Here is a 72,089-nt window from a genome sequence, read left to right on the forward strand (position 1 = left end):
GCACAACTGTATTGAAATACATAGAAAATAACACGCTGAGATTCAAGACATTTGTTGCTAACCGGATTTCCACCATTCGAGACACAACCAAGCTGTCTCAGTGGAGATATATCAACACTGTGGACAACCCAGCTGACTGCGCTTCTAGGGGTCTCACAGCGAAAAAGTTGATGAATCACCAGAGCTGGATTCAGGGACCATCATTCTTGCAAGAACCTGAAGACCAGTGGCCAGCCAGATTTCATAACTCTGGGGTTGAAGAGGATGATGTGGAGGTGAGGAGATCAGTCACTGTAAACCTCACACACATAGCTGAAAACACAAACACTGTGAATAAGCTGTTCAACTACTACTCCAAGTGGTACAAACTAAAAAAGGCAGTAGCATGGATGCTTAATGTCAAGGAGATACTCCGAGAACTGAGTAAGAAAAGAAAAGAGCTACAAGCAACATACAAAGACTCCCAAACTGATCCAGACACACAGAAAGCTACTGTGGCACAACAAATGCAAGCCTACAGGACAAAAGTTGGCAGAGGAGATCTAACTGTTGAAGATCTACAAAAGGCAGAGACAGAAATCATTCGTTTCAGTCAAAATCAAAGATTCCAAGTCGAGATGTCAACATTGGAAAAGGGAACACACAACCTGAAGAGGAGTAGTCCTATATATAGGCTAGATCCAATGCTCCAGGACGGGATATTACGAGTTGGAGGCCGCCTCAGCAAGTCTGCTATGCCAGCAGAGTCCAAGCACCCAGCTATCATCCCAAAGGATCTGCACATCACCTCTCTGATATTGCAAGATATTCACGTGAAAATAGGCCACTGTGGGAGGAACTACATGCTGTCACAGCTACGCCAGAAGTTCTGGATTCCTGCAGCAAATTCCGCAGTAAGGAAGTTCCTGTCAAGCTGTGTCATCTGTAGGAAGGTCAACGCCAAGAGAGGAGAACAAAAGATGGCTGACTTGCCGAAAGATAGACTACAACCAGACAAACCACCATTTACAAATGTTGGTGTGGACTATTTTGGGCCTTTTTTGGTCAAAAGAGGACGAGCCACTGTAAAAAGGTATGGTGTTTTGTTCACTTGCTTAACTACAAGAGCAGTGCACATAGAGGTGGCACACACACTGGACACTGACTCCTGCTTGAATGCAATCCGGCGGTTTGTGTGCAGGAGAGGCCACCCATCCATTATGCGATCGGATAACGGCACCAATCTGGTTGCTTCTGAAAGAGAGCTTCGTGAAGCAATAAAAGGCTGGAACCAGACAAAAATCCTAGATTCACTCTGTCAAAAGGGGATACAATGGATTTTCAACCCACCAGCGGGCTCACATTTCGGAGGGATCTGGGAAAGGCAGATCCGATCTGTGAGAAGGATACTGAAGTCTGTGCTAAAGGAGCAGGTTGTAGATGACGAAGCTCTCCAAACACTATTCTGTGAGGTAGAAGCCATAATTAATGACAGGCCAATCACAAAGTCATCCGACGACTCAAATGACCTGGAGGCCTTAACCCCTAATCACCTCTTGCTATTAAAGCGAGAACCATTGCTCCCACCAGGACTGTTTGAAAAAGACGACCTGTATTCTCGTCGCAGGTGGAAACAGGTGCAGTACTTAGCAGACCTGTTCTGGAAACGGTGGGTACGTGAGTATTTACCTCTTCAACAAGAGCGTCAAAAATGGACACAAGTCAGGCAAAATCTCAAACCTGGAGATGTTGTCATGATCGTTGATGACTCAGCCCCGAGAAACTCCTGGCTCTTAGGAAGAGTCACTCAGACCATCCCAGACTCAAAGGGACTTGTTCGTAGAGTGCTGGTCAAAACAAAGACAAACATTTTAGAAAGACCAGTTGACAAGCTATGTCTTGTGTGTGAAACGGACTCTTAAAAAGAGACATTGAAAAAACTGAGAAAGAGACTCTTTGCTATGTGACTTGGACACTCATTAGAAAATGTTTATTTTGTGTTTTTGAACAGTACAACTGTGTGTTTGGCACTTTTTTGTTATTGTTTGAGTAATTGTCAGCCTTATTGTCTTCCAATTAGGGGCCGGAAATGTAAGCGCCAAAACTGACCTAAAACTATTTTGAGTGATTTATACAATTATTGTATTTTTTGTCTATTATTATTGTGTTATTACCAAAGGGACAGAGTATTATTATTAGTATTTGCATATTGTGATATTATTTTGTTTACTAATATCAGGTATTGTTTGTTTGAATATATTGACACATTTCTGAAACATCTGTATTGTTCTGTGCTACTGCGCATGTGAAAGTTGACCAGTGACGTCAGGATTAGAGGAAATGAAAGTGAGAGTTTTTAGTCTAGATGATGTAACTGCAGGAGCAGGATGATACAAGTTTTTGACCGTAACTTCGTAACTTTGTAACCGTAACGTAATGTAACCAGTGGAATCGTATTTTATTATTTGTTTTGTTGCTGTTGGAAAGCCATTTTATTATTTTCAAGAGGATCCTATTTGAGAGAAGCTCAGGAGGAATATTCTGTTTGGATGGAAATAAAAGATTGGACTTTTCAATAAACCCCCTAAAATACACGACGATCTCCGCCATTCCTTGGATGTTGTAAGTTGTCAATATAACGTGGAGAATTCTTTAATGATACGAGTACGAGTCAATACTACAGTTCTGCATCAAGATCCTAAATTTGGCTATAATATTGGATAAGTAAAGTCGCATTTGGCTATAATATTGGATAAGTAAAGTCGCCATTATAGTAACTAAGTACATTTACTTAAGTACTGTACTTAAGTACAATTTTGAGGTATTTGTACTTTACTTGAGTATTTCCAATTTCCAATACTTTTACTCCAGAGGCTCTGCGGAGTCTCATGAGGCAAATATTGTATTTTTATTCCACTTTTTATTTGAAAACTTTAGTTACTAGTTACTTTGTAGATTTGGATTATTATTACAAAACATACATTAACCACTTCAGCCTTATATATTTCGGCCATTTGAGCTCACAATGCGTCACGACGGGACGCATTGTGAGCTTGTAGATCTGCTATTTTCAAAAGATTTCTATACATTTTATACATCTGAAAACTTGTGAAATGGGACATTCTGCATAATGAGTACTTTCTACTTTTGGTACTTTAAGTACATTTGGATCCTAATACTTTTGTACTTTTACTCAAGTACATTTTGAATTCCGGACTTTTAATTGTAACAGAGTATTTCTACATTGCAGTATTGATACTTTTAGTAAAAATGTTGAGTACTTTTCCCACCACTGCAATCTATCTAGTTTTTCAGTTCTGATGTTACAGTGACATTGATTGATTGATGTACTTTACGTAGTAAGACATGAGAAACAGTACATGGAAGTACAGATTCACAATACAAGGTCTACTAAACTGGAAGGCTCATAAAGCACTAAGCTGTTATAGCCAATCTACAAGCTCACAACGCGTTGTCAGCCTGTAGATCTGCTATTTTCAAAAACATTCATGCAAAAATGTTTAACATTTGGAATATTTTAAAAATATTTTAACACAAATCTTGTATGGGGGGTCCCTGGCACAAAATAAATTCAGATGGGGGTCCTCGGCCAAATACATATCAATGTTGGAGTCCTTGATGTGAAAAAGTTTGAGAACCACTGATATACAACACTGGTTCCCAAACAACGGGTCGGGACCCGTTTGTTGGTTGCGGACACATATTTATTTATTATTTACCGTTTCCTACAAATGTCAGGATCTGTGTCCTTGTATCGTATTTTGTAGTATCGCTCCTATTGTGTCCTGTTCTCCTTGTACTTTTATTGTGTAGTTATGTTCCTAGTGTTTCCTGTCTGCCCTAGTGTTTGCTACCTGTCTTGTCTCACCTCCCTGTGATTACTTCTTTCTCCACCTGTGTCCTGTTAGTCTCCCAGCCAATCCCTGTGTTGATTGTAGTTATGTTTCACCTGTGTCTGTGTCTATTTAAACCTCAGATTGTAGTTAGTGTCATGGTGTGTCCTTCCCTTGCATGTCCTGATTTAGTATCAGTTTGTATCCTATGTTTGTTAATACATCTTCAGTTAACCTTCTCTGCCTGGTTCTGCACTTGGTTCCAAAACTTGTCTCATATCGTGACAACAAATGGCCCAAAACATTGTATTAAAATTGTACTTACAGTACTTGAGTGAATGTACTTAGTTACTGTCCACAACTTGAATACAACATGAATAAAGCCAAACATAACAACATGTCTCCCACGAGCTCAACTGCTTTAGGTCTCCAATTGCTCTTGAAAATAAATATTTCCATTAACATTCTTTAGAATGTAATAATTAAAAGTCCAAGGCACTCTTTTGAAAAACATGTCTTTTTGACAAAAGGCTTTATTTTATTGGCTCAATTGGAACAGTGAAAACATTTTACAATTCACTGCTCCAAGGTGAACTCTCTGTTGTTGTACATTGGCTTTTTACGATTCTTTGAAAAGAGTTCCTTGGATGTTTAGTTCTTTAATATATTCACCACGTCAAAGAGTTAGTGGCATTTTGATTAGTTTCAAGGCTCAAGGTTCAAGCTTTAAGATTCAACCATTCGACAATTTTCACCATTTCTGTAGCCCTCTATTCTTCTTCTTTATTGCATAATTCGTTGCCTTTCAATAGCTTATCTTTACCATCGCAAAACAAAAAAAAGAAAGAAAAAAGAAAAACTAGAAAAAGTGCTCCTCGGAGCACAGGTCTCCGCCAGGTCAGGTAGGTTAGTGTGGGCCAGCAATGGTTTGGAATTCGCCATACAGGCTGGAATGTGTACCGATTTGCGTGGAATTTTGATAAAATCTGAAGGAGTAATATCCAAAAATGTGTTTTACATAAGTCAGCCTCCTGGTGGCGCTATGAAAGGCAGATGTGAAAAATGCAGGGCAAAGGTTTTTCCTTGGCCTCTAGAGAGTGCACGTACAAAGTTTTACACAGATCGGTGCAGTTACGGGTAAAAACACAAATCGGCCTGTTATAGCACCACCATGAGGTTGATTTGAAAATTATCAAGTGGCATTTCTTCCTCGGCCTAGTGGGAATGTCTGTGCAAAATTACACGGAAATTGCATGCTGTGTTCATGATTTGAGGCATTTTGTTCAAAACGGAGCACTCATGCAAACTTTGGAAGTGGACGGACAAACAGCTTTTTGTCTCCGCCATGCCTTTCGGCCCGGCAAAACGACAAACAAAAAAAACAAAAAGCTTAGACATGTATGTATATTGTTAAGACACCTTGAACTGATGGGCAGACAAACATCCAGATTCTATTGACATCGTCATCTCAGTATTGTGCGATGGAGTCCGGGTTCCCCTAGAGGGGGCGCCAAAGATCACAGGGGGGGTGATTAAACTTGACTGTTTGAAGACCATCTCTCAAGAAGCACCACTGCCCTAAACATGTAGTTAAACATGTAGTAGTGTTGTTAGTAGGAATAAACACTGAAGCACCCGGCAGGAAGAGGACTAAGAAAGGGGAGGAGCCAAACCAAGTTCCTGTTTCTACACAAAAATAAAGGTGTCCCCAGAGGCTAAAACAAACTGCAAGGAAAAAAACGTTGGGAACCACTGGATTAGGCAAAAGACGTGTCGTGTTTATGTTCATTTGCATATGTGCTCCTGCGTCTATTTTAAGACATTTTAGGCTAAGAGGAAAACAACTACATTCTTTGGATACTTTGTTGTTGACTATTAATTTTTGTTGACTATTAAAGGTTGAACGTGTGCTACAGCTCCACTAAACATTATAGATTGCCGTTCATATCCACAATAAATGTACTCAATACTTTTACTTTTACTTCACTACAATTATTTGAAAACTTGAGTTACTTTGCAGATATACATTATTACATTATAAAACATACATTAACCACTTCAGCCCTATTTTATACATAGACTATTTGAAAATAGCAGATCTACAAGCTCACAACGCGTCACATCGTGACACGTTGTGAGCTTGTAGATCTGCTATTTTCAGACATTTTAGTACTTTTACTTTTGGTACTTTAAGTATATTTTGATGCCAATACGTTTGTCCTTATACTCAAGTAACATTTTGTTGAACACGGGCCTTTTACTCGTAACAGAGTATTTTTTATATTGTGGTATTGCTAAGTAAAATATCTGAGTACTTCTTCCGCCTCTGTTCCCCACACTATCTCGTTGGTTTGAAGGTGGTTATTATTCAGCATCAAGCTGTTTGTAATTCAAACCCACTGAACAGTAAGTGACTGTTGAACATTCCTTTCCAGATGAACACACTGCCCACCTTGTACTGCAGCCTGCCTGCTGCTTTAAACCAAGCTGCATGGCTAATAAATGTCACTGTAGTCTGACAACGTTGTATTCATACCAGAGCAACATTCTGCAAATGTCAAATGTTACCTAAGAACATTATTTCCATTCCTACAATATCTGTCTGTCTCTCTGTCGGGTTGGAAACCTCATATGTCCAAAACTGTTACTTTTCAGGAATCAAATTCAGAAGGAGCAGATCTACGAGCTCAAAACGTGTTGTTTCGCGTTGCTTTTTGCGCTGCTTTTGTGTGATGCTGTAGTATGATCAAGTAGGGCGTTATTTTACGAAAAAACAAGTTAAAATATGGAGATATGAGTTTTCTGCCCGACAGCAACAATACACAACAATATTATGTCATTTGCAAATATTCTCGGCTGATGTAAATACAACATAGATGTGGAATAATCAAGGGTCGAACATTGAAAACGTTTAAACACAAAATCAACTCTGTCTCTGTCTCGTTTGAGAACCACTGGTTTGTGAAAGTGTTTTTGTTGCTCTCAGCCTGCCCTCCAGTGATGGAAAGTAACTAAGTACATGTACTCAAGTACTGTAGTTAAGTAAAAAAAAATGAGTATTTCCATTTTTCTATAGCCTACTTTTACTTCTACTCCACTACATCTCAGAGGCAAATAATATTATTGTACTTTTACTCCACTACAATTATATGAAAACGTTACTAGATTTGGATTATTATTACAAAACACATTAACCTCTTCAGCCCTATATATTTCGACCATTTGAAAATAGCAGATCTACTTGTCGATCGGCTATTTTCCAAAAAATTATTTACATTTTTAACTTGTAGATCTTTGAACAATGGATTGAACAACTCCTTTGAGTTTCCTACCGGAGACATTAGCATGTTTCCACTGGACATCAAATTATTGGCTTAGGAATGTGACAAAAACAAAAAAATCTCCACGAATTCAATGCTTCATGGGGTGTATTTTTTTTACCCAAAGACCAAGGAGATATGATTTTTCGAAGATCTAGACTCCCATCCACTTCCTTGTTAACTTAAAACTTAAACATTTTGTATCTCGGCTCCTGAGTACTTTTTTTTTTCAATGAAAAATCTCTGGCAGTGGGCAAAAAAAAAAAAGTTCTGGCAGTGAATGAGTAAGTAAAACATGTAAGTACTTCTTCCATCACTGCTGCCCTCAATGACCTCAGCACCATGACAGAGAAGAGCCTCTTCAGTTCACTCTGTCCACTGGTCTATGTCACATGACCCACTGGTCTGTGTCACATGATCCACACCAGTGCTTCTCAAAACATGTTCATGTCAAGGACTCTCTACAGTGATGTATTTGGGCTGCAGAGTATAAAATAGACCCCATCTGATCTGAAAGGGTTTTGTGCCATGGGCTTTGTGCCATATATAAGATTTCTTAGATTTTAGAATATTAAAATTCCTAAACAGACAGAGAGATGGATGGACTTACGGACGGACAGATGGATATACGGTAGACAGACAGACAGACAGACAGACAGACAGACAGACAGACAGACAGACAGACAGACAGATGGATTACTTTGTCCACCACAGGTCACATGGCTTATACAGTGGTGGAAAAGGTACTCACATATTTTACTTAAGTAAACTTATCAATACTGCAATATAGAAATAATCTGTTACAAGTGAAAGTCTGGAATAAAAAATTGACTTCAGTAAAAGTACAAAAGTATTGGTATCAAAAATGTACTTAAAGTACCAAAAGTAGAAAGTTCTCACTATGCAGAATGTCCCATTTCAAGTTTTCAAATGTGTAAAACATCTTTTGAAAATAGCAGATCTATGCGACGCATTGTGAGCTTGTAGATCGGCTATTTTCAAATGGCCGAAATGCATAGGGCTGAAGTGGTACAGTATGTTTTGTAATAATAATGAAAATCTACAAAATAACTAGTAACTCAAGTTTTCAAATAACTGTAGTGGAGTAAAGTACAATATTTGCCTCTGAGATGTAGTGGAGTAGAAGTAAAAGTAACCTCAAAATTCTACTTAAAGGGGATTTTTGGACCACGTTTTTCTTACCTTTTCTATGATGGTACGATATCCTAGGATGAATGGTTCAGTAGAAAAAAATCGTAACTCCATCCCGGGTCCGTCACAGCTAAAAACGCACGGCAATACACTATGACTATGCAACGTGATTGTCTTGAATGCGCTCCACCGGAAGTCTCACTAGACGAGAGATTGAAATCTCGTCTAGCGAGACTTCCGGTGGGGCGCATTCAAGACAATCACGTTGCATTGTGTTCTGTCACTATGAACGTCAGATATCACCAATTTTCTTTTTTTTAAATATGCGATCTAGCGCATAAGGCCTAGGGCCTATTGTCGCGCATTTTTAGCTGTGGCGGACCATGGATGGAGTTATGAAAATGTTCTACTGTACCATTCATCCTAGGATATTACATAACATCATAGAAAAGGTAAGAAAAGCGTGGTCCAAAATGTCCCTTTAAGTACAGTACTTGAGTAAATGTAGTCAGTTACTTTTACACCACTGCTTATATAAATAAGTGCCAGCAGAGAGTGTCACATCATGCAGTCACCATGTGGAAAAGTACCACAACACAGTGTGACACGAAGGCAGTGACGCACACACACCACGCAGTGTGAGGTGACATCACAGCGTGGTTGCCTGATATAAACCCAGACAAAAGGTGTGAACGGAACCTGAGCCGGCTAACCTCCTTCCTGTCGTCATGGCGACAGCAGTCAGTCAGTCGCTCCAGTGACACAGTAGAGGAGGACAGAGAGGAGAGAGCTCTGACTGAGGAGGAGGCTCTGTGGCCCTGAGGGCTGAGAGTACCTCCCTATACACCTCCCTATGTTATACCTACACCTCCACCCGCCCACTGGGGGAATGCACACATGCAACCTGGCAACCAGTGGTGTAAAGTAACTGAGTACATTTACTCAAGTACTGTTCTTAAGTACAATTTTGAGGTACTTTGACTTTACTGGAGTATTTCCAATTTTCAGTACTTTTACTTCTACTCCACTACATCTCAGAGGCAAATATTATACTTTTACTCAACTATAATTATTTGAAAACTTTAGTAACTAGTTACTTTGTAGATTTTGATTATTATTACAAAACATACATTAACCACTTCAGCCCTATATACATTTCCGCCATTTGAAAATAGCCGATCTACAATCTCACAATGCGTCGCAATGCGACGCATTGTGAGATTGTAGATCTGCTTTTTTCAAATTTCTTTTAGACTTTTTTTAATACTTTTTGATATCGATACTTTTATACTCTTACTCAAGTACATTTTGAATTCCGGACTTTTACTTGTAACATTGCAGTATTGATACTTTTACTTAAGTAACATTGTGAGTACTTTTCCCACCACTGCTGGCAACCGAGCAGTGGTGAAAGTATACAAGTAAGTACATTTACTCAAGTAAATGTTGCAGTTAGAACTGCAGATTCCGTAATCTGACTCACCTCTTCAGATTCCACCTTTTAGCCTGTAGCACTTGACCTAGCTTTGACGACCATGCAGTCTTATGTAAAGATTACAATGTCATTTAGATAGAAAGTTATGTAGTTATGTAGTTATGTAACTATAGGATGACCTGGCATCCTATAGTTACTATAGTTTTCTTTAATATTATTTAGACTGATGCTAGGTTCATGCCTATGATCCTAGACCTAGATCCTACATTGTAAATTGTAAGTAGTGTACATATACAGTTTTCAGGTGCTTTTTCTCCAGTTGAGTATATCCATTTTGTTTTATAATTCATACTTCTACTCCACTACATCTCAGAGAAAATTATTGTACCTTAGTTACTATTTACTTAGGTGACATAAGCTCACAACGCATCACAATGTGATGTGTTGTAAGATGGTAGATCTGCTATTTTCGAAAGATTTTGACACATATTTGAAAACCTTTGCATAATGAGTACATTTACTTTGTTTTGATGCCAAATTTTTGGTACTTTGGAGTATTTCTACATCATGGTATAGTTACTTTTACTTGAGTAAAAAAAAAAAAAAAAAACCCTCCTCCACTGGTTGAGGCTCCCTCCCTCCCTCCCACTCTCCCACATGGGGGAATTCACAGCTCCAACCTGGCAACCACAGATACCTGGCAACCACAGATATACCTGGCAACCCAGAGATAACTGGCAACCAAAAATATCAACCAAAGCCCAAGTCATCTCCATACAGGTGGCTATAACTAACTGAAACCTGCCCAGAAAACTCTCACACAACAACAACAACAGTTTGTCCCTTTTATCCCTATAATCCCCCATCACCGTAAAAAAAAAGAAGCATTTTCATTTCCTTTCTTATCGGTGTCCTTTTGTTATGTAAAAAGTGTTGATTGGAACAGGGCGGAGGCCTCCAGCAGCAGGTATGAGACAGCAGGTTGAACAGGTTCCCAGATAGACTGAATGCCACATGGCCCTGCCCCCCCCCCCCTCCTCTCTCTCCCCTATGAAGCAGCAGCTATTGTTGACTCTCTGTCATCTGCTGCCCGCTCACACACACACACACACACACACACACTGATTTCACATAAGCCTGTGTACACCTGTTCTCACCTGATTCCAACACACTAAAGGTAAGCCTTGTTTTCCCTTTGCTGTAGGATTATATATTTATATATATACCTGTCTCTGTCGGGTGGAAGAAGCTCATATCTCCAAAACTGTTATACTGTTCAGGATTCGATTTTTTAAGAAGTATCAAAAGTTGCAGATCGACAAGCTTTCGAGCTTTCGCCGCGTTATGACCTTGCGGTTCTTCTACGTTTGATGCTTTTGTGGTGCACGCTGTAGTATGATCAGGTAGGGTATTCATTTACGAAAAAACACAAAACAATTTAATATGGAGTTAGGAGGTTTCTCCCCGACAGAAATTATATATATATATATATATACACACACACACACACACACACACACACACACACACACACACACACACACACACACACACACACACACACAGACTCACTCACCGTTGATTTATTTATTTACTTATTGTTTATATTTTCTGATGTTTTTTTGTGTGTATAAAATGTTATTTGATCTAGTAGTAGAATGTAACCACTTAAAACCTTTATAGCTCGTCTATAGACTTGGCCCCCTCTTCTTTTCCGAACTGTAGTGAATATCTTCGGCGAAAAAAAGAGCTTGTAGATCTGCTATTTTCTTTGCTGAATGTTTTGCCCCCCAGAATAAGCACGCTATTTGGGTCATTGAATAATCATACTAATTATTCAAACTAAGAATAAAGTTAACAGTCACACAGTGTTTCCAATGTGAACACATGTGGGGAAACACCTGTTCAGGTGAAATACGGCTCCATCTGGATAGGGATTATATTTGGCAATTCAGTGACGTTGATTAATTATCGCTGTGGTCTTGCAGCTGTAGCTATATATCTGTTGATAGTTTTTTTTTATCATCATTAGCACAGACTTAGTACCACAATGGAAACAAGTCCCCATGGGACTCTTTTGTGTTATCCTTTTAGCCAGTGGTGGAAGAAGTACTCAGATATTTTACTTAAGTAAAAGTAGCAATACCACAATATAAAAAGAAGAATGTATGTTTTATGATATAATAATTTATATCTGCAAAGTAACTAGTAACTGTAGGGGAGTAAAAGTACAATGTTTGTCTCTGAGATGTAGTGGAGTAGAAGTAAAAGTATTGAAAATTGGAAATACTCCAGTAAAGTAAAAACACCTCAAAATCATATTTAAGTACAGTATTTGAGTAAATGTACACCACTGCTTTTAACCATAATGTGTTGCTGTTTACATTACTGACTAATACAGTATTCAATCAAACAATCAATCAAAACATTAGTTTCTGTGAAAGGGGATCATCAGTAAACATTTTTAAATCAATTTACAATTTAGGCAGACACTCTTAATCCAGAGCGACAGACAGTAAAGCAAGGTAAACACAAGGCAATACATCAAATGCATAGAGACAGTGAAGTGCCTCAGTAATCTAGGATCATATAGGTAAACCAAGTCTTCAGTCTAAACATTATAATATCAATACATCATATGCACATTAAAAGTATACAAACTATAGGATGCCAGGTCAACAAATTAACCTGACAACTGTCTAAATAACATGCTATCTAAATTACGTTTTAACCTTTGCATAAGACTGCATGGTCGTCAAGGCTATAGGGCAAGTGCTACGGCAATCAGAAAGTATTAATTTAATTATAGACCATTTAAGGAATCTGAATTGGTGATTTAGTGTTGACATACCTTCAACAGGTATGTACAGGTACACAGTGAAATCCTGAGTGTTAAAGTAACTCTGACAGTGTACAAAATGTAACCAAATGGACCCGTAAGGATCTACTGATAATGGAGGTACACATGGATACAGTACATAAACACTGAGGATTTTACTGTGTACTGTATGCACAGGACCTTAATGTGTGTTGCTATTTTTCTTAATATAATGTTAAGTTTAAAGGTTGATTGAGCTGTAGCAGTTTCCATAATATGCCCACGTTTTTAATATTTTAGTTGTCTTGTACACAACAAGAAGTTGTAATGTGTTTATTGATATAACTTTTTCTGTATGTCTGTGCTAACAAATCTCGAAAATGTTGAACAAGTTTGAATATTTTCTTTTTAACATAAATCTTTTCTCCTGGGGGTCCCTGACACAAAACATTTTCAGATGGGGGTCCGCCACCAAGATTGAGATCTACTGATTTAGAGGGCATTTTTTTAGACTTGGTCTTAATGGGTTAAACTAGGAGCCAGAGCTGTGTACCAAATGGTGACAGAGCATCACGCTCATGGAAATAAATGCACAGAATGTATATTTCCATATATTTCCATTCCTAGCGACGCTGTGCTTACGTGTCACAGAGGAAAGAGGATAGTCAATCCTACGTAGTGATGCATTTCTGCCACACAGAGATGCTTTTTTTGGTTATGTTATATGATGATATCCATAACAATAAGTCCCATCATCGGCTCCTCCCGGAAAGTAGGTGTCAGTGAACAAGGACGTATGGCTGCTTATGAGTCATCTATTGTTTTGTATCTTATGCAGAAGAATGCCTTTTCTGTAGGTCTGTGGGACAATAGGGACTGGGAGTGCTTGTGAAATGATGACTTATCATAGCTGCTGCCTGCAGGAAGTAAACATCTTAGGTCTGCCTGTAGGGCTAAAGGATATGGATGGAGATGGTTATTCCATTTCAGGGTGTTAAGAGGACTCTCATAAAACACTGTTCTCAGGAGAGAGGAACAGGTTGGTTTATTTGTAAGTCAAGCCTCATGTTGAAGGGATTACATTCTAGAATCTAAAATGTTATAGATCATTGAGAGAATGTGCTGTATATTCTTCTCCTAGAATATAATATTCTTCTCCTATGAGCGAATAGGGGAAGGGAATCAATCAGTCACGTGATGCCTTTGTTTGGGACGTCAAAAACTCGGATGTGTCTCAAAGAATATGATTAGGCCCATATGTCAGAATCGCGGGATGTTTAGAATATTTGTCCCGTTTTCATTTTTCACAAGAATGGTGGTTGTTGCAATGACCTGCAGTACTATACCTCTGACGAAATAAGCCCATACAATGTAACAACGTATACGTTCCGTAGTGCAATTCCAATGGTGAAAGCTGTGTTGTTTCACCCGAAAAAGTAAGGGCGGATTCGGCCAAGCCCCGAAATACCCGTATGTGTGTCTCAAAGAATAAACTTTTTAGCAGCCTATTGCCAGTAGCCTACTCGTACGTACTATAGTGAGTTATAACTTGCTGAAATCCACAAACAGGCGTTAGTCAGGGGTATCTGGCTGTTATGGAGGCAAAGTGAAAATCCATGTTCACCATGGAAACCTGCCACAGGTTGAGGATCAGTCCATGGCGATAATAATGACTGACTTGAATTTTTATTTCATATATGTTTCAACATCTTAACCGCATGAATCCCAAAAGGAAAAGAAAGATAAAATAGTCTTGGATATGAGAAGAATTCATTACTTAAGTAGGTTCGTGCAATAATGTACACAGTACGTCTGTCCCTCCCTCCACTACAACACCCGCCATCGCTCCAACCATCATAGACTCTTCTCCCTCCTGGCTCCCAAGCTGTAGAATGACCTCTGACTGACCCCAACCCCTCCTTAGTCAGAAGTCTGAAAACTCACCTCTTCAGACTCTTCTCACTTCTGGTTACATATGTTTTTATTTAAATAGACATACAGTATATTGTAGCTTGACCACAAACAATGTTATATAAGTGTAGAATGTTGAAACATGCTAGGTTGATGTGGGTGGCAGTGGCTCAGGGGTAGAGTGGCCGATAGAGTGGCCTGATGGGCACCGCAAGGTTCCCAGTTCGATCCCGGGCTCCCCCAGAGTTAGTGTCTAATGGTGCGTTCACACGGGCAGATAAAAAAATACACTGACTGCATCTTTGTCGCTGTGTTGCTTTGTATCTGTGTTGCTCAACGCGGTCGCTGACCCCATCAAACGTGCGGACATCAGAGCTACAGTTGTAGCGTTGTATCTTTTTATCTGGTTGTACCCTGCTCAACTTGAATTTGTAGCTTTGTATCTTTGTCGCTAGAGCTACAGCTACAGCGAGTGCCGCACTATGAGCTAGTAGATCTACTGTTTTTGAAAAATCTTCAAAATGTGTGCAAATCTTTGAATACATAATAATAATACATATACTGTAGCCTACATATTTTTTTAAGTGAACATTTTTAACTCGGATCTTTGCTTCATGGGGGTCCAAGGAACAATATTTTTTAGATGGGGCGCTAAATACATATCATTTTGGGGGTCCTTGACAGGAAAAAGTTTGTGAACTACTGTTGTAATTCACTCTGGATGGAAGAGCGTCTGCTAAATGTCTCAGTTGAAAATTTCACAGCATACAACCACCCACAAACCATGCCATTTTGAAATGTAAACAATGCATTTATATTCAGCTTTTCAACATGTTTTTAAATGGAATTGTTGTTTCTTTTTACAGGAAAGAAAGGAGCAAAACAATGGAACTGTATTATAAAATCACAACCGGCGTCCTCCTCCTCCTTCATTGTTTTCACATGGGTTTGTTCCAAGACCCCCAAGACTCTGAAGTAACCGACCCTCCTGGATTCACCACCGAGGAGAGTTGGTACCCTGACAGTGACGATGTCACTGTCGACCATACCGACTCTGCAGGGAGGACAATAGACAAAGAATGGCTCCGCGGCAAACCTGTCAACGAAAGGACCGAAGAAGAGGTCCAGGAAAACATGGTGTCAAGTGGCGAGATGACCACCATGTCCATCTCCAGCGGAGAAGGTTCGGACGCGGCCGGTCCAGATCAGGAGGCTAACGAGACATTCGGGGACAACGCCACCGTTCTTTCCACCTCGCTTTTGGTGTCCCCAAACGAAACGGTAACGGCAGAAACAACAACCGCTCCCACCACCACCACCACCACCACCACCGCGGTACCGACGACGGCCCCCGCGGAGCTGATCAACGAAACGGAAGCCGAGGAAGGCTCAGCTCATCCCCCGACCACCAGCTTTCTAGATATCTCCAATGACACCGATTTAAACGACGTTACCACCGTGACGGCGGAAACCAACGTCACACAGGCGGGAACCGGTCCCGAAACCAACGTGACAGAAAACGCTGCTGATGTTACGACAACAGAGGTGCCCCTAATAGATGCGGAACCCACAACGTTGACCACGACAGACCTTCCTCCTCCTCCTCCCGAGACCACCGTGGCGGACGCCTCGAACGACACCACCACGGCCGCCTCGAACGACACCACCACGGCAGCTCCGGACACGCCCGATGCGACGAACATGACGCTCGACGGCCAAGCCTCAGGGACCAACTCTGAAAGAGGGAACTCAGGAGGTGAGTCATCACCTCTCTGTCCTTTAAGTGTCACATGTCACGCAAAGTGGAGCAACCTTTTGTCTCTCCAGAGACGACCTGCTTTCCACGTCGTTACGCTGTAAAAGAAAATAACCTGCGTGTTACTTTAAACCCATTAACCTGAGGCCGATTCTCCAAATGCCTTCTAAATCAGTAGTTCTCGAACTGTTTCGTGTCTATGACCCCCACAATGATGTATTTGACCACAGATCCCCCACCATCTGAAAATGTTTTGTGCCAGGGAGACCCAGAAAAGAAGATTTGTGTTGAAGAAATCACAATTATTCAAACATGAATTAAAAAGAACCAGAAGTTTTTTTTTTTTAACTGGCAGTCTTGGCTTAGGGGGCGAGATGGTCCGGTTGAGGGGGCACACGCCTACATCTACTATTTTAAAACATTTTTAAAAACATTTAAAAATCTTCAACGTTTGAGAACCAGTCTAGAAGGAATTTGTAGAATCAGCCTCAGGTCTTAATGGGTTAAGAAAAAAAGGTCACATCCTGGCCTTTAGAAAATGTTACAGCATAGAAATGGTTGTGTGTTACAATTAAATGTTAGGTACTTTTATTATTTTTTGTTGTGTTGTGTCTGAGACAAAAGACCACAATGGAAACAAGTCTTAAGTGTTTTAATCCTTAATGTTCTTGTTTCTGAGAAGCATGTCTGTATATTCAATGAGATTCTTTGAACCAAACGTCAAATCAAATCAAGTCAAAAGGAAGCAGAGGGACCTGCTCTACTGTAAATACAGTAATTTTATCTTTTAAAGAAAGTGTATTTGTACAGCCCTTAATCACTGTTACAGTCTCAAAGGGCGTCACAGGCCCACAAAGAAAACTAAACGGACTGAACTTTGACTCTCAATCAGGCAAGAAAATACTCCCGAGAAACAAACCCGTGACGGGAACAGAAAAGGAAGGAACCCTTGGGAAGGATCAAATAAGAGGGGACCGCCTTTCAGGGAGGACAGGCATGCACTAGGTGCAGCAGAGTAGACTGGTTTAGCAGTTTTCTGATCCGGTCTAGTGACAATCTGTGTGTACAAATATAGCCTAAAAATAACTCCCTTGGAAACCACAGGCATCATTATTGGTAGGGCCTACCCTTAAACATGTCAATCTGGCGTTAATTGAGTTAATTGACTGTAATCTAACTCGTAAGTAACTAAGTACATTTACGTAAGTACATTTACTCAAGTAAATGTACCTATGGTAAAATACTTTTTTTTTTCTCAATAATTTTCAATACTTTTACTTCTACTCTACTACATCTCAGAGGCAAATATTGTACTTTTACCCCACTACAATTATTTGAAAACTTTAGAGTTACTTTGCAGATATAAATATATTACATTATCAAACATACATTAACCACTTTAGCCCTATTTTGTACCTAGGCTATTTGTAAATAGCCGATCTACAAGCTCACAACGCGTCACATCACGACGCGTTGTGAGCTTGTAGATCGGGTCTTTTCAAACATTTTAGTACTTTTACTTTTGGTACTTTAAGTACATTTTGATACGAAGACTTTTTTACTTTTACTCAAGTAAATTCTTTATTCCGGACTTTTACTTGTAAGGGCGCGCTCCCACCAAGAGTTGGCTGGCCGCTGTTAAACGCAGGTTGTGCGCGGCCACAGTTTTTTGCAGCCAGCGGATTCTAAAAAACGGGAGTGTCGCGCCTGTCACTCACTTTCAGGACCCTCCCCGTAGCCCGCACTGCCTGCTGCCTTGAGCACCATGTTGCTTCCTGAGTCTTGAGACAGTCCGCCTTCCACTCACCCGATTGGACAGAGGGAGAAAATCGGCTCCTGCCTCCAGCAGTTTTATGCTTAGTCGCGGAGAGCAGATAAACGCAAGGTCTGCGCGACTAGCGGAAAAAATCTGCTCTTGCGTGAATCAACGCATTTGCATTGACAATGCATTGGCAGATTCTGCAAACAGCGGCCAGCCAACTCTTGGTGGGAGCGCGTCCTTACAGAGTACTTCTATATTTGAGTACTTTTTCCACCACTGGGTATTAGTAGGGGATGAACTCCCCATGCAGGCTTGCCATCGTGTGGAAAGCCTGGTGATGCGAGGTTATAGGTGCAGAGTGGTCAATATCCAAACGCAAATGAAACTTAACAAAATAACAAAACTATGATTTGTCCATGATAGCTTTTAGTGCAGTGGTTCTCAGAGTGGGCCCTAAGGGTCTAGGGAGCTCCAGGGGTCCTTGAGGGGTTCCCCAACAAAATGTTTAATAATTAGGAGCCAAACGGACCCTTACAGGTCCGTTTGGTTCCATTTGTATACTCTCTGACTTATGGGGGTCCATAACAAGGGGGGGTTTGGGAGATTTGTTTTATGATTTATTCCCAAAATTATATGAAAATATCACCATCAAAGTCCTTTCATGTGTGCATCACAAATAGTTACCCCCTGGCAGGTGTCACCTATTATACTATGTATAATGCAGCCATATTTTTGGGCTGAAACTATGATTGACAAGAAAGCAGCCAATGTACTAAACAGTGATCTGTCAGATTTATCATATGTCCATTAATATTGTTTGATAGTAATGGTACATAAGACAAACAATGTTGGGAACCTCTGGCGTAAAACACCAGTGTCTCTTTCTTGTCATGTAGACACCAGTGTCTTTTGTTGAGATTCTAAATTCTTAACTCCCTTCACTTCAGTCCCCATCTTTAAACCAATCCAGTGACTTTGATTGGCGCAGGGCTGAGCATGGATCAGATTGTAAACACCATCATTTATTTACTGCAGATAGTCTACATATAAAATGTATTCCTTTCAATTTCGTCCTTAACCGTTACATTCAAGTAATTCTTTCAAAGGACAAAAATCTTGTTTTATTTGATGGCCTTCCTGCCCTGGCATTTGTGCACTTCAGAAATGGACAACACCAAAGGCCAAGTGGTCACGCCCCTAAAATGACAAAATCCCAGGCCTGATACAATATATCCTCATTGACCTGTTTCAGACAGACCCTTGTGAGGGAGTCAGCAGTGGATTAAAACAGTGCTTATATAAGACATGGTTTTGCAAAACACCATAAGTGAAGGAAATATCACCACCTTCCACTCAAGGGCACTTGTGTTAAATCAGCATTGCTCTTTTCTCCACTCGTTTTCCCTGACCCACATTTACCTGCAGCCCTCCCTCCCCTCCCCTCCCTGTCCATTGACAGAGCACAGATGCCCTTTCTTTCAATAGACTAGAGGCGGCTTGGATTTCAGGTGCATAATATATCCATGGTTTCAGCGCAGTGAGTGAAGGAGCTCCATTACAAACACCCTCCTAACGGGGACAATGGGAGCCTGTGTTAAGTCAGAACAACAGGAAAGAGGGGGGTCAGTGCCAGAGGTCGTAGAGGTCAGGGCATGGTTACTGTGCTTACCTTTGTACACACAGCGTGAGACACGTCTGTCATTTCGGGGCTTTCTGATCTAACCAGATACTAGCTACTTGAACTGAGCCTGTTTGTGTGATAATATGCTAACGCGCTAATGACTGTTGACATTTAGAACTGGCTGGTGGATGGAGGAGTGTAGAAACATAACTGACTCCATGATTGACCTCAAAACATTGTGATGATGATATGCACCACGGGAGATGGAGAGAGGGTGTGTGTGTGTGTGTGTGTGTGTGTGTGTGTGTGTGTGTGTGTGTGTGTGTGTGTGTGTGTGTGTGTGTGTGTGTGTGTGTGTGTGTGTGCGCGCGCGTGCGTGGAAAGTAACTAAGTTACTTACTAACTTTTACCAAAGTAGTACAAATTTGAAGAATTTCTACTTTACTGGAGTATTTAAAAATGTCAATACTTTTACTTCTCTCCACTACATCTCAGAGGCAAATATTGTACTTTTACTTCACTACAATTATTTGACAACTTCTATATTGCAGTATTGATACTTTTACTAAGTAAAAAAATGTAGTACTGTGTGTGCGTGTGCGTGCGTGCGTGCGTGCGTGCGTGCGTGCGTGCGTGCGTGTGTGTGTGTGTGTGTGTGTGCTTGCGTGTCTCTCTCCCTCCAGTTCTGTAGTAAACAGAAATACATTTCCAGCTGGTACAGGCCAGCAACTTCATGCAATCAAGAAAGAGAAGCCATTCATCAGCTTCAATTGTATACTCTTCCAATTCCAATTTTGTCTGCTCATTTGTTTTGTTTCATATCTCTTCCAATTTCCCTTGTTTGTTTATCCTGTATCCGGAGTTCTCTCTCTTGATTGGTGTCCCACTTGAGAATTTATTTTCTGTTTAGTTTATTAAAGAGAGAGACATGGCCTGTTGTTACTAAACAAACACTCTACAGCAATCATTGCTATTGGCCTATAGAGCTATTTAACACTGTACTTTAACAGAAAACATATCCCTTACAGCACCTTATGAAATATGGCAGCACAACAAAGGATATTTGAGAACAGCACAATCAGCACATAGCAGTGTTTGTTTGACACTGTCATGTACAACAATGCTGGGTCATTTCTCACTCATTGTTTGGTTTGCAGGCACCTGCGTTTGTTAGCTACAGTGTCAGAGACGTTGAAACACGATATTGACATACACAAAAATAAATCCCATCACGCACGCACGCACGCACGCACGCACGCACGCACGCACGCACGCACGCACGCACGCACGCACGCACACACACACACACACACACACACACACACACACACACACACAGCGAGACATTTAGAATATGATCTTTATGCCTTAAACCTTCCTGGTTGACCTAGAAACTACATTATATACATAATAATTTTATGATATCGTGTGTCATTTAAATACGATATATGACGTAACCTGTCATGCTGGCATTTGGGTCGCCACCTCTTCGGTGCCACACCTTAGGCTATTTCTTTGTGATCATAGGTTGTTACGTAAAGGAAAGTAACCAAGTACATTTAAAGGTTAGCAGGGGGTAGGGTAAGTGATTATACTTAGCTAAAGTAAGTGTTAAATAGCTCTATATTCTGATAGTAATCATTGCTATAGAGTGTTTGTTCAGTAACAGGCGTCTCCATGTCTCTCCAGCTCTTTAGTAAACAGAAAGGCCGGGATGCCAATTTGATCCAATCGGGAGAGAGAACTCACAGGATACAGGATAAACAGATGAAATTGGAAGTGATGACACACAGAAATGAGCAGAAACAATTGAATAGAACTGGAACACTATCTAATTGAAGGTGATAAATGGGTTCTCTCTCCTCATTGGATGGAATTTGGCCACCCACCTGAAAATGTATTGTGTGTTCATAAAAGTGCTGGAGAGACAGAGAGACCCCTGTTACTGAACAAACACTATATGATTACTATCAGAATTATAGTGCTTTTTGCTTTAACCAAAAAATATCACTTACCCTACCTTTACTCAAGTACTGTACTAAAGTACAATTTCTGAGGTACCTTTACTGTACTTGAGTACTGTATGTCTATTGTTCTCCACTGCATCTCAGAGGCAAATATTGAGGTTGTAGTAGGCCTACTCGTCTAATTATTCATGTCCAATTCATTATCTTTGTTCATCCATCCCTCCCCAATTTAATAATAATAATAATAATACCTGGAACTTATATAGCACTTTTCTAAGTTCCCAAAGTCGCTTCCCTGCTCCCATTCCCATTGTGAACTTGTAGATCTGTTATTTTCAAAAGATTTTGATATATTTGATGCAAGTAACATTTTGAATACAGGACTTTTATTTGTAACAGAGTATTTCTACTTTGTGGTATAGCTACAGCTTTTACTTAAAGGGATATTTCACTTTAAAACATGTTCTGACTTTTGTGAGCACCCTAGACCCTAGTTTTTAAGTGGCTTGATTCAGTATTTAGATATATGATATTAATTTGATCAGACACGCCCCTTTCCTATACAAACCCATTGTAACTTCAAACTCCATTTTAACCATGATATATTCATTGAAAACACCCGTCCTTGGTTCTGGTGACTGACAGTGGTGGAAAAAGTACTCACATGTTTTACTTAAGTAAAAGTATCAATACTGCAATGTAGAAGTACTCTGTTAGAAGTAAAAGCCCAGAATTAAAAATTTACTTGAGTAAAAGGACAAAAGTATTGGCATCAAAAAGTACCAAAAGTAGAAAGTACTCATTATGCACAATGTCCCATTTTTGTCCCAAGTTGTCAAATGTATAAAATGTATAGAAACATTTTGAAAATAGCAGATCTACAAGCTCACAATGTGTCGCATCGTGACACATTGTGAGCTTGTAGATCTGCTATTTCTTTCTAATACATAGGGCTTAATTGGTTAATGTATGTTTTGTAATAATAATCAAAATCTACAACGTAACTAGTAACTAAAGTTGTCAAATAAGTGTAATAGAGTAAAAGTATAATATTTGCCTCTGAGATGTAGTGGAGTAGAAGTAAAATTATTGAAAATTGGAAATACTTTAGTAAAGTAAAAGTAGGCCTACCTCAAAAAGTACAGTAGTACTTGAGTAAGTGTACTTAGTTACTTTACTGATAATGTAAAACAAATCATTATACTTCTTCAACCACACCTTAGGGCTTAAAGGTGTGGTTGACACCAGAAATAGCCTCAAAGGCTTATAGGCTATTTCCTTGTGATCACAGGTTGTTGCATAAGGATGTACACATCATCATGCCTTCAGCATTACATAATGTGATGACGACACATAATTATATAAGGCACCTCCTTCCGTGCAGCACCTCTCCTATCTCTGTCTATCAAAACATGTCACACACATACCACACTTCCCATGAAACACGTATTAGGATGACGGCACATAATTATATAAGGCACCTCCTTCCGTGCAGCACCTCTCCTATCTCTGTCTATCAAAACATGTCACACACAGACCACACTTCCCATGAAACACGTATTATATCCATTCATGTTGGCTGAACAAACAGGCTGGGTTACATTTTACAAGCACTGAACCAGACCAATCTTGAGGATTAAACATGCATCCTTTCATGTTGGATGAACCAACAGGCTGGGTTACATTTTACTGAATCAGACCAATGTTGACGATTAAAACAGTAGTTGCTTTGTTGACAGTCTGCAGGATCAGCTCGGTTCATTATATGAAACCAACAACAAACAAGAAAACACTGCAAAAATGCAGTTACAGCAACGCGTTGTGTTGAGAGCTGGTCGGTCTGCTATTTTCAGCAAAAGCTTTTCCGCACAATACGGATGCTGGGGTTTAAAGGCAGACTAGGTAACTTTCCACTGTTTATATTGACACAATTATTGTCAATATAAATTAATAAATAATTGTTGCAATGAATGCATCAGAGACTGAATGCATCAGAGACAAAATTATTAGAGTCCAGTTTAGTGTTTTAAACTCACTCTGCACAACAGCAACACTGTGAATTAGCATTTTGCTCTATACTTTAAAGTTTAGGGCATTGTGCACTTTAATTACATAGCCTTCATTTAATGAAGCCTGTCGCACCATTAGGATGATTATTTCACCGTATGTTGTTGTCAGATTTCCTGCCCTGGAGTGCAAAACTGCCACGTTATGATATTTATTCATAAGCCATGGTGCAGTCCTGTATGGAATACAAAACACATGTAGTAGAATAGATGACTGGTCTCTTTACTTCCATAGAATGACTGATCATTTGGCTGATGTACTTTGGCTGTCTTCTGTTAAAAAAAACACAAAGACAAACAAAACAAATATAGATATAGGGCCGTACTGTCTGTCATTTCGATTCTTGGGCTGATCTGTGTTTCCACTTATTTGGCCCAGTTGTAGAAACATAACTGACCTCAGAATTGACCTGAAAACATATTGTCATGACATGATGCACCACACAGGCTGAGAGATGGAGAGGGTTGTACACAGAATGTGGATGAGGGAGAGAGAGAGAGAGAGAGAGAGAGAGAGAACTCTCTAAAGCATACAGTACATGGGCAACTGGCGGCTAAGGGGCCACATGCGGCCCCCACCTTCACTTAATGCGGCCCACAGGTTAATATCGGAATACTGATATATTATTGATTTCAGCTGTTACAATTCCAAACATGCAAACATGACCCGCTTTAATTACTTCAGTCTATATTAGTAGCTCAATGACTAGTATTAAAATTCTATAGTCTTTTTTATGTCCAATGTATTTCTATTTAAGTTCATAAAGTTAACATAAGTATAACTAAATGCATTTCAAATGAAATAAAAATGTTACTTTTCAGGATTCCAATAAAAAAATAGGCAAAAATAGCGACAAGCTCAAAACGCGTTGCAGTGTGACGCGTTTTGAGCTTGTAGATCGGCTATTTTTGCTACTTTTGTGTGACATAGTATGGCAAAGTACAGCATTAATTTAAGAAAAAAGTTATGCCAATGTGGCCCTCTGGAGTGAGTGTGGAAATATAGTGGCCCTCTCCATCATCAAAGTTGCATCACCCCTGCTCTAAAGGCAGCTCTCCACCGCACCGATATCGGGCCGACTCGGCGTTGGAAAGCATTGGTTCTGATCCCAGACAGCGTTTTTGGTGAAAACACGCTTTTCCCTCGATGAAAGTACGAACACTCGCCTTTTTTTGGTGATATTTGGTGCACCGTCATAGAGCAAACTATTCTGTGGGTCTTGACAGATTAGTAAAAAACGCTCAGAAACGTTGGCAGTGTGTGCAGACTGTTCTATCTCACTCCTATGCTATCAACATATATAAACCAATGGTGGAGAAAAAGTACTAAAATGTTATACTTAAGTAAAAGTCATCCTACTGCAATGTAGAAGTACTCTGTTACAAGTAACAGTCCGAAATTAAAAATTTACTTGAGTAAAAGTACAAAAGTATTGGTACCAAAAGTAAAAGTACCAAAAGGTATGAAAACAGCAGATCTACAAGCTCACAACGCGTCGCGATGCGACGCGTTGTGAGCTTTCTCAAATAGCTTAGGTATAAAATAGGGCTAAAGTGGATAATCTAGGTTTTATAACGTACTAATTTATACCTGCAAAGTAACTAGTAACTTCAAATAATAGTAAAAGTACAATATTTGCCTCTGAGATGTATTGGAGTAGAAGTAAAAGTATAGACAATTGGAAATACTCCAGTAAACTAGAAGTAGGCTACCTCAAAATTGTACTTAAGTACAGTACTTGAGAACATGTACTTAGTTACTTTACACCACTGATATAAACATAATTCACTCCTATGTTATCAACATATAATATTAACATTATTATGAGCCCGCAGATGCTGTCGTATACTCTGACCTCTGACCTGGGCCAGTGTCATCCACTCACGGCCCTGACCGACGCCAACGTAAATAATAAGAGCTTTGACACGACCATGATTTATTGCTCGTTAAATTGAATGGCTCACAGTTGCTATGGTAACACCGTTGGTATAAACGTGGTGACACATTTGATTGGTTGCAACGTGGCAGGTCAACAGGCCGCAGTCTTCTCCACATCATTGTTTAAATGTGTTTTGTATGAGTTAATTGTGTTGATCGGGTCAGCGTAATTAACATCGTCTTTGTTCGGGTGGAAACCTCATATGTCCAAAACTGTAACTTTTCAGGATTCGATTTGGAAAGCATCAAAAGTAGCAGATCTACAAGCTCGAAACGCGCCGCTTCGCGCCGCGTTTCGAGCTTGTAGATCTGCTACTTTTGATGCTTTTGTGTGACGCTGTGGTACGATCAAGCAGGGCTTTAATCTACGAACAAAACAGACAAAAAGTTAGAATATGGAGATAAGAGGTTTTCTGTCTCACACATGTAAACACGTACAAACTGCCGTATAAACTTTCACATTAATTTGTGTCTCATGTGTATTTGAGCTGTTAAAATAATAGTCGTCTAGTACTGTGCAAATTATTTTTCTGCTAAGCAGATCTCACCATTCCTCAACACTGCATTTATCTTCCTTTCATTATACAGTTGCTTGTATAATGTTTGCTCCTTTTACTTTGCATTTTGTCTTTTGTTTCACGAACCATTAAACACACGTAATCCCTAAACAAATCCCTAACAAATATCAAACCATAAAAAACACTTGACTGGTGTTACTAACTGTTTAATCACAGTGAGAAATCTCTTTAGTGTTTGTATTTGATGACCTGTATTGCTGTGTTAATTTGTATTCCATGTTGATGAATTGAATACGTAGGACCGCAATGGAAACAAGACCCCAGGACTTTTTTTGTGTTATCCTTTTAGCCTTAAAGGGATAGTTCACCCCCAAAACTATTTTTTTTCTATCGATTAGTCACCCCATGGAGACTTGAATTCATGGATATCTTTTTAGTTTTTGTCGCATTCCTAAGCCAATAAGTTGATGACCAGCCGGCAGCGGTTCCGGTAGGAGACACAAAGGAGACTCTTTGTGTCTCCTACAGGAACAGCTGCCGGTCATGGGGTGAGTAAAATCTTCATTTTCTTCATTTTCATTTCTCTGTATAAAAGGTCTGGCATCAGACGCAGCATCTGGCAAGAGGAGTAGAAGAAGTGAGGCCTGGAGCGCCATCTTGGGGACGGGAGTGGCGGTGGCGTTCGTGGGCATGGTGGTGTACGTCATCGTGAGGAAGAGGAACCAGAGGGACTTCTCTCACAGGAAGCTGGTGGAGGAATTCCCCTCTGACCCGGGTACGCTAATGGAGTCACACCATCACCAATGTATGTACTTCAATTTAAGGCATGTAGCGGACGCTCTTAATCCAGAGCGATTTACAGTAAAGCAAGGTAAACACAAGGTAAAACATCACATGCAGAGAGACAGTAATCTAGGATCATAGGTAAACCAAGAACCTATTATCAGTCTAAACAGTATATAAATACATCAAACATCTCACCTCTCCCGGGAGTTGTGGAGGTCTCCCGGAAATTAGCGTCTGCTCCCGGACACCCACGAGTGGTAATAAAACTCCGGTCTAGAGCCCGCCTACGCTAATTTACGATTCTGTCCCTATCGGTACATAACTCGAACGGCGCAGAATCGGTTCTGGCGGACTTCGCAACGTTCGGCAAAGCGACTCGCTCGCCTAACGATTCGCTTGGCGGTGCCTCTCGTTGCTCAAGTCCGCCAGAAACGGCGCGCCTCAACGTTGTTGAGGCGCAGTTTTTTGGCCAACTACTTCCTAACGTAATATTAGGGGCTGTAGTTTGTTTGCACCAAACGGGCCGAGTGGTCCGCCTTGCTGGGGGCGACACAAACTTTGCCTAAACCTAACCTTAATCCTAACAAAGTAATTTATTGTATGAAAAACAAACAGTGCGATGAGAGGGATCCGATCCCGAGGCACATGGATTGATAAGGTAACGCTTAACGTTGACGCCACGGTACTATCTTGTATTTCAAGGGTTTTGGGAGTGATTTAAAGCGGTCCGCCCATGTGAGAGGCAGTTCCGCGTGTGTCACAGAAAGGGGCGTCGCCAAGTTACTACTACGACCAGGTGGTAAAAGCTGGAGCATAGTTGTCCCGGATGTTTTAGGGGAAGGTTCTGACAGCTTCCCTGTCAGAAGAACCCGTGTAAATAGCAGTTTTATAATAAAAAACATAATAAAACAAGTGTTTATAATATGATAATAAATGTCCATCATCCATTGTCTAATTTCTATAGTTCTCCGACTGGACAACAACGAGCCTTTGGACTTGGACTTCGGCGGTTCCGCGTACTACAACCGAGCGATGCAAGCGGACGACATCCAGATGAACAGCTTCCCAGGAGGCCAACAACGCTAACTGACCAGTTACTGACCAGACTGTCCAGGGGCCCGCGGCAACTGTCCAGGGGCCAGCAGTATGTGACTGAGGAGGGGCCGACTATTAACTGACTGCATGGACTCCTGATGCACTATGTCTTCATAGAACGGCCACCATGAATACAACGGTCATTTGTAGACAATCTATTATATCGTTGCTGTCGGGGCCGAAACCTCTTATCTCCGTATTCTGACCTTTTGTGCTTTTTGCGTAAATTAACGCTCCTACTCGATCATACTGCAGCGTCACACAAAAGCATCAAAAGTAGCAGATCTACAAGCTCGAAACGCGGCGCGAAGCGACGCGTTTCGAGCTTGTAGATCTGCTACTTTTGCTGTTTTTGAATTTGAATCCTGAAAAGTAACAGTTTTGGACATATGAGTTTTCCACCCGACAGAGATGATTTATATCTACAGATTATGTACAGTATGGATTATGGTTATAGTATTGAAATAGAGGTATTTTTTTTAATAAACAGCTTTAGGTGCTGTAAGGGCCAAAATAGAGAGGGTTTAAATGTCAGCTATTTATATAGGTTGCCAAAAGCAATAAACGTTAAGTTTACGCTACGGGAGGGTGTTTAAATGAAAGAGATTACGCATTGCCAGTTATTGCAATGCACGCAGAATATAAATGCCATGGGTGTGTGTGTGTAAAAGAACAATAATGATGACATTTGTTTAATGGTTCGTGAAGCGAAAGACAAAATGCAAAATAAAAGGAGCAAAATGAACATTAAGCCACTGTATAATGAAGGGAAGATATGCAGTGTTGAGGAATGGTGAGATCTGCTTAGCAGAGAAGAATTTGCACAGTACTAAGACGACTATTATTTTAACAGCTCAAATATGCATGAGAAACAAATTCATGTGAAAGTTTATATGTGTTGTTTATATGTGTGAGACAGAAAACAAACAGGGCTAAAAACCAAGGGGCAAACCCCATTATTAGCTGGAATTGAAGCTAACTACCGGATTCTCGTTCAGCCTGCTGTTCCTATTGATGGCCCAGCAGATGTCGCTACTACCGTTTGCAATACATTATAAATCTCAATAGAAGTCAATGAGGTTTTGGGGCGAACAGTACACTTGATTTTAGTACCTTAATAACCCTGTTTTCAATCGCTAGTTTAAAGTCTTTTTTAAATCATCATGATATGCGTTAGTATGCGTAGTAAATTATGCTCCCATACATTTTTTAAATGAATGATAAAGTAGGGTATGTTTATAAGGGTTTCTACTGGTTCTACCGAGTGAAGACCCGCCCTCGCTGCGGTTGCAGCCAATAGCATTAATTTCCTGGTTGCTTTTCGGACCGGATGTAGAAAGATGGCGGATTTCAAATCGTTGAAAAATAGGCTTTATTTACGGTGTAGAAGCAATCTTGTCCATATTTTTTTTCACGGTCTATGGCTAAAACAGTTTAATGGACAACTGTATCATATCTGGCTCATTAAGCTCATCTGAGCAACGTTTACAACTCATACAGGACAAACAATCGTCCCTCAAACAAAGTAGCAATAGCCTAGGAGCCTGGGAGCGGAATACGGAACGATCACTTTTAAACACGACGACATGCAGGCATTTGAAGTGTAGATATAATTAGAGTTTGTAAGAAGACGGGTTTTTGGCACACATCTTTTTTTTATATAGTTTCTTTTAGAAGTTGGTATTGTAGCGGGGAAACAGTGCATTTCTCTTAAGAGTGATTTGATAGCAATAAGCACGTCATCAGCAGCACATGCAGACAGACTGCTGTAAATCCACTGTGTTCAAATGGAGCTTTGAGATGCTTTAACCCGCTCAATCCGGGAACGCATACCGTGTCTTTTTAGATTTTTAGCTATAACCATTATTTTTTATACTTTGGCTATTCAGAAATAGCAGATCTACAGCTTGTAGATCTCCTAGAGCTTGTAGATCTGCTATTTCTTGAAAAAAAAAAACATTTTGCAAATCTTTGAATATATATATATGAATATATATTTATAGATAGACATTTATAGATAGACAACAGATTTTGATGGGGATCGGCGGCCAAAAACACATCATTTTGGGTGGTCCTTGACAAGAAAATGACATTTACAATAATAATTCTATATCAGACTTTTATATCGCTTTTCTTAGTACCCAAAGTCGCTTTACAAAACAGCTTAAAAACAATTTTATTATAGGAGCAAAAAAGAAAAACTTTAAAAGGCTAAAAACAATAAGCTAAGACTAAGAAGAAGAAAGGGAGGGCATTTGTTCAGACATTTGACAGTTACAAATGTTCGCTTTACATATAATTATATTATTATATAATATATTCAAAGATTTGCACAGATGTTAACGATTTTTCAAAAATAGCAGATCTACAAGCTCATAGCGCGGCACTCGGTGCCGCGCTATGAGCTTGTATATCTGCTATGTTTTAATAGCCCAAAGAAATCTAAAAATGACACAGATGCGTTCCCGTATTACATGGGTTAAGCCTCAAGACAGTTACTTTATTCACACAGTAATCCAGGATTAAACTCCACTGTGAAATCCTCAGGGTTCATTTAACGCCGGCACGAGTACAAATGGAACCGAGCGGTTTTTACGGAACCATTTTGGTTCCACTTCCACACACACACACGTGTGTTTAAATTTACACTGAGGTATTTTACTGTGTGCGACACGACTATATAGAGTGGAATTTGATATTGTAAAAACAAAACTTGTCTTTCCAACATTTGGAAGTTATTTTTGTTTTTTTTTGTAGATCTTTTTACGTAGTAAGATTTTATTTTATTTAGGTATTATAGGACACTGACCAAGGACAGAGGCCTAATGTATATACTTATGAATTAGGCAAGATAAATAAGATATCTATTAAGTAATATATCCAACGCGTTTCCCGACGGAATTGACCCGGCAACCCGGCGACCATGCCCATGAACTATCCCAGTGGTTTTCAACCTGTGGGTCGGGACCCCAAGGGGGATCCCAACATGATTTTTTGGGGGTCCCCACATGACAATTTAAGGACTTTTTAATACCTAAAAAACTATACTATAAAAACTGGTGAAACATTGGCCAAATTGTCAAATAATATAAGAAAGAGGCACATATGCTGTAAATAGCTTAGCTGTAGATCAGCTATTTTCACAATATATATCTGGAACAGAGTCAAACTAAATGCCTAAACTCCTACAATTCCAAGTGCTTGTCAGGGTGGGGGGGGGGGTCACCAGAAATATGCAGTGGTGGAAAAAGTACTCAAATTTTTTACTTAAGTAAAAGTATCAATACTGTAATGTAGAAATACATTAGAATGTATTTAGAATACAAATACAAAACTATTGGTATCAAAATGTACTTAAAGTACCGGCAGTAAAAGTACTATGCAGAATGTACTAAGTTTTCAAAAACATCTTTTGAAAATAGCAGATCTACAAGCTGAAAAGGTTGAGAACCGATGCACTATCCAGCCAGCTACCAACCTGCCCTGGAAGCTAACGTTTTGCTTAGACTTTGACCAAATTCCTCAAAGAAAAACGTGGCTCTAACCTTTAATACGATGTGATCATAGTTTTGAAAATGTGATGTTCATAATGATGATGAAAGGGGCATGAGAAATGAAACCTGTCCTTATAGTTTACAATATAAAAGGGTTTAAAGTCATACCATGTAACTTTTTTCAATTAAAGCTGTATTATGTAACTTTTTTTTGTGAATAAAATGTTATTTTGTCCAATTTGTATGGTACAGTGTATTAATACAATATAACTTGGGTGGTTGTATTTGCTCTCCTTGCTCTTCTATTGAGATAATTAGATCTCCGTTTCTGGTTGACCTTTGACACAATCCTGTTTCTGGTTTGACACAAATTTTGACCTGAAGAATAAAATGTGATTTCTCCCCAGGGCAAGCAGGCAGGCTCTGTTAGTTCAGTGGTAAAAAAGTTCAGCATGTGCGTATAGGAGGTGCCAGTCACAGGTGTGTAACTGTCTGACACCTGAGCATGGGTCCTGCAACTTTGACATCTGTTGTCTTTGGTACCGTTGTGCAAATCCTATGGTGAAGCAAGGTTGAGGAACCAGTCTTCTTGAGGCGTCGTCTTCCTTTGACTTCACCAGTCTCACAGAACTTGGTCCTACGTTTGGAAATGGTACCAGGGGTGACACCAAATAATGCTGCCACTCTGCGTAACGGAACACCAGCAATTGCCCTATTACAATGTTTGCACGACAAACGTGTCATCTTTCCATGGGGGCAGTGTTGCTGCTTGGAGCATACACGAACAAAGTCGCAGGACCTATGCTCAGGTGCCAGTCACACACCTGTGACTGGCCCCTGAGTGACTGGCACCTGAGTGACTGGCAGGTCACTCAAAACAAGAGAGATTATCAACAGAAGCATATTGGGGGATTTTGGCACATTTATTCGGGGCGCTACCTACACGTTTAGCTGTTGCTCATTCCACGATTGCTCAATCCTTACAAGCTGTACAGTACCTGGTTAGATACAAATGATTTAAAATACAATACCAATTGGTATTATTAAAGGGGAGAAATAATCGACGAAGTTAAGTTTCCGTACATTTTGTGGGCAGTTTTATATATTTGGCCGCAGAACTCCATCTGAAAATGTTCTGTGCCAGGGACCCCCAGAAGAGACGATTTGTGTTAAAACAATGCAAAATTAGTGCAAAAGTTTTTCAAACACTTTCAAGATTTTTCAAATATTTTCAAAAATAGCAAATGTACAAGCTCACAGCAAGTTATGCGCTGTGAGCTTGTATATGCTGTTTTTGAATTGTTGGCAATTAAAAAATAGCAGTATATGGATAACGTGGTTAAAATGATTGTGATGCTGTGTTAACACATTTCAGTAAGCTGAAAGAATTCGGATTTAAATAAATGGAATCAGCTTTAGAACCAGATTTGATAAAACACCCTTTTGAATCCCAACCCCAGGAAACCCTCATTCTCAATGAACACAAGTTCAGAACAGAACAAATGGAACCAAATGAACCCTAATTACGGGTGTGTAACTCAGAGAGTGTACAGACAGATGGACCAGTCAGGGTCCATTGGGTTCCATTTGTACACTCTCTTAGGAGTTTACTGTTCAGACGTTGGCAGGCTTGGAGGAAGACGTCTTTCTATATTCTTTATTCAATCAGATACCCATTAGCCAGTGGTGGAAAAAGTACTAAGATATTTTACTTAAGTCTTCTTCGAGTCCATAGCAATCTTAGATGTCGTTCTGCCAGTATCGGGCACAGGCCACAGCTGATGGAGTAGGTTCTGCCAGGTCCCTTTTACTTAAGTAAAAGTAGCAATACCACAATGTAGAAATACTCTGTTAAAGGTATCATGACATTCATTTTTATTTTCAATGTTTTATTTGGGGTTTTATGACCTCAATTACACCCAAAAAACCTGAACTTAGAACATTCAGTGGATTTTCTGTGGTCTGGGGTTTTCTGAATAATTAGGCTGAAAAGTAATCTGAGCTTGGCCCTTCGACAGTGAGGTCACAGTCGATTAATCCCGCCCACTCTCCTCCTCGCCCCTCCCCTCCCCTATCCTTTCCTTTGGGGGGGGCGGAGCAGAGGCGATGATTGACAGGCAAAATCCCTCACCAGCGACACCCGCAGGCAAAGATTTCTTTTTTCATTGCAGTTGAAAAGGCTTTAGAAATGTGAGAGAAAAACACCTGCCATTGATCACTGGAATGGAATTTCCACTTAAAACTTTTTGTACACTTTTGAAGGACCAGGACAAAGACTTTGAATGTGGTGTAAAAGTGAATGTCATTAAACCTTTAAGTAAAAGGCCTGTGTTCAAAATGTTACTTGAGTAAAAGTACAAAAGCATTGGCATCAAAATATACTTAAAAGTACCATTCATTCATTCATTCAACCTTTATTTATTTTCTCGGGGATACAGAGCCCTCATTTTCAATGATGCCGAGATTACAAAAGCATAATACAACAGTGTAAATAATAATGATGAATAAAAACAACAGGATAAACAAGTTATGTATGTGAAAACAGCCAAAAAAAACAGAATAAAACAGTAATAAAGACAGCTTAATTAAAACAACATCTAAAACAACAAGATTAGTTAGCAAGTTTTCAAATTGACCCAGTGAGACCATGGAATCCATTTTTAAAGTGCGTTGTAATTCGTTCCAAGTGAAGGGAGCGCTAAAACTGAAGGCTGTTTTGCCTAGCTCGGTGTTGGCTTTGGGGACCAATAATGGGATGTATTCCTGGAGTGTGTTTGATGGGTGGAAGTATGTGGTTTTAACAGTGATGAAATATATGTTGGTGATTTACTACCGAAAGTAGAAGTACTAAAATGTTTGAAAATAGCAGATCTACAAGCTCACAACGTGTCGCGATGCGACGCGTTGTGAGCTTGTAGATCTGCAATTTTCAAATAGCCTATGTATAAAATAGGGCTAAAGTGGTTAATGTATGTTTTATAATCTAATAATTTATACAAATCTTTGTGTTTTTTTTTTTTTTTTACATTAACCACTTCAACGCTAGCATCCCTATTTTGAGGGGAACATTAGCCGAAAATAGCAGATCAACAAGCTCACAACGCCTCGCTCTGCGAGGCGTTGTGAGCTTGTAGATCGGCTATTTTTGGCAAAGAGCTTTGGTGTAGGGAAAAAAAGAGAAAACCAAGTACAAGATTTCCAAGTATTGAGGGTTAAACACAATTTTATATAATTTGTAGTGGGGGTCCCTGCTTCACATTTCTCTCAGCTGAGGGGTCCTTGGCCTGAAAAACATTGAAGACCTCTGCCTTATAGGGTGGTTGTGTTCCAAAGGCTAACCTGCTTCAATCGCAACAGTTCACACTTCCACTTACACCTTCAGAAAAGCAATCTGAATTAAATTAAACCTTCGTTATCTAAACTGAAACTGTTTCAAAAATGATAATTGGCCAGATTCGAAGTAATTCCACCAAGCTATCTTTGCCGATCACAGCCTGAATTATGATCAACATCACTTTCTTTACTTTCTTTACTTTCTTTCATTCTTTAAACTTTCTGTCGTTAAGAGATTGTCTATATTAACAATACAAAAAATTATATATATCTTTTTAAATTATCATGGGTTCCTGTATTTTTCATTAACAATGTTAACTGGTCCCAAAAGCCCTCGTCTCCATGGGGATACGAGTTTAATCCACATTATAGATTAAACCTAGAATGACCGTTTAACCACTTAAAACCCTTTATTGAGCGGAGTCCCTCAGGGCTCTACTCTAGGGTCTTTTCTGTTTTCTGTCATTGTGGAGAAAGCTTTCGCTGAAAATAGCAGATTGACAAGCTCACAACGTGTTGCAAACGCAACACGCTGAGAGCTTGTCGATCTGCTATTTCCTGCAAGTTTGTAGATGCGTTCCCAGATTGAATGGAAATCCATAGCAAATGTATACTGGGCCTACTAGCATGCAGTGTAGCTGTTTTTCTAGAGCAATGGTTCTCAAACATTCTTTATATGTATTTTGCAGCGGACCCCCATCTGAAAAGGTTTTAGGGAACCCCAGAAGAGAAGATCTATGTAAAAATATAATAAAAATTATACAACATTTTCCAAACAATTTCGATATTTTCCCAAACATTTCAAAAATAGCAGATGTACAAGCTCGCAGTGCGGCACAAGGTGAGAGGCTGTGAGATTGTTGTCTATTTTTGAATAGCAAACATATTAAAATATGGGGTTAAAATGATTGTAATGCTGTATTAACACATTTTGCTGGGATCCCCCTGGAACTGATTTAAACATTAGGAAACAAGCCCAAATAAGCAACTATACTTTAGAAACAAGCCCAAATAAGCATAAACCAATATATTATACTAAAAGGATATAGATGAAGGGAAAATATGCCTTTTACAGTACAAAGTTTCAAGTTTATTTTAATCAAACAATAGTGACAAATGAATAACTTTGTGCAAAATGTATCGGTCTCTGAGACCTGATGAAGTGATATATTAATAACTTTTGAACGTTTTGTGCAAAAAAATAATTGAAATTGAATCCATCAGCCACTGTGACTAGTACATACACAACAGCAACTAACTCCACTTTGAAAAAAAGTTGCGATTTGTTTTTTTTCCGTCACATATTTTTTCGTGTCACGCTAAAAGTAGTATTTCAAGGAATACAACACACCCTCTGATGACTTGTACAAATTGCAGACAGGTGCTCTTCTATGGCGGTTTTGAAGGAGGGTAGGGAGTCACACTTTTTGTTGGCTGAAGGTAGGACATTCCACATGTTGGTGGCATACATTAATTCATCCCCATGTTTATGCTGAATCTGGGGGGATTGAGGTCATTGGAGCTCCCTCTGGTGTTGTTTAAAGTGAATCGTCAAACAAACAACTTATGCCAACAGATGCCTGTATCCAGCTTCCTTTGAAAATAATGTATCAGCACTGCTGAACAGACTCTCTGCTGTGCATCTGAACACACTGTCTGCTGTGTAGCTGAGGGATTCAAATTTCCTTATTGGGAGATCAACAGTCATCGCCTGCCTTGATTGGCCAACCCAACTGATCGGCTTTGTGGATTGGCAAAACTTTGCGTGCCATTTGTGCCACTGAAGCAATATAAGTGATAAGAAGCACATTAGGACTGTACTGTTGTTCAGGGTGAGACTTTACACATCAGACTTCATTTATAGTGTGAGAAATGTTCTGCTGGACGGTGCATCTGAATGGACAGCGAAGGTCAGGCGGTCAGGCTGTCGCAGTGGAGCACAAGGTGTACTACTTTGAGGGAGTCTGTGATGACAACACAACTCCGATCGGTGTCAGCGTTTTCAACACAATTACTTTGCGTTGGAGGAAGTTGCCTGGAACTGGAAAAGAACGTCCCCTTCAGGGCTGCACAGCTGTGCTGATAGAATATATCATCTACATCTGGGGAGGATATCCTTACTGCAACGTGCTTTATGCATTTGATGTGGACACCCACAGATGGTTCAAACCCAAGGTGTCTGGGACTGTTCCAGAGAGGAGGAACCACTCAGCCTGTGTCTTGGGGAAGGTCATGTTTATCCATGGAGGATGCGACCTGCAGCATTATGGATCCACTAATGACATCTGCAAGTTGGACACAACCACAATGGTCTGGTCCTTAATTGACACCAGAGGCACTCCACCACCTGTTTCAATATTTCACTCTGCCACCATCATCAGGACAAAGATGTTTGTATTTGGGGGCAAGGAGGACTGTGGGGAATATTGGGACTATGGGGAATATGGGGTCTACAACAACTTCATCAGAGTGTTTGACACAGAGACCAACTGCTGGCTGAACACACCTTCTGCACACCTTCTTCCAGAACGACGCTACAATCAATCAGCCTTTAGCTACAATGGAGAGCTGTACATGTATGGTACTGTCAACCACCCTAGTACCCAGTACTTAAATGATCTGTGGAATTTCAATCCAGAGACTTTCTCCTGGAAGAGGGTTGAGCCCAAGGGGGAAGGACCGGCTCCAACGTACAGGATGTGCTGTTGCATGGTGGGAGATCGTGTCATCCTCTCTGGAGGATTCTACCGACCCGACGACCTGATCATCTTAGACTTGAGTCCTAGTCTCAAGACACTATGTAAGCTAGCAGTTATTCAGTACAGTCTGGAGCAGTCTGAACTCCCACACAACATCAGGTGGGAGCTGGCAGCCATGACTACCAAGAGCAACAGAGAATAATCTGTCCTCTACAAAAGACTACGGACTATTCAAGGCTATTGTCATGGCAGACCCCTGAACAGTGTTGGGTGCCACGTATGGTGTGAATCAGCGCAAACAGCATTTTCGCAGGTCCTCAGGTTACGTTTGTGATGTCAACATGTGGGTTGGGACCAGTGTTGCCAGATTCTGTGAGATAAACAAGCAACCGTGTCTAGGAAAACAAGCCCAAAAATGTGCTCATGTGGCTATGGGCCACATGAGCACTTTAAACATATGCATCAGCTATTTGAAAATAGACGATCTACAAGCTCACAACGCGTCGCATCGCGACGCGCTGTGAGCTTGTAGATCTGCTATTTTCAAATACAATCTTGGGGGAAATTATAATAAGCAGATCTGGCAACACTGGTTGGGACCCCCAGGGTGGGGGGGGGGGGGGTCCCCCATTAGATTTGTTGGGGGTCCCCAGATGACAGCGCAGTGACAATTTAAGGACTTAACACATTCTCTGCCTTTAATTATTTAATTAATTAATCCACCTCTGCCAGCGTTTTTTACCTTATTTTGACGATCCACCGAGAGCCATGGAAGCCACGATGTGAACGCGGATGTAAACAAAAGCTGTCTGGAAAATTTACTTGCATAAAAGTACAAAAGGATTGGCTTAAAAATGTGCTTAAAGTACCAAAAGTAAAAGTACTCATTATGCAGAATGTCCCATTTCACAAGTGCAACATTTGCCTATGAGATGTAGTGGAGTAGAAGTAAAAGTACTGAAAGTTGGAAATACTCCATTAAAGTAAAAATACGTAAGTAATCTGACAACAGCTACAACAGGTATTGCATAACTATTGCATAACATGCGTTCCCAAAGGGCCCTGCATGGCCTAGTTGGCATAATACAGGTGTCATCATCATCATCATCACCACACAGCTAACATTACACTGCATGAGTTGCAAATTGTTTTTTTGCGGTCAGTGTGAGTATCAGTTAGTCAGTTATATGACCTGTTTATCTCTAATCATCTTCATGCTCTTTCAGTCAGAATAAAGCGATCTCTGGCATTATTCAACATTGGGAAAGGTCGTTGTCTTGTAAAACCCTTCATCTGTGTGTGCAGTGTTGGAAGAAGTAGGCTACTCCGATTTTTTATTTAAGTAAAAGTAGCAACAATATATAAATACTCTGTTATAAGTAAACAAACATTTCCAACGCAATTTGTAACTAAAGTTATCAAAAAACAGTAAAAGGTACAATACTTGCCTCTGAGATGTAGCGCAGTAGAAGAATGGACAAATGGACATACGCAAGTGAAGTAAATGTACCTCAAGAGTGTACTTAAAGGTAGGGTAGGTGATATTTTTTGGTTAAAAAAAGATTGTTGTTAAAAGGTTAAAGCACTATATTCTGATAGTACTCATTGCTGCAGTGTCGCGTCCGCGGAGCGTTGACACCGCAGCAATGGCTGCGCGCAGGGCAGCGCTCCGTGGATTCGTGTATAGAGCAGCGCTACTCAACCCGCGGGCCACATGCGCCCCCAACGCAGCGTCTTGGCGGCCCCTCATGGTCAAAAAAAATAAAAATAATTTTTTTTTTTTTTTTTTTGAGCACAGGATAAAAATATACATTTCCGTTCAAATATATGTGTTGCTAATTTTTTTTTCAAAAACAAACAGACAGACATACATACAGGTGCGTCAATTGTTACAGGTATAATGCATAGTTTTCTATGCATTTCGTTTTTTTGGGGGGGTTTGACCCCCAATTTTTTCCGGCCGCACGGCTTCGCCGCGCGCCCAGGATAGGTGTCCGTTAATTCAATCTCTGGGAGTTGGCAACCCTAACCTTGCCATACCTTAGCTTTTGCTGAACTGATGCCACTGGACATACACACAAAGTAAACAGGTACACTTTCAATATGATGTCAAATAGTACATTTTCTTATAACAATAACAATGTGTGGTGTGTGTTACAAAATCCAAAATAGGACCGTCATTTTTAGCTGGCGGCCCCTTGGACTTTTGGTATTTTGCTGAGTGGCCCCTGAGCCATCTTAAGTTGAGTAGCCCTGCTAGTGTTTGTTCAGTAACAGGGGTCTACCCGTCTCTCCAGTACAGCTGGGTGGCCACATTTCAGCCAATAAGTACAGACCTCTTCCTCCGTATACAGCTCTGAGATGAAGTGCCGCTTCGTAGGATTTCTTTTACCTTTTTCCGCACATCGTATCCAAAAAGTAAAGGTAGTCCTCCCTGCTCTCAGATATTTTTAGCGGTGAAGAAAATGTAAGCGACGTGTTGAAACAGCCTGTGCCCAGTCAACCCCCGTGCGCAGGTGTCAGTACTGCTCCCGTTTCGGCTGCAGTGGGAAAATATGACACAGGCTGACTAAAAAAAAAGCGATTTAAAACGCTTGTTTCAACGCGTCGCTTACATTTTCTCGACCGCTAAAATGTAAAACATCTGAGAGCAGGGAGGACCACCTTTACTGTTTGGAGAACGATGTGCGGAAAAAGGTAAACATCCGTACTGTTGGCCACGGTTCGCCTCAGAGTTCATTCGGAGCTATCGTGGAGGGGAGGGTGAGGTTCCAAACGGGGCTAGCCAATCAGGGGAGAGCACCCATTTATCAGCTTCATTTTGATAGTGTTCCAGTTCCAATTTTGTTCTGCTCATTTCTTTGTGTCGTCACTTCCAATTTCACTTGTTTAGTATGGATCCTGACTGAGTAATCTATGCTGATTAAATACAATTAGATAGATTAGATACAATTGGTATCGCGACCTGAAAATACATTTTCTGATTAATACAGAGCTGGAGAGCAATGGAGACTCCTGAACTGAACAATCACTCTATAACAATGAGTACTATCAGAATATAGAGCTATTAACACTTATTTTAACCAAATAAATATCACTTTAATACCCTACCTTTAAGTACAGTAGTCGAGTAAAGGTATTGAGTTACTTTCCACCACTGGTAGAGGGTTCACAGATTCAGTGTAAAGTGGGTCAGTCTTAACGGAGCACAGCTTCCCATGCAGCTTTACTTAATGAGAAGAGGAGCTAGCGGTAGCATATCGCTGTTCTAGGGCAGAAACCTCTTATCTCCATGTTCTAACTTCTCTGTGTTCTAACTTATTGTGCTTTTTTTGGGTCGTAAATTAACACCCTAATTGATCATACGTACAGCGTCACACAAAAGTATTAAAACTACCTACAAGCTCGTAGATCTGCTGGATTTTGACGCTTTTGAACTTGAATCCTGAAAAGTTACAGTTTTGGACATGAGGTTTCCCCCCTGACAGAGACGATAATGGTACAGCCCTGATGTACAGCTGCTGTCTATAATGGCACACTGACATGAAAGACTGCTGCTATACGCTCAGTCAGTTCTGAAGAGAATTGTGACTATTTTTAGAAAATGTATTCAGTGTTCAGAACATGTATTATCTTTTTCTTCATCTTTTTTTCCACCCCATCCATTCCCCTTTCTCCCCATGTGCAGGGCTGCAAATGATCTACTTAAAAGAGTAGTTCACCCCCAAAATGACTTTTTTTCTATCGATTAGTCACCCAATGGAGACTTGAATTTAAGAATATTTTCTTGTTTTTGTCGCATTTCTAAGCCAATCATTTGATGACCGGTAGCGGTTGCGGTAGGAGACACAAAGAGTCTCCTTTGTATCTCCTACCGGAACTGCTGCCTACCGGTCCGCTGGTCATCAAATTATTGGCTTAGGAATGCGACAAAAACAAAAAAATTAATGAATTCGAGTCTCTATGGAGTGACTAATCAATAGAAAAAAATGTAATTTTGATGATGATGCCCAAACCACCTAAGCTGGCTCCTTTCCAAGTGAAGGAGCAGCGGCTCTATTCCGAGTCTCTCAGATGACTGAACTTCTCATTCTATCTCTAAGGGAGATGCCAGCCACCCGTCTGAGAAAACTCATTTTGGCTTCTTGTAGCCGCAACCTTATTCTTTCGGTCATGACCCACACTTCAATGTTGTTTCAGAATTTTCAGAATTACTTTCTGTTGAATGTCACAAAACAAACCTTAATAACAAAACTTTATTTTTATTTTTATCACAGCTCTTTGCACCCTGGGGCCACCGGCCTTCAACGGTCATTGTCCCAGTTGGGTGTTTTTATGGCTGTGTGTGTAAAAAGAGGCTTGGTGTCCGGGGTCACAGTGACATGGTCTGTCACTGTCCATCGGCGGTGGTGCTGAACCACTCACCAACCCATGCATGTAGAGCAACGGGTGCCGGTGTCCTTGTCTGGGCCGTTGTATCGTGCGTGACTGGGCAACTTTTAGTTTTCTCTCACTTTTCTGTGTCCTCCAGAATGGTTCCAAAACTTTTTTTTCGTTGGTAGCCCACCCTAATTACATCTGAAAAACTGAGACCCCCCCGCTCGCATGTGTGCGTACCCACCCACGCACACACTTGTGTTTCTCAAGCAAGACATATAGTGAAAATAGCAGATCTACAAGCTCATTGTGAGCTTGTATGTGGTATACTTCTATTTGTTAAACTTTTTTATTTTAAGAGATTTATTTTCCGGCTTTTATGCCTTCATTGATAGGACAGTACCAGCCTAGGTGCCCAGACAGTTACACCAACCGTCCGGGCCTTTGTTAAACTTTTTGAAACAAATTAAAAGAATGTTTTCTATGACACGTTGCCGGACTGATATCACATTGATTTCTAAACAGACAGTGCCTCACAGCCCCCCTGTGATCTTTGGCTCCCCCTAGGGGGGGCCTGGATCCTAGGTTGGGGAACTGCTTCAGAACTTGCTTGCTTCAATAAGGCTATGACATTACATTACATTACATTACATTACAGTCATTTAGCAGACACTTTTATCCAAAGCGACGTACAATAAGTGCATTAAACATAGGTAGGGAACAAAACTACTAATCACCAGAAGTCTTAAGTGCATTCTCTTCTAAAACAAGCAACTAAGAGTATACCTAGCGTTAAGATAAAAGTGCAATATATCAGCTACCTACTTTCTTAAACAGATGAGACAAATAGGAAAATCAAATGAGCAAGAGCTAAAACAAATAAAGTGTATCGAATAAAGAAGATCCAATAAAACAAGAGCTCGTACAAATTATTGACAACAAGTAGGCCAGGCTAAGAGGAAGGGTCAGGGTAGTGTTTCCTGAAGAGGTGGGTTTTCAGCCTGCGGTGAAAGATGGGCAGTGACTCTGCTGTCCTGACATCAGTGGGGAGTTCATGCCACCACTGTGGGGCCATGTTACACTAATCTGGGAACCCATGGGGTAAAAAAGAAAATAGGGAAATTTTTGTTTTCCCCCTTTGCCTCCCCAAAAGAGGAGTTATAGACAAAAATGGTACCATATTATAATGGAGATCAGTGAGGAGGAGCAATTATATGAAGATAGGTTGAAAATGGGTGAAGTCGTCCTTTAAGTGCAGTACTTGAGTAAATGTACCACATGTACTTTTCACCACCTCAGTCTAAAGTAACTACAAAGTACATGTACTCAAGTACTGTACTTAATTGCACTTTTGAGGATTTTTTGCTTTACTGGAGTATTTCCAATTTTCAGTACTTTTACTTCTTCTCCACTACATCTCAGAGGCAAATATTATACTTTTACTCCACTACAATTATTTGACAGCTTTAGTTAGGCTACTAGTTAGTTTGTAGATTTAGATTATTATTACAAAACATACATTAACCACTTCAGCCCTATATATAGTTCGGCCATTTGAAAATAGCCGATCTACAAGCTCGATCTACAATCTACTATCACTGTGAGCTTGTAGATCTGCTATTTTCAAAATATTTTTTACACATTTTGAACTTGTGAAATGGGACATTCTGCCCAATGAGTACTTTTACTTTTGGTACTTTAAGTACATTTTGATGCCAATAACTGTAATAAACTGTACTTTTACTCAAGTACATTTTGATTACCGGACTTTTACTCGTAACAGACTGTTTCTACACGGCAGTATTGATACTTTTACTTAAGTCAAAGATGTGAGTATACCTTTTCCACCACTGTACTGCCTTTACATCAATGATTGACTGACGACTGACTGAGCCCTGTGTTGAAGCATACATGTGTGACAGACAGACAGACAGACAGACAGACAGACAGACAGACAGACAGACAGACAGACAGATAGCCCCTCAATGCTTCAGTGTGCAAACAGCCAGTGGTAAACGCTTCTGACCCAACATGAACAAGTTGCACTTCATGCTTGAAATAATGCGGTGCATGTGTTGTGTGCTGCTCATGGGACCAGAGGGCTGCTTGCCTGGTGACATAAATCAAACGTCCACTCCTGGGGTAAAGGCAGTCTTTTCAGGCATGTGATCTACTTTTTCTTTTTCTCCAAGGCTGGTGGGATCTATAGTGTAGGCTGTAGTGGTGGAAGAAGTACTCAGATATTTTACTTAAGTAAAAGTAGCAATACCACAATATAAAAATACTCTGTTACAAGTAAAAGGCCTGTGTTCAAAATGTTACCCGAGTAAAAGTACAAAAGTATTGGCATCAAGATATAATGAAAGTAACAAAAGTAAAAATACTAAATGCGTTGTGAGCTTGTAGATCGGCTATTTTCAAATAGCCTATGTATAAAATAGGGCTGAAGTGGTTAATGTATGTTTTATAGTGTAATCATTTATATCTGCAAAGTAACTAGTGACTAAAGTTTAAAAATAATTGTAGTGGTGTAAAAGTACAATATTTGCCTCTAAGATGTAGTGGAGTAAAAGTAAAAGTAATGAATACATTTTCAGCTGGGTTGAAAAATGCCAACCAGTCAGGAGAGAGTACCCATTTATCAGCTTCATTTTTATAGTGTCCCAGTTCCAATTTTCTCATTTCTTTGAGTCATCTCTTCAAATTCCACTTGTTTAATTTGTATCCTGTGTCATTTCTCTATCCTGATTGGATCAAAATTGCTATCCCAACCTGAAAATGCATTTTCATTCAGATAACTCACGAATAGATTGAACCAATATAATAGAAATAGATTTAACCAATATAATAGAACAAATACAAGTGTGGATGTAATATTTTATCTTGGCGTTCAGTAATGAGTATGTGTGTAACCTCTCGAGTGTATACTGCCTGAACTAACATCGCAGGCTACGTATCATTTCTGTTTAATAAAGAGCTGAAGAGACAAGGAGACTCCTGTTAATGAACAACCACAATAGCAATGAGTAATATCAGAATATAGAGATATTTAACACGTATCTAAAAACATAAATAACTTACCCTACCTTTACAGGTACAGTAAAATATTATTAAGTGAAATCTGTCAAGACAGATTCTGGTAACATGTAACCCAGAGGCAAAACCAAAGCAGAACAAAAAAACAAATCCCTTTATTTTACCGAATGGTTTTCCAGATTGACATAAATGTTAAACAGCTCTATTCTGTGATAGTGATCAATGCACCCCTGTATTTTGTTCAGTAACGGGGGTCTCCCTGTCTTTCCAGCTGTTTAGTGAACATAAAATACATTTTAGGTTCGGGATGCCAATTGTATCCAGTCAGGAGAGAGAACTCAATCGTGTATAACCCTAATACGATTCATTTTCAAATCGATACTCATCTTCCAGTTCACCGGTCCTGTGATATCACTTAACATTCTGTCTACAGAGCAATGTGTACCACGAGGTGCTCCAAATAACCAGTGTTCCAATTCAGTGGTGGGAAGCCTGCTTAAGACCACTGCAAATGTTCTCTGCAATGTTTAAATGCTTTATTTTATGCTCCGTCGCATTACGGCGTCATGCGCCGAATATTGCAGACCTACAAGCTCACAACGCATTGTGAATGTGATATGTTGTGACCTTGTGTAAGTTGGCTATTTTCCGTGCGCAACACAGTCAATGATGACTCCCGTTCCACATTCATCTCATTACGTTTCAATAAATTGTTGAACTTCCGTAGAGGTGTGATATCTTACTAGTGAACATATGAATAGTAGGCTATAAACTGGGCTCAAACTGTTTAGTCTCTGTGATCTTCACAGTAAAAATCTCGTTTTGATGGCATTGCAAATAGTTTAAGCTTTACTTAACTATAACTATCTATAACATATTTTCTTACAGTACACATGTGAGTATGTTCCTGGTGTTGGTTATGTAGATTCTAACACTTATAGTTTTGTTCTTGGAGGCCACTATATTTGTAATCTTGGTAAAATATTTACCCAAACTGTCAAATATCACATAAGAGGCAAACATTGTGAAAACAGCTGATCTACAAGCTCACAACGCCTCGCAGTGGGAGACGTTATGTGAGCTTGTTGTTCGGCTATTTTCACAATATATATCTGTGGAACCGAGTCAAACTAAATGTAATGCTTGTCGGGGTGTGGGGGGTCCCCAGTTCAAATATTATTATTTGGGGGGGTCGCGGCCTGAAAAGATGTTATAGGAATGCAAGAGATACTCGCGTCCATTGTTAGGAACGTCAGAAAATCACTGAAACTTTTGGAGTTTTGCGTTCCAGTTGGTAATGTGTGGCCACTCTGTGCCATCTGGTATTTAACCGGTCCAGTAGCAACTGGCACTAATTAAACTATTTGATTCTCCGTTCCATTATTAACACCACTTAGATTCTCATTGTGAGCATTGGCAGATTCACGGCTCTGTTTAAAATCCAATAGTTTCTTTTTAACTCAGCACTGTCCCTCGAGGCAATTTTTGGCCTAGGCATGTAGCCTAATTTGTCTCGGCTTTGGCAATTAATTACAAATGGCTCGCTATATCGTTCACTGAGCAGGTAATACGAATCTTCTGAATCAATCAGATAATGTCCTTCTAAGGCCCCTTTAGCTGCTACTCCCATTTCTGAAGGAAGATTTTCTTTTGTAGCTGAAAAGGAAAACGACCAAAGATTGGATCCCGACTAAAGACTGTAGGCTGTGGAATGTCTAGCCTATAGCCAGGGGTGTAAAGTGACTAAGTACATTTACTCAAGTACTGTACTTGAGTACAATTTTGAGGTGTTTTTACTTTACTGGAGTATTTGAAATTTTCAGTACTTTTACTTCTACTCCACTACATCTCAGAGGCAAATATTTTACTTTTACTCCACTACAATTATTTGAAAACTTTAGTTACTAGTTACTTTGCAAATATAAATTATTATATTATGTGCGACGCGTTGTGAGCTTGTAGATCTGCTATAGCAGGGGTCCTCAACAACAAATCTTGAAGGTCCACAAATAAGTTTTTGAATAAGGCTAGGGTCCGCACATGCACGCGCGCGCGCCCCCCCCCCCCCCCCCCCCCCGCGCGCACGCGCGATTTTTTTCGCGGATTTTGGCGGATTCGGGTACTTTTCCCCCCGTTTTTGTTACTTTATTTCGGTTATAGGGTAAAAAAATAAATAAAATTATAATTTTCCCAGGGTCCACAGATAGGTGTCCCGCGGTCCGGTCATGGACCGCGGTCCGCCTGTTGAGGACCCCTGTGCTATAGCTTGCTATTTTCAAACATTTTACTTTTTTGAACACAGGGCTTTTACTTGTAACAGAGTATTTTTATATTGTGGTATTGCTACTTTTACGTAAGTAAAATGTGTGAGTACTTCTTCCACCACTGCCTATAGCCTCAACAAGATCTACACAGGCTTTCCCATGTGTCTCCAAGAACAGTTCTTGTAGTCTTTTAGTTGTGGCGGGTGCTGATTACATAAGGTTCTGTGATGTGTCTATCGTCTTTGTCCGGCGAAAACCTCATTATGTCCAAAACTGTTACTTTTCAGGATTCAAATTCAAAAGTAGCAGATCTACAAGCTCACAAATGCGTCACTTCGGAGCCATGGTTTCGCGCCGCGTTTCGAGCTTGTAGATCTGCTACTTTTGATGCTTTCGTGTGATGCTGTAGTATATGATCACATAGGGTGTTAATTTACCAAAAAAACACACAAAGTTAAGATATGGAGAGGTTTCTGCCAGACAACGGCAACATAATTCTGTATAGAACTTGTGTCCCTATTGGATAGAAGATCTCATCGTAGACTTGAAGCCTTGATCTGTCTGCGTTCAGCCTTTTCAGCTCCTTCAAACACTCAAAGCTCTCTTTTCAAGTTGTCAAACAGACTTTGTTCTCGCAGCATTCTCTTCTCTGTCTTTTAATTAAGGGAGCGCTTCACCCATTTTTAACCTTATCTTCATGAAATCGGTCCTCACTATAATGCTCATTATAAAATGTCACAATTTCTGTCTACTGGCAAAAGGCAGGGAGGAAGAGACGGCTCGATGGTGCAAAGTTATAAAGGCCTTTGAGTTAAAAGCATGGCAAGCACCAGAGCCAGCAAGGCTGTTGTTAAGTGTGTGGACAATTAAGCACAATTACAAAACGCTCTCATCAACTGTGTCGGCAAGAACCCACAGTAGCACTCAATACAGGATGTTTATACAGTTACAGTATGTAGACCCGAAGGTTCAAGGTTCAAGGTTGTTCTTTATTGTTACATCTTGTGCAAAGGTACATACTGTAAGAGTATTTTCTTTTTGTCTTCCTTCAGACAATGTAGCATTATAGGTGATAATAATAACAGTCAAGAAAAAAAGATAAACACCATCAGTTAGACAACAGATAAAACACATACTAAAACAATATTATTATTACATTATAAAATAAATAAAAATGAAAACAAATCCAGCTAGTACAAAATAGAGCTGCAAGATTAGCTCTTCACTGTTCACTCAAAACCAATGTTGCATGGATGCAGTTTGGCATGATTGACTATTGAGGATAATTTGATCTAGTCTTCTAAAATGTGCCAGAAATAATAATAATAATGTTTATTGTCCCCAAGGGGAAAATTGTCTTCACAAGGTCTGTTCGTTACAACAAAAACAACAAAACAACATAACAACAAAAACAACATATCACAAAGACAAAGACATGAGGTCCCCACTGTACACAGAAAACCCTCCTATGGACGGGGCAGTTGGTTTAATGCCGCGATGGCTGAGGGGACAAAACTCCTGCTAAAAATAACCTTTTTCCACTTTAAGGTTCTGTATCTCCGACCAGATGGCATGAGGTCAAAGTAGCGATACAGGGGATGATCAGAGTCATTTGTTATTGAAAGTGCTAAGCGTGTGATGGCCTTATTGTTCATATCAGCAAGTGTGGGTATGGGAAGTCCGATGATTTTGGAGGCAATAGGGGTGATACTGTAAAGTTTGTTTCTGTTTGGCATGGACAGTATGGTGAAAAAACATGCGAAACAATACAACAAAACGGGTTGAATGATACTTTTGTACAGTAATAGCAGAAGATGAGGGGCAACAGATAATGATCTTAACTTGCGGATCACATAAAGTCTTTGCTGAAAACGTTTATGGATAGATGTAATGTGTTGATCAAATCTGAGTCTGTTGTCCAGTGTGAGTCCAAGATATGTGAAACTCTCAACCTATTCGATTTACCATGAATGAGGAGTGGGTTGAGTCCAGTTTGGGTTGTGTTAATGACCAGTTCTTTTGTTTTGGCCACATTCAACTCTAAGTAGTTGTCAGTGCACCACTGTGTGAAATGAGAGATGGTGTTATGGAAGTCCGTGATAGAGTTATTGTCATTGAGCAGTCCAAGAATGGCAGTGTCATCAGAGTATTTAAAGTATGTGATGTTGGTGGGTGAGGGGCTGAAACAGTCATTTGTGTATAATGTGTAAAGGAAGGGACTGAGAACACAGCCCTGAGGGGCACCTGTGTTGGTAATGACAGTTGATGAAAATGATGAGCCTACTTTAACTGTTTGTGGTCTATTACTCAAAAAACTGTGAATCCAGTGGATGAGGAGTGGGGGGATGCTGAGGTGATGCAGTTTCTTGATCATGTGATGGCGTTGAATGGTGTTAAAGGCAGAACTAAAGTCAACAAAAAGAATAGAGGCAAAATTGTCCTTTGATGAATCCAGGTGTTGTAGAAGGGGATGAAGGAGGCATGCCACAGCATCCTCTGTCCCCCTCTTGGCCCTGTAGGCAAACTGATACGGGTCCAGCTGTGACCTGACAGCTGGCAGGATGATGTTCAGTATCAGTCTTTCCATGAGTTTCATCATTATTGATGTTAGTGCAACAGGTGTATAATGGTTAGGTTCTGAGGGGCGGGGTTTCTTGGGTACCGGTATGATGGTGGATGTTTTCCAGAGGGTGGGTACAGACACTGTCCTGTAGGATTCCCAGAAGATGGAGTGAAGGATGGGGGAGAGCTCCATGGCACAGAGCTTGAGCACCTTCGCCGAGATGCCATCCGGCCCTGGCGCCTTGCCAGGCTTACACCTGGCCAGCAGCTGTCGTACATCCTCCTGGGTGAAAGGAGGATGTGAAGGCTCCTGGAAGGGGAGGGCTCCCAATAGTTCCTCACAGGCAGCAGAGTAGTCCTGACTGTCAAAACGTTTATAAAAAGTATTCAGTGTGTTTGCAAAGGTGGCAGGATCTGGAGTTGTACAGTTATTTTGTCTTGTCTCACCACCGGTTAGAATTTTGACTTTATTGAAAGCTTGTTTTGTGTTCATGTTACTAAACTCCTGTTCTAGACTGTTTTTGTATTTGAGTTTGGCATTAAGAATTTCATTCTTAATTTGCCCATCGATAATTTTGAGGGCGGCCCAATCCTGGCGTTGAAATGCCTGCTTTTCTCTGAGACTATGTTTAATATGAGGAGTAATCCATGGTTTGGAGTTTGGATATTTTTTTATTGTCTTTGTGGGCATAGTGGTGGTGATACAGAACTTGATGTAGTCGGTGATCACGGAAAACTTCTCATCCAGGTCGCCTTGGAAGACGTCCCAGTCCTTGCATGCCAGAGAGCCCTGCAGCTGTGCGATTGCGTCCTCCGACCACTGGGGGGCGCAGTGGGTCTGCGGTTTGGATCGCTTCAGCTCCGGCTTGTAGTGCGGAAGCAGAAAGACTATGTTGTGGTCTGAGCGTCCGAGTGGAGAGTGCACTCTTGCACTAAAAGCATCATCAATATAGGTACGTTCTTTCCTCGTGGGAACGTCCACATATTGATGGAAAGAGGGTGTAATATACTGGTGACTCTGAATAACCACACTTGGGTGAGCTTCCAAACATAGGTCTTTACTGGTAGACTTCACAGGTTCAACTGACACATACAGCACACTTCACAGGCTTTCAACAGGTGCAGGGGATATTGGTAATCAGCACAGGTGCAAATAATGTTCCTAATCAGTAGCTGCTTCTACACATAAAGACACACTATTACACTCCTCCCTTTTAGCAATGTCGTGGCAATTAACAAATAACACAAAAAATGCCTCTAAGTCTTAATTTCAAATAAAGCAATATAATCTGCAGTCATTCAGTGAAAATCCTTTAACAACAAAACTGTTTCACTTCCTATTAATATAATGCAACAAGCATAACATTTAGTTAACAGCATAGATCTTAATACTGCATGGTAAGGATAATGTCTTAAAGGGTCAGTCTCTGTGGTTGTACCCGAACTCTTTCTGGGTACCTGCGTTTCGCAGGTGAGCTTGTGGTTGCTGAGGGTGACCCTGGTGATGATGCCACCTCGACAGCTTGTTCAGGTGGTTCTGTGTGAACAGGGGGTGGTGTTTCGCTCACTGGTGAACTGGGAGAAACAACTGGTACCGCTACTGAGGGCACACCCACTGCAGCAGGTGGGATCAATGTAGTTGTGGGTCTGCCAACAGCTTCTCTCCATTGCAACATGTGATCAACATGTACTGTCCGCTGTCTCTGTCCCTCTTGTATCAGGTAAGTGACAGGTCCCAGTCTCTTTAGAACTGTTGCCCGAATCCACTTCTCGACTCCATCCCTGAAATTTCTAATGCGGACTTCTTCTCCTTCCACGAAAACACGAACAGGTGAGTCTCCACGGTCATGATGGTATTTCTGTGCGGCTTGTTGTTTTTCAACCCGTCTGGCAAGTTCAGGCTTCAGTAAACTGAACCGGGTTCGGACCTGGCGTTTCAGGAATAACTCGGCTGGGGTCCGACCAGTCACAGTGTGGGGTGTATTGCGGTACATAAGCAGGAAATTGGCTAATCTGTGGCTGAGTGGCAATGACCCCTTACCATCCGCTTCCAGCACATCTTTTGTCAGAGCTCGCTTCAGGATCTGCACAGACCGTTCTGCTGGTCCGTTTGATGCAGGGTGGTATGCAGGTACAGCAGTATGTTTGATTCCATTACTCTGCAGGAACTGAGTAAACTCCTTAGACACTAGTTGCGGGCCATTATCTGAAACTAATTCTTCTGGTAGCCCATACGAAGCAAACAGGCCCCTCAGAACCGTAATGGTGTTTTGGGAGGTTGTGGAGGACATTGGAAAAACTTCCATCCACTTGGAATGGCTATCTATGACAATTAGAAAATGCTGCTTGTCTTTCTCAGCAAAATCAATGTGGATCCTCTGCCACACTCTTTCCGGCCACCTCCATTGGTGCAGCGGTGCCACAGCTGGCATTTTCTGTACTGCTTGGCATACTGAGCAACCCTGCACAAGTTCTTGGATATCAGCATCACAGCCTGGCCACCAGAGATAACTGCGGGCAAGAGCCTTCATACGACAGATACCTGGATGCTCATGGTGAAGGTCTTCCAGCAATCTCTGTCGATACACTGGGGGAATGATGACCCTTTGGCCCCAGAGAATGCAGCCTTGCTCTGCTGACAACTCCTGTCTGCGCATGAAGTATGGTCTCAGTGCTTCATCCTGCACATAATTAGGCCAGCCATTCATTGTGTAGCTCCACACCTTGCTTAGTACAGGATCTTTCCTTGTAGCATTCTCAATGTCGTTTGCACTGACTGGTAATTCCTCCACATGAGAGAAGTAGAAGATACTTCCCTCCTCTGCTGTGTTGTCACCTGAGGCTCGGGGAAGGCGTGACAAAGCATCAGCATTTGCATGATCAGCCGATTTCTTGTATTCAATAACATAGTTGTACGCCATGAGAATGAGAGCCCAACGTTGCATTCTTGAAGCTGCCAATGTTGGAACGGCTGATTTCGGCCCCAGGATGGCCAACAACGGCTTGTGGTCTGTAAGGAGAGTGAATTTTCTCCCATACAAATACTTGTGGAATTTCTTAACTCCAAAAATGATGGCAAGAGCCTCTTTTTCAATCTGGGCATAGTTCTTTTCAGCCTCGTTCAGAGTCCTCGATGCAAAGGCCACAGGTCGTTCCTCTCCATTTTCCATCACATGAGAGATTACAGCACCAACTCCATAAGGTGATGCATCGCATGCAATCTTCAGTGGCATGTTAGTGTTGTAGTGCACCACCACCGTATTCTGCTTCAACAGTTTTTTAGCATCTTCAAACGCCTTAGCACATTCAGCAGTCCAACCCCACTTCACCTCTTTTTTTAGCAGGTTATGCAGAGGCTTTAGAGTGGTAGATGGGTTTTCCAAGAAACGGGAATAGTAATTTAGAAGGCCTAAGAATGACTTCAATTCTGTGACGTTTGTTGGTGCCGGCGCCTTTGTTATGGCTTCCACTTTTTCATCTGTGGGGTGAAGACCCTCCTTGTCAATGCGATGTCCTAGATACACCACACTGCTCTGAAGAAAATGGCATTTGGACAGTTTCACTCTGACCCCATGTTTCTCCAGACGTGTGAGCACCTCATCAAGCCTCTTTAAGTGCTCCTCCTCCGAGGATGCAGTGATGAGGATATCATCCAAAAAGCATGTCACATGATCCAGCCCTTGTAGCATCTGGTCCATGACAGACTGAAAAATTGAGGGGGCACTGGAAACACCATAGCTGAGGCGGTTGTATTTGTACAGTGAGTGTTAACGGTCAAATATTTTTCGGACCCTTCATCTAACTGCAGCTGCTGGTAGGCATGTGATAGATCTAATTTGCTGAATGTTAGAGGGGCGGCCATAGCTGGTTAGTGAGCCCGCCTAGGGAACCAGCTGGCCCTGGTTGCCCCAGGTTCGATTCCAGGCTATCCCAGCATATGTGCCGATGATATGAAATTTGTCCCTGAGCAAGACTCTTAACCCCAATTGCTCACAGGTTCTCATTGGAAACAAGACCGCAAGGACTTTCATGAACGACCTGTTAAAAGGAATTATCCTTATCCTAATGAGGTTCCCCCGGCTAAAGTAGCAAACAAATCTTCAGTATTGGGTAGTGGGTATGTCTCCACTTCGACACACTGGTTGACACTGACCTTATAGTCACCACATATTCTGATTGTTTTGTCAGCCTTGGGAACAGTGACTATGGGAGATGCCCACTCACTTCTCTCAATCTTTGAGATCACTTTTGCCTTCTCCAATCTGTCGAGCTCTTTCTCTACCACTTCCTTCAGTGCATAAGGAACTGGACGTGCTTTACAGAATATTGGTGTGGTGTCAGGTTTGGTGCGTATCTTAGCTTTGAAACCTTTAATGCATCCTTGACCCTCAGAGAACACTGCCTGATGTCGCTGTATCACTTCTTGGACTCTGGGATTCCATTCTGCTGGCGTTAGCACACTGTGTACTGTGAATATTTGCTTCCAATTTAGCTGTAGCTTCTTTAACCAGTTTCGGCCAATCAGAGCTGGTCTCTTCCCCTTAACAATGACTAGTGGTAGAGTGACTTGCTGTGTCTCATACTATACTGGTATCATTATGTACCCACAAACAGGGATTATCTGGCCTGAGTAGGATTTCAGCTTTAATCTGGAGGCTGGTTTTAGTGGGAACCAGGTGAGCTTTGACTGGTAGTATTCCTCAGATACCACTGACACTGCTGACCCTGTATCCAGTAGCATGGTTTTGCTCTTGTCACCCAGTACAACATCAACTGTGTAACCTCTTTCATGGCTACATGTAGAGTATATAGCATACAATCCAAAAAGATCATCATCTTCATCATCATCTCTTCTAGGTGCGTCTTCCTCATTTTCCACATACTGGGTTTGAGAAGTGACATTGCCTTTTCTGCATGCACGAGCAATGTGTCCAATCTTGGAGCATGTATGGCACTTTTCATTTTTGAATCTGCAATCACGTGCTAAGTGTCTTCCTAGACATCGATAGCACGCTTGTTCTTGTTGCACCCCAGTATCTCTGTTCATTACATTTTGGCCTCTTCCTCTGTTATCATTTTCCCATCTGAATTGCCCTTTCCTCCCCTTATCAGAAAAAGTGCGAGTACTTGTCAGGGCATTTACCTGGTGAGCTGGTGCACTGTGTCCCGCAAACTCCATCGTATTCTTTGATGCAAGCTCCATCGATATAGCAATCTCACAGGCCAGTTGGAATGTCAGATCCTTTTCTGACAGCAATCTGCGCTGCACAGCCTCAGAACGCAGTCCACACACAAAGCGATCCCTCAGTGCCTCGTCCAGGTAACGGCCAAAATCACGGGTGGCTGACAACTGCCTCAAAGCCACAACATAATCAGAAACAGCTTCCCCTTCTTTCTGGTTACGTTTTTGAAAACGGAAGCGTTCAGCTATCACAATTGGTTTTGGTTTATAATGCAAACTCAGTGCCTTCTTTAGGTTAGCATAAGACATTTGACTTGGCACAACAGGAGATACCAGGTTCTTCAGCAGCTTGTAAGTGTCCGCTCCAATCACAGAAAGAAACACAGCCACTTTTTTGTCATTAGCAATGTCGTTCGCCAACATCCACTGCTCCATACGCTCCACATATGACTCAAAATCCTCCTTCGAATCATTGTATTCATCCACTCGACCGACCTGTCCAGCCATGGTAACTTGTAGAAAAAAGTGCCTGGTTCCTTAACAAAAAAAATTAATTAAAAAAATTACTCTTTCTGTCTTATATACGACCAGTGTACAGTTTCCAAACAAGTCCTTTACGCAGAGAAGTTCAAAAACATCCTCGTCGCCACTGTAATATACTGGTGACTCTGAATAACCACACTTGGGTGAGCTTCCAAACATAGGTCTTTACTGGTAGACTTCACAGGTTCAACTGACACATACAGCACACTTCACAGGCTTTCAACAGGTGCAGGGGATATTGGTAATCAGCACAGGTGCAAATAATGTTCCTAATCAGTAGCTGCTTCTACACATAAAGACACACTATTACAGAGGGCAAAACCCCCTCGAGTCTACAGCTGTTATAATCTCCCATAAAGAACACCGGGGCTTCAGGGTACCTAGCCATCAGAGAGTTAGCTGCCTCGGCTACCTGCTCTGCTGCTATCCTACAGTTGGCTTTGGGATGGATGTAAACACACCCGATAACCACAGTTGGGAATTCTCTTGGGAGATAAAAAGGGCGAAGTGACAGGGTTAGCATCTCCATGTTAGGTGTACAGACTGTGTTGTGGATCTTGATGTTGTTACACCACCTGTTGTTCACGTAGATGCAGACCCCCCCGCCACCATCCTTGTCCGACTGATCTGTCCTGTCTGCCCGTATGACGGTGAATCCGTCCAGGCTGACAGCAGAGTCCAGTATGTCCTCATCGAGCCAAGTTTCAGTCAAGGCGATGATACAAGCCTCCTTCTAGGCTCTCTCCAGACGGCACCGGGCGTGTAATAAGTCCATCTTGTTCCTCAGAGAGCGAACATTGGCCAAGATGATGGAGGGGAGATGGGGTCTGAAGCGACGCTTCCTCAGTCTGGTACGGACACCCCCCCGTCTCCCCCTTTTCCTTGGACGGATCTCCGGTGGTATACCCACCGGTCCCATTTTGCAGAGGATAGAGGACCGTAGTTGGAGAAGATCATCTCGGCTGTAGGTGTAGCTGAGTGTTCCTCCATAGCCACCGCTAACCCCCGTTGCTAACACTGGGCTAGGTTCGGGGGCCACCGCGGAGCTGTCATTTATGATCCAGAGGATTATAAATATAATCCAGGTTATTCTGTACATGTCCAGCATGATGTGCGTTAGCCAGACAGTGGGGACTCAGACAAAAAAAAACTGGACGTAACGCTAAACAACTAAAAGACTAAACAAAAACTAAACAATAAGCGAACAGACCCGTGTCGTCGCAGCAGAGCGTGGGGGTCCATAGTGACAGTCCATAGTGACAGTCCATAGTGACAGTCCATGGGACTGCGACGTGGGAGACAAAAGAAACTCCGGGGAGCGGGTCCCCGGGCGTAGAATTAGTGGCAGGCCTTACTAGAGCGTGAATCCGTACAGGGTTAATTACAATTGTACCAATGGGACACAAACCCACACAACCAAAAGGGAGGACAAGAAGAGAGAGGACGAGAGGAGAGAGGAGAAAGGGGGGGTGAGGAGGGAGAGGGGAGAGAGGATGACTATAGGGTGACTGAGTCTATACACTTCGGCTATAGGCTTTATCATAGAGAAATGTTTTTAATTTAGTCTTAAATATACAGAGTGTGTCTGCTTCACGGACTGAGACTGGGAGAAGGTTCCACAGCTGAGGTGCCTGAAACTTAAATGCTCTGCCTCCTGTTCTAGCTTTTTTGGGGTTTCCTGGAGCCCTAAGCATTTTTTCATACTGTGGACGCAATGGTGTTCTGGCTGGTTTATAGGGCTCGATGAGTTCTTTGAGATATACTGGTGCCTGTCCATTGAGAGCCTTGTATGTGAGGAGGTGAATTTTAAACTCTATTCTGTATTTAACCGGGAGCCAGTGCAAAGAGGCCAATGAAGGAGTGATATGATCTCTTCTTCTGGTTCCTGTCAGTATGCGCGCAGCGGCATTTTGGACTAGCTGCAGGCTATTTAGGGACTTACTTGGGCAGCCTGATAATAAAGCGTTGCAATAGTCCAGCCTACAAGTAACAAATGCGTGAACAAGTTTTTCTGCATCATTTTGGGACAGAATGTGCCTAACTTTTGCAATATTACGCAGGTGAAAAAAGGCATTTCTTGAAATTTGTTTTATGTGGGACTGAAAGGACATATCTTGGTCAAACGTGACTCCCAGATTCTTAACAGTGGCCTTGGAGGTCAAGGTAATACCATCAAGGGTAAAATTATCATCGGCTAATTTATCTCTGAGGTGCTTAGGGCCAAGTACAATAACTTCAGTTTTGTCCGAGTTGAGGAGTAGGTAATTACGGGTCATCCAACTCTTGATGTCTATAAGACATGCTTGAAGTTTAGCCAGTTGATCTGTTTCATCTGGCTTCATCAATAGATATAATTGTGTATCATCTGCATAACAGTGGAAATGTATAGAATGTTTCCTAATTATCTCACCTAAAGGAAGCATATATAGAGTAAATAGTATTGGTCCAAGTACAGAGCCTTGTGGGACTGTATATATTTTACCTTTTCACATACTGAAGGTGTATAGTTAACGCTTACAAACTGAAATCTGTCAGACAGATAAGACTCAAACCAGTTCAATGCAGCACCCTTAATGCCAACCAAATGCTCTAGTCTTTGCAACAAAATATGGTGATCAATAGTATCAAATGCAGCACTGAGGTCCAACAAAACCAGTACAGAGAGAAGGTTGTTATCTGACGCAATCAGGAGGTCATTTGTGACCTTCACCAATGCCGTCTCAGTGCTATGGTGTGCTCTGAATCCCGACTGAAAAGCTTCAAATAGCTTGTTGTTATGTAAAAAGTCACATAACTGCTTGGCGACTGCTTTCTCAAGGATTTTAGAGAGAAACGGAAGGTTCGATATAGGTCTGTAGTTAGCCAAAATGCCTGAGTCGAGAGTAGGCTTCTTGAGGAGAGGTTTGATGACAGCTACCTTAAAGGACTGTGGTACGTAGCCCGTTACCAGAGACATATTGATCATATCGAGTAGGGATGCACCAACCGGGGTCAGGACCTCTTTAAGTAATTTAGTTGAGACTGGATCCAAGAGACAGGTCGTTGGTTTGGAAGATGTGATCATTAAAGTAAATTCGGAGAGCTCGACCGGAGAGAAACTGTCCAAATATACACTATGTCGTACAGCCACTTCTGAGGATATTACATCGGAGGGTGGTCCAGTAGGGGCTGAGAGTAGTAGGTTATCAATACTATCTCTGATAGTATTGATTTTACCATTGAAAAAAATCATGAAATCATTGCTGCTAAGGGATATAGGAATACGTGGATCAGTAGAGTCATGACTTTTTGTCAATTTGGCTAGAGTGTCAAAAAGGAACCTATGGTTGTTTTTGTTTTCCTCTATTAAGGATGAATATGCTATGGCCGTGAGACCAGTTTGTTTTGACACACGTGCAGCCCACCGCCACCAGTTCATTCACCGGTTTGAGGCGATATCTTTTGCCGTCCGCACACAGTACCTTTTTAAGAACCAGCCTGCTTTGTTTTACGCGTACAGAGTTGTAGCCTCTATGTTGGTATCTTCCATTCTCATTGGTTATGATGCATCCTTCACAAAGGCACTGGGCCACAGCCAGCGTCCGTGGGAAGCGGTCTTCTTTGGTGTCACGGCTGCAAGGCGACCAGAGAACTCAGTCATTACTCAGCACTTATGTATTAAATTCTAATAAGCCTCTTTCAACCTGGCATCCCTATTTTGGTACATAAAAATGTAAAGGTCATACAAAAAAAATCTTCCGTACAGTGGTATCCTGCTGGTTCCTTCAGCTTGGGTACCTCTGGGTACCTGCGCCAATTGGTACCCTTTTGTGAGGGGTGTGGTTTAGCCTTTTTTCCCCCCACTGTGTAATACAGTAGGCGGACAGTAGGTGTCAGGAACGAGCAACTATTGACAGCTGGCTGGCTTGTTTACACACATGTTGGTGCTACTTTTGATACTTTTGTGATGCTGTTGTATGATCAAGTAGGGGGTATTTATGAAAAAACACAAAAAGTTAGAATATCTCCATATTAGAGAGGTTTCTGCCTGACCAAAACAAGTCAGACTCTTACATATAGCGCCATGGGGAGATGGAACGGTTGCTGATGCCCTGCTCTTCATACAGGTTGACGGGACAGGTTTTTGGAGCGTCTGGCTCAGTAACAGTTGGTTCTGTGGGCTGTGGGTACAGTTGTCCAAGCTTCCTTTTAGCCGTCTCCTCCAGCTGAACCTCATCATAGCAGCGTTTGGACGTCAACGCCGGGACAAAAATTTGTCCCAATACTATAAACTGTAAAGAATGGAACACAAAGACCTCCGTTCATAGAATTGGTTAAAATAAAAGTTTTTTACTTTTAAAGGGATATTTCACTTTCAAAAAAACTTTTGGTCATTTTATCGTCTACTCAGGCTTTTAGGAGCCCCCCAGACAGTTTTTAAGTTGCTTGATTTAGTATTTAGATATTTGATAATCATTTTATCAGACACGCCCCCTTCCTATACAAACCCATTATAACTTCAAACTCCATTTTTAACCCGTTCGATTCATCAAAAACACCCGTCCTTGGTTCTGGTGACTCACCCTGCCCTCCTAATACGTGAGGGGGCCGTGGTTTTTCGATTACTTTTTTTCATTTATTTTATTTAATTATTTTATTGTATTTAATTTTTTTTCATTTTCCAAAAAATATATTAAAAATAAATGAAAAAAGTTATCGAAAAAACACGGCCCCCTCGCGTATTACGAGGGCAGGGTGAGTCACCAGAACCAAGGACGGGTGTTTTTGATGAATCTAACATGTTAAAAATGGAGTTTGAAGTTATAATGGGTTTGTATAGGAAGGGGGCGTGTCTGATAAAATGAATATCAAATATCTAAATAATGAATCAAGCAACTTAAAAACGGTCCGGGGGGCTCACAAAAGCCTGAGTAGATGATAAAATGACCAAAAGTTTTTTTGAAAGTGAAATATCCCTTTAAGTTTTTATATGTTTCACCTCATGTACAACTAAAGTGGAAAAGAAAATGGGAAATGATTGAATCATTAAAGGTACAGCAAGTGATTTTCTTTTGTTTAAATAAGTGTTAAAAAGCTCTATATTCTGATGGTAATCGTTGCTATAGAGTGTTTGTTCAGTAACAGTGGTCTCCCCATCTCTCTAGCTCCTTTGTAAACAGAAAATACATTTTCCATTCAGGATACAAATTTTATCCAACAGGATAGAGAACTCATACAGGATACAGGACAAACAAGTGAAAGTGGAAGTGATGACACAACAAAATGAGCAGACAAAATTGGAACCGGAACACTATCAAATTGAAGCTGATAAATGGGTACTCTCTCCTGTGAAATTGGCAACCCACCTAAACAAATATTTTCTGTTTATTAAAGAGCTGGAGAGACAGGGAGCCTCCTATTACTGAACAAACACAGCAATGATTACGATTAGAATATAGAGCTTAAGCATTTTAAGAATAAACTTTTAGTTTACACAAAGAATATCACTTACCCTACCTTTAAATGTATTTCCCCCTCTCAAACAGCTTACCTGTATGTTGTAAAGAGCAAACATCTTCATGTTATCCCTCTGCTTACTATAACGTTTTATGGGATTATGAGGCGTTAAGGTCCTTACACACCGGCGAATATGCGAATATACGCAAAATTCGGACTCGTTCCGAATAATTAAAAGACGCTTTTTCGCTTCGCGAAACTGATGTGGACGCTTGCATTGACTTTATAAGGTTTAAAAAAAAACGTATTTATTCGGATGAAGAATTCGCCCCGGTGTGTAAGGACCTTTACGGTTGAGCCAGTTTATATAACCTTCCACCTGCCTGACTCAACATCCTCCTTCTCAAAGTGACAGCAGTGACACCATCATGGAAAACCACTTAAGTGGTTTTCCATGATGTGTTTGTTACAAACACATCATGGAAAACCAGTTTGTTTGAGGAAGTAGCCTACTATTAACATGGTAAGTACAGTTTAGCTTTAATGACCTGTTCATACTTGTATATCGCTGTGAGGAACAGTGTAGGCTATATGATGTCATTAGGGTGTTCCACTAGTGTGTACAATATCCAGCTGAGTCAAAACAAATAGCAGCCGGGTGCATGTACAGTATGCAGGTTTTTATGGCTCTATTCCTGACATTTACAGGAAATAAATATGCCAGCTTCTGGGTGGGGTTGGTGAAAGGGTCTTTCTTTATTTCTTTAAATTTTTATCCCCCGGCTGACCAGGGGGAGGCAGTATACTGACCAGGATTAAAACATGTTTTTGTGAGGGTATTAACTACCCTAGGAGACGGGGAGAACATGCAAACTCCACACAGAGTACGCCCTTTCGCCAACCCCACCTGAAAGGGTCTTTCTGTGTGGAGTTAGCATGTTCTCCCTGTGTCCCCTAGGGTAGGTACCCTCACAAAAAACATGCAGTAATCCTGGTCGCTATACCGCCTCCCCTTGGTCAGCCGGGGCGCCTGATGGATCCTTCCAGGTTCCTTCCACCCTGTCAGGTGATAAGAAGTGGCTTGCTAGCTCTCATGCATTGAAGGAGGCATGAACCCAGTTCTAGGCTCTCCCTAGGCTGGCAGAGGGAGTTTAGCGCCCAGGATTACTTAGACAACTGGCACTGGGTGAAAAAATGGGTTACAAAATCGTGGGATAAAAATTACATATTATATTGATATTAAAAATATAGAGGGAGTAGACAGAAGTAGAAATATTGGCATCTTATAATGAGCTTTAGTGAGGACCAATTATATGAAGATAAGTTGAAAATGGGTGAAGTGCTCCTTTACGTGAGAGCAGTGGCTGGCCCATTCTATCCTGGTCTCTGTCGGGTGGACACTGTTACTTTCAAATTCAAAATTCTAATTCAAAAGTAGCAGATCTACAAGTTAGCTTGTAGATCTGCTACTTTTGATGCTTTTGTGTGACGCTGTAGTATGATCAAGTAGGGGCGTTAATTTACGGAAAAACTAAAAAAGAATAAGGAGACATTAAAGACGTTTCTGGCCGACAGCGACACTATGTTAAGTGTCAGAAAATGCTTGTATGAGTGACAAACAAACCCTCCTATCAGCTTATCCTCTTCTTCAAGTTGTTGTGCTTTCTCTTAGTGGAGCTCTTGCTCAACCCTAATCTTCAACATTCAGCTTGACTACAGCTGTACATACTTGGCAGTAGCTTGTTGACAAAGGATTCATTAGAGTGGATGGAATTAACCTTTGAATACTTCAGAGACTGGAAGGGAAAACACTGTTAAAGTTGAAGGTGTTGAATAGAACACTGAGCTGGCTTCAGGCCAAAATCAACTCCTCCTTTGTTCATTGAACATCTGAGACTGATCGTTCTGTAAAATCTGCTGTATGCAGTTACTGTATATACAATTATCCAGCTTGTTAGCTGGGATGACAAACTTTCTGTCTTCATCATAAACAGTATTGAGTTTTCCCTTTGAATAGTGTGTTCTGGCAGGATGCTAATATACTGGGATCCTTGTGAATATACTGTCAAAGAGAAGTAGCTCTTTCGGTTAGTCCGTCTGTGGCTTAAATATTGAACCAATGAAAAGTATTAACAAGAGCTTGAGACTAGTTAATAACTACTAGCCCATACCCGGTCGACGACCCACCAAGACAGACAGAGGTTACTCCAATTATATAGTAGGATATTGGACCCAATGGAACACAGGTTATTATTTTTTCTTCATTTCCTTAAAAGGACTAGGTCCAGCCCATTCACTCAGCTCTCACTCATTTCACAATTCGGTCAACTCCGCCTCTCACCACCGGTTGGTCCTCCTCTCATCGGTCCACCAATCATCTCCAGCCATCACCATTATATAAATCACCTGTGTTGCCAGCCATTTTACTCTTCCCCTCCTGCCATGCTTCCACCAGTCCATTTGTTTGCTCAGTCCTAACCAATTCAGTTTGTAACACTTCTTGAATTGATTAGTTCTGGGGTACCCTTTACATTTTTACACCCGTAGGTGTTTGTTATTGTACACTGTTTGTAGTCAGTGTAGGAAGATTTTTGTTTCTTGCTAGGTTAGTTCTTTAATTTATTTAGATTGTGGTTTTGATTGTACTTTCTCATTTGGCACCACCAGTCCCTTTCCCTGCGTTTTTGTTATTTGGCTCAATACCTTATTTTTTAGCCCAATTTACCTTGAATAAACTCAGTTCACTCTAACATCTGTCCGTTTCAATCTGTCATTTGGGCATGTGTTATAATCCCTCCTTCCTAGACCACCAACTGGGATGTAACAAACAGTTTTGGACATTCAAGGATACTACCCGACAGTGATATTTTGAGAAGTAGGGTTTAACACTCGCGTGACATTAAAGGGATAGTTCACCCAAACAATTTTTTTCCTATCGATTAGTCACCCCATGGAGACTTGAATTCATGGATATTTTGTATTCCCTGCGATTTTTTTCCCCCTGCTATTTCATTGGCCACTGTCTTCCCTCGGGGGCTCCACACCTTCTCCCCCACGCAGTGGGGATACTGTTGTCGTTTAAATATTGATTAGCTTTGCTTACACAACATTTCAATCCCACACACACACCTCACAGGTACGCTTCTTTCGAGGGTCTTCAGATCAGACTGTACTGCTTGTTGAACGACCACTACACCAGTGGGTTCTCAAACGTTTTGCATGTCAAGGACCCCCAAGATGCTATGTATTTTGTGCCAGGGATTTTTGAATAGCCAAAGTATAAAATATGGTTAAAATGATTGTGACGCTATATTAACTAATTTCGCTGCGGACCCCCTGGTACCCCTCCAAGGACCCCTGGGGGTCCCCGGACCCCATTTTGAGAACCATGGCACTACACTGTCTGCTCTCCCTCTGCTGCTTGTTCTATGGGTCTCTCTCTCTCTCTCCCCTTGTTTGTGACATTTTAAATGACATGGATAATTACCCACTGTAAGCACAATCAACATAAGCAGTGTAATAGTCAACAACCATTTTCACAAAACACTCAAGTGCTTATAAGGGCTAAACAAAATCATAATAATACACTGTCTTTCTAAATCAACCTTTAAAGACGTGAGCATTATAAGCTTGACAATATTACAGTTGACAAGTTCCTTATGGCAACAATTCAATGAGCTTGCATGCATAGAAAAATAATATTGTACAGGAATCGGCCATGAATTGTACATTTTCTTAATCCAAATGTTAACTTCTTAAATGTACAAATTATTTCCTTTTTTCCTTTGTTCAATGAAATAATGAATGATCATTAAGCCCAGCTAGGTACCAATAAATCAATGAAATGACTCTTCATATCTTGTGAAACACTGGTATTGTTAGGCTATATCCCTTATAGTATTTCAATCCTTGTGTCACCTTAGAACACAAACATTATTGTCTGATTTCACTAGTTAGAGATCACACCTTCTGCTCAAGTTAAACAGTATTTATTGAACAAAATGAGATGTATGTGTATTGCTGAGGAGCCCGAGGTGGGGCGAGACTCAGGGTGGGGGTGTAGTCTCGGGAGCCAGACGACCATGGTTGCTCGGCCCCGGAGCTGTCTGTTGCCTCTGCTCCAAACACTGCCCCCAAAAGGCTACATCGGTTTGTGAAGATGACTGGAGGATGTGGAGTGTCTAGGCAGGCAACTGTCACATGATTCCTCCTGTCCTTGGACCCTCAGTCGGGCGAGGAAAAACTCCCACCGGGAGGATTGAGGTGGAAGAAACCTCGGGAAGGATCGCGAAGGAGGGGACCCCCTTCCGGGGCAGACAGGCTATGAATATGCGGCAGTTACGGGCGACCTAGTTCGATGTGTGCGTGGTGCACGTCGTGGATGTTTGTTTGGATGTATGAGTGGTAAGCCTGGGAGGACCATCGGCCGAGGATGCGGACTAGATGGTCCGAGAGGCCTTGACGGGATGCGGTGGTGGCGGCGCCGATCCGGAATGAGTGGCCGGAGTAGAGTTGAGGTGGAAGGCCGGAAAGGGAGAGGACTTGGCGGAGGTGATGGTGGAACCAGAAACGGGTGACGATGGAACCGGTTTCTGTGATGAAGACTGAAGAGGGGGTCTTGAGGTGTGGCGTGAAGGGAACGTCTCGTGGTGACGTAGTGGAGGATGGGTTCGTATGGACTGAGGGGTGAGTCCGTCTTGAAAAGGTTTCGTAGGAGTGGAAGGTGATGTCGGCCAGGCTTGGATGGTGAGAGGGGTCGTAACGGGAGGAGGAGGAAGTCAGCTCGGAGCACCGCAGGAAACCGAAGAAGGCTTGGAGGATATGCAACAGGTCTCCTCGATTAACCCATTGTGTATTTGGAGAGATGGTATCCTTAATGTTCTGCCCTATACAGGTATATTAAGGTCTGTCATTTACAATGTTCACTTATGTCAGCTTACATTTTGTAAATATTCTTTAAGAGATACATTTGTAAATACAATAGACGATGACATGTATGGCACTGTGGAAATGGAGCGCCTTGGCCTAAAAGCTTAGTTCCTTCAAATCACAAGGCAAGTAATTGTGTGTTGTCTACTTCAACAGGTCTGCTTTCATGACTAATACGAGCACTGTGAACAGAACAAATGTGTCTTTGATGTTGGCTACCTGCCAGATTTAAGTTATAAATATGAAATTAGAAGAACACATCTAAAACAATGAACTGATGCGGTCTTTCAATATAAAAAAAAACATTAAGACGTTGTAATCGTAACAACAATATTAGAGAATACCTACCATGTTTCACATGGTTTCCGTTCAACTTTGACCTGAAATAAAAAGAAACACTTTTTTTTAAAAGTACAAGCTTCCAGGCATATGCATTTTGTTCAACTGTCCAAATCACTCTTTAACAGTCCCTCAACGACCCAGTGAAAAGCATTCATTAATTAATTTGAAAATGATGAATTCTGTCTGTGTTATGCAGTTATAGTGTGTGACGCCAACAAGGTCAGCAGACATACAAATAAAATAAAAAATATGGAAAAGTATACAATACAGTCTGATATTCTGGTGTCAAAGATGGTACAGTTGGAACTGAATCCATACTTAATTCACTGGTATGCTTCCTTCCTTACTAACAGAGTACAGAGGGCGAAAGTGAACAAAACCCTCTCCTTAACATTAACTACTAATGTTGGTGCTCCCCAGGGTTGTGTAAGCTCAGCTGTACTTTTCACCCTTTATATTGACAGCTGTCGTACTGAGGAATGTCTGTCTGAATGTCGCACTGACAAACCAGACCAATACATTCTAAAGTACTCTGATGATAGTCTTGATTTATTTTTTGGATAGTTCCAGTGATCCTGCACCAACACAGAGTAAATAAGGTGGTGGAGTGGAGTGATAACAACGCTCTTATCATTAACACAAAAAAGACAGAAGAGATTGTTTTTGGTGCTCCACTAGAGATACACAGATCCCCCATTACTATTCATAGTGAACAGATCAACCAGGTATGTTCGTATACATACCTAGGAGTAGTAATAGACCACCTTTTGTCATGGAAAGACCAGATTGAATCAGTGGGTAAGAAGACAAAACAAAGAGTCTATTTCCTTTGCCGTCTGAGATCTTTTGGTGCTAGTAGACAGATTCTTCTTTTGTTTTTCACTTCTGTTATTATGAGTGTTCTGCAGTACTATAGTACCACCTGGTATGGATGTCTGTCTGTAGCTTTAAAGTCACAACTGCTGCAGCAAGTGAACATTTGTTCAAAGATTGTTGGACAACCACTTCAGAGGCTCTATACATCTACTTATAATAACAGTATAAGGTTGGCAAGGAATATCACTTCAAACACTAGCCATGCTTTGTATGGAGAATATAGGTTGCTGCCTTCAGGAAGGAGATACGGGCCCTATTCTGGGCGGCGCCTTACCCATTATCCCTAAACTCCTTTGCCATTTTTACCCATTTGAAAAACATTTTCAAATAGTTCAACTAGCCGATCTACATCGACACGTTGTGAGCTTGTAGATTGGCTTTTGAACTATTTGAAAATGTTTTTCAAAATAGTAAAAAATGGTGAAGATGTTTAGGGATAATGGGTAAGGCGCCGCCCAGAATAGGGCCACGGTGTTCCAACATACAATAAGGTCAAACTGAAGAGGTCCTTTGTCCATCAGACGACATTGAGGCTTAATCAGGAGTTATAGGCCAGGGGTAGGCTGAGTGGTGGACATTGCTCTTGTCTTTGCATGTCTTTATGTATGTATGTTGTTGTTTTCTTGTGTCATGTCAAATGTGTGTACTGTTATATGTTGCATACATGGCTGTTGGGTCGCAAGACAAATTTCAGTGCAAACTGACAAAGTATTATCGTATCGTATCGTATCGTATTAAAAAATGAAAGATAATGATTAACAGACAAAGATGTCTTTGGAAGAAAGCAAGGATTGGCTTACCTGCAGTGGTTCATGCCAAAGCCTCCTTTACAGCCATGGCATCAGACTCTGCAACAGTGATGGGGACCAGGCTCTTCATCTGCAAGGTTGGAATTATTCAAAATCAATTACAGCTACAAACATACATGCTCTTAAACACAATTACTTTTGTATTTAAAGTTTTTGAAAAGCACAAAAAAGGGTCGCACACACACAGTCTTCACTTACAGCCAAAAGGTTTAACAAAGATACAACATGTCGGTCGCTCAGACCTGGTCCTTGAGACCTGATGAAGGTGAGAGCTCCCAGAGCGGGTTAAATTAAACATATGTATTTGATATTTTCGAATGGACATTATGCTTTATATACCTTGCCGTGCTAACGGGGGTCCTGGAGGATGGTCAGACGCAGCCATTGCTGCTGGATCCTCCTCCCAGGAACTCTCGCCTGCTTGTGCCTCCTCCTCCCGAGCCACAGTGTTTAACAGGGGCATCTGAGAGACAGTTGAGGAGATTTGAATTTTTACTCAAGTGAAAGTAGCAATGGCACAAGGTATTAATACCCTTAATGTAGCCATTATGCATAATGCCCATTTTCCACAAGATTTACACACAAGATTTATATTTCAAAGATTGCGACCCGTTGTGAGCTTTTATAGCCGATATTTTTGGGCGGTGAAACCGCCCCTATATGTGAGGTTTGGACATCGACATTCAATTGCACCCCCCAACCCTGCGCTGTGATTGGCCACCAGTGTACCCCCCTAACCCTGCACCGTGATTGGCCAATCACAGTCTACTCAGGACTGTGATTGGCTAGTGAAACATGACACATGTGCATAGCTCTATAAATAGGACTAAAGTTAGGGGTGTAGGCCTACAATGGTTGGTCCACAATATTACTTTTCTTTAAGTGAACTTCCATCACTGTGATGACCACTGTGACCACACCGCCCACTTCACACTGGGTGTGATTTTTATTTAATAACAAAAGTATTTCATAGGGCCTATAGGTTTAAAAATGACTTTTAGATAAAGTTTTCTAATAATTGGAGTATTGGAGTAAAAAGTACAATATTTGCCTGTAGTGGTTTAGAAGTTTACGTATTGAGAAATGGGAATACTCAAGTAAAGTAAAAGTACCTCAAAATTGTTACAGTACTTTTCTTAATGCAAATGTAAATTACCTCCCTGCACTGCCTTGAAGTCGAGGCTTCCGGCACCGGCACTTCCACAGAGGTGGAGGACGTCGAGGCTTCGTTGAGGCTGACTGAGGCCACCGGCACGTCCTTGGACCTTTTGGAATGCACTGAGACAAGCCATATGTATTAATAGTGACTTTGCTGCTTTCTTTAAAAAAAAGGGGGGTGGGGGAGCTATGTGCATACAAGTTGCAACAAGCAACATTGACAGCCCATTAATGAAAATGAAAAGTCCTATCTGATTGTATTAAACAACGATAACCGCACCATGCACCAATAGGGACAGATTGGTTTATCCTCAGTCAAGCCTTTAAAGCTGTCTGTAGCTTCTTGGATAGGTCTATTGGATATCTATGTTTAAACCTTTGCAAAATAATTGTACAGAATAGGCATTTTGATAATATAGACACTTCTCAATATGGTCTCAAAAGCATGCCTTAGGGTTTCATCCAATTTCTGCGGTAAAGTCAGATCCCGGCTGTACTTAACATCAGCGATGAACTTCCCCTTAAATTCTTTCCCCAGGAAGAGGACTGGGTAGTAGCCCAAGTAAGAATATTGGTCCAACTGCAAAAAGAACAGTATAGAGGTATTCAGCTATATTACACATTGAGGACCACTTGATTGCTTCAGCGAGAACACGCACTTTTTTCACAGCAGCTAGACCTAAAATAGTGTGTTACCCATTAGACCTATAAAAGGTTCTATTCCATGCTGGTCCAACAAATTCGGGAAGCTGCTATATTGTGCATGAACTGCAAGCAAATTAAATGCCATCTTCTGCAAAGATGTCATCTTCTGCATCTAATTTGTGATACCCTCCATTGACAGCTGAGGACTGTAATAATGGCAGAAAGTTCACAGATAATTATGTTCACATGTCAAGTTTGAATTAAATTGTTTGACTGGGTCTCGATATATGCCCATTGTGTGTGGTGTTTTGGTATGATTCTAATGGTGTTCTCTGTTCATATGTAGGAGGAGTGGACCAGCCTGCAGGGTGATCGAGGACAGGGCATACCTGACTCCAATCGTCCTCTGGAGTATTTAAGCAGGCTGGTCAAGGCCACTTTTCCTCTCTCTCCTACACAGAGAACTTTTTGTTTGTTTGTTTGTTTTTGGTTCCTTGAGTTGGTTCCTTACTATGTTTCTACATTTTCACACATCCATACACACTACACTACTGGTCCAACTGACCATTCACACCCCTTTCTAATCATTAAGTATTATTTATGTCTTATTTAGTTACAAATAAAGTGAGTTTTCATTTTATCCTGTATGTCGTCTCCCATGTTTTGTCATTATCGAGACAGTTCATGACAGTATTGCATACATTAATGGAATCTCTGTCTGTCCTTTTGAGAACCGTTCATCCGATTGACTGGCGGCTGTGGGCCCAAGGGAGTAGGCTCAGTGGTGGAAAGTAACTAATTACATTTACTCAAGTACTGTACTTAATTACAATTTTGAGGTACTTTTACTTTGGTATTTCCAATTTTCTCTACTTTTACTTCTACTCCACTACATCTCAGAGGAAAATATTGTACTTTTACTCCACTACAATTATTTGAAAACTTTAGTTACTAGTTACTATTACTATTTTATACATAGGCTATTTGAAAATAGCAGATCTACAAGCTCACAACGCGTTGTGAGCTTGTAAACTGTCGACAGGCAAGTCTGTAAACTGTAAGTCGACAGGCAAGTCCCAAATTGGAACGTGGGCTTGTTTTTTTATGATTGGTACTTTATTCATTTCAATGTGGGCTTGTTTTGACTTGAAACATGACATGTCACTTAAGTCACCGTTGGAACACTAAGCGTGAAACTTTGCACGCAAATACCCTGGAGGACAAGGAAAATCGGGCTACCAATTTCGTTCAATCAAGAGAGAGAACTCATAGAGGTTACAGAATAAACAAATGAAATCAGAAGTGATGACAGAAAGAAGTGAGCAGTAAAAAGTGGAACTGGATCTTTTTGTCAGCATTTTATTTAACCTGCCAGAATAATTTCAGATGTTTTGCAGTTTATTGCCAGAGAAAAAAAAAGTACTGCCGAGATACAGAAAGTGATGGATTTAGGTTATTAGATTTAGGTAATTTAGAGTGTAGGGAAGAATTATGGCATTGTGAGTAAGGCTGAGTCTGGACTTTTTGACTGACCTATATAAAGTACAATCAAACACTTTGTCGGGCGGTGCATGGGCCGCATCAGGCTTCAGAACAACTTCAACCATGTTATGGCTTTCATGTGCGGCGTTGATGTCGCTGAGATTCTTTTTCATGTCAATTGTCCACTTCAGGCGTGCAATTTCAAAGATGTTCTGGGGTTGAGAGAGAGGAAAGTGTAACGTTAGTATATTTGATATAACAGTTTTGGAATTTGGACTACTCGGTTTCCACCCAACAAAGACGGTACGGTATATTATACGTGGCAGTCGGTGTACAGCATTGGGCATTAGAGGCAGTCTATTTTAACTTCATGACGAGAACTAGGCCCTGTGTTTCACACAACACCTCACATTTCCGCATCCATTTCTGCATCAATGTGAGGTCTGGGGACCACCAGAGGTTCCAAATGGACAGTGAATTATCACTGAGGATATTGCAGTGTACACAGGGTATCACAGATAATAAATGGTATCCAATCTGAGTGCGTGGCCTCATGCATAGCAAACGTGTTGATATTTGTTTTGAGATGTGAGATTTTTATTCTTATTCGTATAGATTTTTTATACATCGGACCAAAGAATCTGGCATGTGTCTGGCTATAGTCCTACCTGGTCTAGCGTATCCAATGCAACCAGGCGGGTGGTGAACTCGCGCTTCCACTCCCATTTGGTCATCCTGGGAATGTACAGTAAATCAGAAATTAACTTTCTTGACATAAAGTTAGAGGGATGAATAGCAATTTCCACCAATGATTTAAAATCGATAGAGTAACTATTTAGCAAAATTGAACACATATGGACAAAACCGCACATTGACATGAACATAGAAATTATACCCATTTATCGATAGACCAAATGTAGAAATATGTAATGGAAAGATAATC

The 72,089-nt window shown here is 41.0% G+C and overlaps 1 protein-coding gene across 1 annotated transcript; it reads left to right on the top strand.

Annotated features, from left to right (window-relative positions):
• The first annotated feature begins 10,841 nt into the window (after nucleotides 1-10,841).
• LOC308090448 (uncharacterized protein) lies at nucleotides 10,842-28,269 on the top strand. Its single transcript, XM_080435642.1, has 4 exons — nucleotides 10,842-10,917; nucleotides 15,336-16,225; nucleotides 26,694-26,873; nucleotides 27,849-28,269. Exons 2-4 carry the CDS (start codon nucleotides 15,355-15,357, stop codon nucleotides 27,968-27,970), a joined length of 1,173 nt encoding a protein of 390 aa, XP_080291768.1. The 5' UTR covers nucleotides 10,842-10,917; nucleotides 15,336-15,354; the 3' UTR covers nucleotides 27,971-28,269.
• Nucleotides 28,270-72,089: the final 43,820 nt, after the last annotated feature.

The sequence above is a fragment of the Gymnoscopelus braueri genome (assembly GCF_963280865.1).
Source record: "Gymnoscopelus braueri genome assembly, chromosome: 1".
NCBI classification, from domain to species: domain Eukaryota; kingdom Metazoa; phylum Chordata; class Actinopteri; order Myctophiformes; family Myctophidae; genus Gymnoscopelus; species Gymnoscopelus braueri.

Coding starts and splice junctions, on each gene's coding strand:
- LOC308090448 (XM_080435642.1), top strand. CDS start 15,355: ATGGAACTGTATTATAAAATCACAACCGGCGTCCTCCTCCTCCTTCAT. Junction 16,226..26,693: donor TGAAAGAGGGAACTCAGGAG/GTGAGTCATCAC, acceptor TCTGTATAAAAG/GTCTGGCATCAGACGCAGCA. Junction 26,874..27,848: donor GGAATTCCCCTCTGACCCGG/GTACGCTAATGG, acceptor TAATTTCTATAG/TTCTCCGACTGGACAACAAC.